General features: G+C 43.2%; 3 protein-coding genes across 3 annotated transcripts in view; 2 read left to right on the top strand and 1 right to left on the bottom strand.

Annotated features, from left to right (window-relative positions):
• Nucleotides 1-15,250: 15,250 nt before the first annotated feature.
• On the bottom strand, nucleotides 15,251-16,085 carry LOC131910813 (high mobility group protein B1). The gene has a single exon (XM_059262694.1). The coding sequence runs from the start codon at nucleotides 15,990-15,992 to the stop codon at nucleotides 15,345-15,347; it is 648 nt and encodes a 215-aa protein (XP_059118677.1). The 5' UTR covers nucleotides 15,993-16,085; the 3' UTR covers nucleotides 15,251-15,344.
• A 15,637-nt stretch (nucleotides 16,086-31,722) lies between these two features.
• Nucleotides 31,723-60,072, top strand: Ces5a (carboxylesterase 5A). Its single transcript, XM_059264556.1, has 13 exons — nucleotides 31,723-31,925; nucleotides 32,952-33,156; nucleotides 35,877-36,015; nucleotides 37,917-38,050; nucleotides 40,110-40,263; nucleotides 42,718-42,822; nucleotides 44,932-45,036; nucleotides 46,412-46,552; nucleotides 48,442-48,510; nucleotides 51,148-51,295; nucleotides 57,590-57,739; nucleotides 59,660-59,732; nucleotides 59,810-60,072. The coding sequence occupies exons 1-13, from the start codon at nucleotides 31,853-31,855 to the stop codon at nucleotides 60,039-60,041; spliced, it is 1,728 nt and encodes a 575-aa protein (XP_059120539.1). The 5' UTR covers nucleotides 31,723-31,852; the 3' UTR covers nucleotides 60,042-60,072.
• An 8,869-nt stretch (nucleotides 60,073-68,941) lies between these two features.
• Nucleotides 68,942-71,797, top strand: part of LOC131911168 (liver carboxylesterase 1-like) — a 19,001-nt gene continuing 16,145 nt past the window's right edge. The window contains exons 1-2 of the mRNA XM_059263101.1: nucleotides 68,942-68,948; nucleotides 69,245-69,449. Of these exons, the coding sequence (XP_059119084.1) occupies nucleotides 68,942-68,948; nucleotides 69,245-69,449 (212 nt within the window). The remainder of the gene's footprint in view (nucleotides 68,949-69,244; nucleotides 69,450-71,797) is intronic.

The following is a 71,797-nucleotide window of genomic DNA, read 5'->3' as shown; positions in this document are numbered from 1 at the left end:
GTTCTTACATGACAACGGCCAGGTCCAAGAGAATAAACACTGCTATCCTGGGAGAGTACAATTCAATTCAATTCAAGGCTTGAGAGCTGAGCACAAAAGGGACTGCCCAGGCAACAAGAACAATGGGAACTGCTATCTCTTTGGTGGGTAGAGCTTTTATTTAGAAAGGTCAGGTGCCACTGCACTCACTGAGCCAATGTAGCACAGCCACAGCTCTCCTAACACCGTAGGCATGGGGCTGAGCTGGGCAAGTGGTCAGTCCAGAGCAGGCGCCATGGCAGGAAGCAGTAGGCAGATGGCCGGGGCTCCTGGGCTCTTGCCCAATTTGGCTTCTTTTTCTCTGTGTGTTGTCTGCCTTTCTCTGGATCCTAGTCCTAGCTCCTTCAAAGTTAGGATGTCAAACCAGGTAAAACGCAGTCATATAAAGGAAGGCAAAACAATCACAGAACAGGACCTGGCATCAGATCCTCACTGTGCCTCTTATGGCTTGTCTGTGAACTCAGGGAAGCCTTGCATCTCAGAGCCATAGTCTCTTCTGTGAAAGACAGAGTTGCTCTCGTTGTTCTCTGAGAATTCAGGAAATAGTACCTTGGTGTAGGTGTAGATTGCAGCACAGAAAATAGATAGATATTGATCAATTTCAAAGCAGAGAATGTAAGTCTCCTACTGAAATCACCTATCCTCCTCCTTATTAACAGACTCAAACCTGGGCATGCGTGACTCCAGCTTCCCTTGTAGACAAAGTCTCACCCAAGACACCTGGAAAAAATGGGATGAGTACTCCTGCTACCTCACGCACTTGCAGGAAAATGGCTTCTCTGAGAGTTCCTTGTAAGCCAGGGCACAGCTATGCCTGTAACAACACCTGTTGACAAAGCAGAGTTGGAGGCAGTACTAGGGATGAGGATGAGATGGCAGAGCAAGAAGATGGCAGGAACCTGGGATGTACTGGGCTTAGTGTAGCTCCATCAACCTAAAAGAGGATGGAGTGGAAGTGTTTTGTTTGAGGGGGTCTGAACACTGGTGGGTAAGTGGGGAAGGTGTGTTATCAAGTAGGCACCACAATGGATGGGCAGAAGTGTGTTCTATAGAGAATCTCTGGGAATAGAGGAGGATATTATTTTGATTGCTGGGCAAGGGGTGAGGGAACTGAGACGATGTCACCCTGACACTCATCAGTTCCTGGGAGCATCAGTTCCCTGGCACCTCCAGTCTTCTGTGTGTTATGGGCAAAGAGAATGCCAGCAGCCCAAAGGCAATCTCCTGTCATACATAGTCCTTTCATGTTTAGTATGGTGGCAGGGAACACAGAGAAAGAATCAGCCTGCTCACATGCTAGAAGACATAACAGAACCCATATTTCCTGACCTTCCCAGGTGACCAGTGCAGCCAACATAGAGGGAAATGGGGCCACATGCCTCAAGTTTGCTGTCATTGACCTGTGGGCCATAGTTTCACCTTTTGGCCCCTTTGGCTTACTCATGGAAGCTCATAACTAAACTGCAACTCAATAGATTCAACTGTGTCTTCAACTGTGACACACCCTTGGGTCATGGTTATAGACATCCATGATGCCTTTCCCTTTCCTTGAGACACCCATGGCTGCTCTCTGTCCTACCCCAGTGGTCTTCTAGTTCATCCTGGTATCGAGCTGTTTTACTTTTTGTTTGATTTAGTTTAATTTCCAGGCACAGGTTGGGTGCGATGACGAATATGGGGGGAGCGTTGGACTTAGTCAGGGGACATCCCTCCTTACGTCCTGCCCTGTTTCATAGGAAAAGGCTTGAAGGGACGATTCTTGTCATTCACCACTGCCAGCTTTGCCCACTTCACTCAGCAGGTTGAGATGCATAGGACAGTGGGCAGGCAGTAGGCTTCCCAGTTCCTTGTCATCCCCAGCATGGAATGGAGGCAAAGGGCAGTGATTCTCATAGGTGAGAGGACAACATAGCTGTAGTGTAAACCTAGGCAAGTGAAAATTGCCATTTTTGGCTTGTTTTGAATCCAAACATCTTCCCACTTCTTCTCCTAGGAAGCCCTGGGATGAGCTCTTGGCCTTTCCACATGCCATGGGGGCTCACCTGTGATAAACTGGAGTGGTACAGACATGCTAACTTGCCCAAGGTCACTCGCCAGCCTGTGTCAGAACAATAGATACACCTGACACAGAACCCTTGGCTTCCATCCTGGCTCTGCCTCTCAGCCTTCATCAGGCTGTTCTCCCTGCTGAGATCTGCCCTACTGCTCCAATGCTGGTCTACTCAATGAGTAGTTTATGTCACCACCCTTGTAAGACCTGGCTGAGGGAGTTTTCCCCAGCTCCCACAGCACAGCCCGATCAGGGTGACTATCACATCCCATGGCTGGTCTTTATTCAGGTGCCTGTGGCTTCCTTTTAAGGAGGAAATCACTTTTTTCTTAGTTTTACCCCCTTTAACATAAACAGTAGACCCAAAGGAACTACATTTTCAACCCCAAGCTTTCTTTTCCCTCCCTCCAGGGTCTTGAGCACATCAGGATGCAACAGACAGGCTTCTTTCAACCCCCACGTGGCTTCATTGCTGACCATCCTGTTCCCAACTGTGCCATGTGGGAGAATCCAGACGCCGTGTACAGCTGCATCTCAGTGTGGCCCGTTTTGGCTGGAATTCAAGGAGTAATTACATTCAAATGACTATTATTACAACCCACGTCAATCAGTGGCCTTCTCCTCGAATGCTCTCATCAGGAAATGGGACACTCTCAGAAAGACGCTGTCTGGTTTGGCCAAAGCATCTTTCTGGGGACCAGGCCATGTGTGCCATCCAGAGGCACTGATCATCTGTAGCCTAGCCTATAGAATATAACCTGTATGGTGTCCGACTGCAGGTCCCCGGAGTTAGGCAGGTCTCACTTCAAATCCCACGTGTCACTTCCTCTCTATGAACTTACACCTGGGCTTGACTTCTCTACATCTCCTTGTTCTGATGGGTAATGTTCAGCTTTCAGGGACTCAGTGAGATAGCGAGCGTGTTTAAAGCATCAAAAAAGTTCTATGGTGATTTGTTAATCAGACTTCCCTTTCCTCTCATTCATCAATTAATCATTGGTTCTTTGTTCTCTACTGGGGGCATGGCTCTGCAATCACGAAGGCTTTGCATCAGCAGCTGGATGCTGAGGCCCAAGCTCGTCTGCATTTTAGGCTGCCTTAGGAACACAAAGAAACGTGAACAGGGAGATTTTGCTGTAGTAACTGGAGCTTGCTCTGAAGTGAAGAGTTTCACTGCATTGGTAACTCTTCTCTAGAGGAGGTGGGGTGAGTTGGGGGAGGGGGATGTCCTGGGGAAAAGGGTAAGAGCAATGGGAATTGGAAGACTCCCACAAACATGAAGTCGTTCCCCCCCCCCCACAACTTTGTAACACTACCTTGGGAAATATTGTGGGTGGCAAGGGAAGGACTTTGTTCCTGTAGAAGTCTGGAGGAGAAGAATTTCTTGAATAGGTCCCTGGTGACCTGGTTAGAAAGGACATTGTTATGGTTTGAATCTGAAATATCCTCCTGTTTGAACTTTTGGTTCCTAGCCAGTGGAGCTAATTTGGGAAGATATAGGTCTAGCTGCTAGATAGGTCTCTATGGGAAGTTCCTGGCTTTTTCTGCTTCCTGTCTGCATGATGTGAATAGCTTCCAGTACACACTCCTACTACACATTCCTACTGCCATGGCCTGAACCACCATGCCAAGCTGTCCCTTCCATAACAACATTCCTTGAGATGATGAGCCCAAAGAATTCTTTCACCCTTTAATTGTTTCTGTCAGCTCTTTGGCCACACTAACTCCAAAGTAACTAATAAAAATGCTTATAAAGCCGGGCAATGGTGGTGCACGCCTTTAATCTCAGCACTCGGGAGGCAGAGCCAGGCGGATCTCTGTGAGTTCGAGGCCGGCCTGGGCTACCAAGTGAGTTCCAGGAAAGGCGCAAAGCTACACAGAGAAACCCTGTCTCGAAAAACCAAAAAAAAAAAAAAAAAAAAAAAAAAAAAATGCTTATAAAGCCAGGTGGTGGTGTCGCACACCTTTAATCCCAGCACTCGGGAGGCAGCACCAGGTGGATCTCTATTTGTATGCATGGAGCTTGGGCATGGGTGGGAATCAATTTTGTAAATTTGCTCCGTTTGGTTTAATAAAGTATTTTCAAATCTTCTTTGCATGAGAGAGAGAGAGCACAGGGAGTTGGGGATCCAGAGAAGGTAAAATCAGGTGGTCACTCTTCTGCTGGGCAATACGGGAGGCGGTATACTAGTTTAGCTTTCTATTGCTGGGAGAAACATCACGATCAAAAGCAACTCAGGGAGGAAAGTTTTATTTGACTTAGAATTTTACATCACAGCCCGTCTTTGAGGGCGGTGAGGGTAGGCACTCAAGCAGGAGCAGAGGCAGGAATCATGGAGGAACCCAGCTTGCTGATTTCTTCCCAGGCTTACATTCAAGTACCCTTTTTGTTTTGTTTTGTTTTAGAGATTTTTTTTTTACTTTGTTTTATGTATACAGGTGTTTTGCCTGCATGTGTTCCTGTGTACCACATGTGTATCTAGTGTCCTCAGAGCCCACAAGATGGCATTGCATCTCTTGGAACTGGAGTTACAGAAGTTTGGGAGTAGCCACGTGAGTGCTAAGAATCAAAACCAGGTCCTTTGGAAGAGTTTTCAGTCTTTTTAGCTCCTGAGCCATCTCTCCAGCCTCTTAGCTGCCTTTCTTTTCTTTTCTTTTTTTCTTTTTGGTTTTTCGAGACAGAGTTTCTCTGTGTAGCTTTGCGCCTTTCCTGGATCTCGCTCTGTAGACCAGGCTGGCCTCGAACTCACAAAGATCCGCCTGCCTCTGCCTCCCAAGTGCTGGGATTAAAGGCGTGCGCCACCACCGCCCGACATTTAGCTGCCTTTCTTATACATCCTGGGACCACCTTCTCAGAGGAGGCACTGCCCACAGTGGGCTGGGCAGTGGTACCATCGTGCCGTTTCTTCCTACCTGCAGATGGGGGACAGCCATCTTTAGGACTTGCCAGATGCCACATAAAGTATCATGTTAGAAAATCCCTATTGCTCAACCCATGTCTCCCGACTGTATCCTCCCCCAAATGCACAGTCCTTTAAGGAGTGGGTGTTCACATGTTTTCATAGCTTGCCTCGCCTTGTTAGGTGATGAGGTTCTCTGCTCTGTTCTAAGTGGGACATAAAACACAGGGCGTCTTTAGTAGCTCGTGGCAGGCGAAGGATCAGAGCTGTGCTTGGCATCCAAATGCGGAGTCAAAAGGCTCAGAATCAAAGGGAAGGCGTTTGGTTTGAAGTCAACTCTCAGGTCATCATCACAGCACTTCTGTCATTTGCCGGAACCAGGATGAGGACTTTTGGCTGCAGCTGGCTGCCGTGTGCTGGCAGAGAGATAGTCCCCGAACAGCTAGAACCTAATCGTCAGCTTCAACATTAAAATAAAATCATCGATACAGAAGACGGAAAGAGGAACAACTCCAGTGGGGTCAGCACGCTGTTTTCGGATCTCTTGGGTTGTATCCCAGATAGATCATGAGAGATGCCGGTGTTTGCCATGGAAACCGCCAGAGGGAAGCTGGGAGGATTTAGAACTTGGCAGGTGATTCTAGCCTATAGTATTGCTGGCACCCAGTGCACAGGGGGAAATGAGTGACACCTACATCACTGAAAAGTCTGGGGGAGCCAGAGCTCAGGAGCAGGTGCATAAGAAAGCATCTTTCTTACCAACGATGGGGAACCTTTCTCCAAGCTGGAAGGCCAGGCAGCTCAGTGTATTTTGGGCACGTGGGGTTTATTTTAGCTTTCCATGAAGCTTTAAAAACCAAATGAGGAGCTTAAGTGCTGTCTCTGTCAATAAAGTGCTTGCTGCCCAAACATAAGGACTAGAGTTTGGATCCCCAGTATCCACATCAAAGCTAGCGGGAACAGGCAGAGACAGGGAAATCCTTGGAGCTTGGTAGTTAGCCAATCGGTGAGCTCCAGGTTTGGAGAGAGGTTCTGTCCCAAAAGTAAGGTGGAAGAAGACAAAAGATGACACCTTCTGTGGACCTCTGACCTTCATATACCACACACACACACACACACACACACGCACGCACGCACGCACGCACGCACAGGCACAGTTACACACAAAGTAAACTTATAATAGTGTTCTCAACAAAGTATTTACTTGACACTATCTCTCTGTCTGGGAAAGGATCCTTAGTCAACCTGGGAGGGGTGGGCAGCTTTTCCTTGCCCCAGGCAAACCCCTTTCCCTCCTTATTTCTTGGGTTTCCTTGTTTCACAGTGTGTAGAATTAGTTGTACCTCCCAAGTATACTTCCAAGAACAGAATGTGTGCTCTTGGACAGACACTGGTATTCGGGACTCAATCCTGGTGCCAGCACAGGTATGCAGGTTGAGAACAAACTGGTGGGTGAACAGCCACACAACTCCTCACGGCTTTTGGTTGAAGGAGGGTGAGCTTGTATCTTGTACCTCGTTCTAGCCCTACCATTCTGCTTGCTTCGTTTCCCCTGGGTGGTCACCGAGGTCCTTCCCAGCTCTGGGAAGCAGACTTTGCCCTGGGCTGTGGTCTTCAGCCCTTGGAAGCAGCTATAGCATCACATATTAAATTTTTCTAGACTTGAGTTCCCCTCTTCTCCATTGGGCTCCTTCCCTGGCTTCATTATGGCATGGCACTGAGCTCATTCTTCCAGACTGCAAGGTTCCTTGTCTATCTGGGGCAGAGCTATTATTCCTGGAGAGAGGAGTCGTATGTTTCCCAATGAGCATCTCAGCTGCCTTTTCTCTCTGTCAACGTGAGAGGGTCTAAATTGCCCATAATTCCCTACAGCTGGCCTCACTCTGCACGGTTGTTTGGGGATATGGTTCTTTTGTCTCCTTGTTTTTCTTTTTAAGTAAACGTTTTCTTTTGAGTTCTGGATGAGCGTCATCTGGAGTTTTTAGGGAGAAACATCTTCTTCTCTGAAACTTCTGGGCAAGGCATTAGAGCTGCTGGTAGGGGAGAAGCCATTGCCTGTGGTTGGGGAACGAGACTGCCAACAAGGAAGGCTTAGTAGGGTGAAGGGGACTGCATTTGAGTTTGAATCCGCAGTCTCTGCTTTGTGATTTTGGGAAATCCCTGACCTTCTCTGGGCCACATTATTGCCATCAGCAAGGATGGGATTGAGTTTGATTGAGGGTTTGCAGTTAAAAACAAAAGCAAAAAATATTGGAGCCCTCACTGACATTAGTGTGATTGCTGGTTTTGTTGGTTAAAATAGTCACTATCATATATCTAACTCAGTGTTTCTCAGTCTTAGCACTATGGGTCTTTTGATCTTGATGGTTATGGGAGGATGTACTATGGATAGGGAACAGCACTGACCATGACTGACAGGCACCTGAGAAATATTCAGATGTTGACAGACACCCCAGAATGGGCAACGTCACCTCTGCAGAACACTACACCTTTAAGCCAATCAAACTGTTAAAAGATGAGGGTTCAAGGAGCGATGGATTTGTCTTGGATGACTCTCTGTGGCCTTCTGGTGAACCAAAGTTTCAGAAAACAGAGTTTAATAATCAGCGCATTCAGAGTTTTGACACTTCTCAGCTCAAAACTTCCCTGTGGACCGTGGATCCTATGCGCTGTTAGTCAGCCCGCAGCTGCTGCAATAAAATGCTTGAAAAAGTCGACCTAAAGATGAAAGGTTTGGCTCCTGTGCCAAAGGTTCATGGATATTTGGCTCTGTTATTTCTGTTTCCAGATCTGTGATGAGGTGGGACATCACCATGGTGGTGAAGCAAGGGAGCTAGCTAGAAGGGAGAGAGATGAGAGGAGAGGGGAGGGAAGAGGGGAGGGGAAGGAAGAAGAGGAGAGAGGAGAAGGGAGGGGGGAGGGAAGGTAGAGGAAAAGGAGGGAGGGGAGGGGAGGGGGGAGAGATAGATAGATAGACAGACAAACAGACAGATGGAGGTTCCTCCCAGGGGGAATGTCCTCAGATATTTACTCCATTCAACTAGGTCCTACCTTCTAAATGTCCATTACCACCCAATAGCCCATCAATTTATGAATCCCCTGCATTGATGAAGCCAGATTCTCCACCATTCAATAAATTCCTAATACTCCCACCTCTGAATATTGCAACCTAGGAGACTGAGCCTTCAACACACAAGCCTTTAGTAGACAGTATATCTAAGCCATAGCACCTCCCTTTAGATGGGGATTTAAATACACTTCCTTGTTTCCTGTGGCCCTGAGACCTCTGGGTTTTGAAGTTGAAGAGGTCAAGTAGATGACCAGTGTCCTCAAGACTGTGGTAAGATGAGTCTAGGGGTTGGGAGCTTCCTACTAAAGAGGCCTGAAGCTGTTGATCCAATAGCTGTAGTAGGAGGGTGGAACGTAAGCCCAGATTTCCTGGGTTTCTGCTCTAGATTGGATCTGGAACGTCGTTTCAAGGCTTGGTTTCCTCCAGCCCGTGGGTGTGGAACCTTTAAGAAGTGGGGCATAGTAGGATATCTTTAAACCACTGGGGGTGTGTCCTCCAAGGAGACTGTTGGATGATGGTTTCTGCATGAAAATGAGGACATGACTACACCAAGGAGTGGTTGAGGAGAAGGTTTTGTTGTAGATATGAGGGAGAGAACAGCCAGAGGCATCTGGAAGAGTCCAGAGCAGAGGGAGAAAGAAGTAGACTGAACACGGCCTGCAGACTGAACTGGGCTAGGAGAAGATAGAGAGCGAGGGAGAGAGAGAGGAAGAGAGGAGAAGAGAGAGGGCAAACGGACCAAGAGAGGAGCTGAGCACTAAGCGAGCAAGACAAGAGAGGGCAGGAGGAAAGAGAGAGCTCACAGCCAAGCTGGGTTTATAGGAATCCTAAGCTGGGGGAAGGGAGGGGAAGGCCCTGAGCTGGAGAGGTTTAGGGTCGGGGACAGGGTATGCCAGCAAGGATGACTCTGTAAGAGGTACTTGCTGAGAGAGGCTAGAGGTGGGCACGTGCTTGGGTGCGCTAAAAGGCACCTCAGCTAGCCATTTGTTCTGAGGTCCTTTGGAATCTGAAAGTCTCGTTTTCTTCTAGACTCCATGGCTATATCACAGGCAGCTTGCTTTACCTTATGTTCCCACTGTGATGAATTCCCTTGCCACAGGCCACAAAACAACCAGGCCAACTCATAGGGAGCTGAAAAACCTCCAAAAATGTAACTCAACATAAACCTGCCCTCTTTTTAAGTTACTTGTCTCAGACATATTGTTATAGTAATAGAAAGTCAATTAATTCATTCACCTCAGCTTAACTGCGTTTTCTCTGTGTGCCCCAAACCTGTCCAAATCTCAGTTGTCTTTATCACATCTTGTCTTCTATTATAGTTACCTGTGCTTGCATGGACCTCCTGTCCTGAATTTAGATTAGGTAATCTTTATGTCTTGGTTTCTCTGTACTCTCCTTACCTCCATATAGTTTTCATATACTAGCCATTTGGTGAAGTTAATGGGGTGTCAGTCCTTTCCAAGAATGGACAGACAAACAATGTGTTGAAAATGATAATACATTGCCTTTCATTTCTCCTATCTACTGGACATTTCTCATTCAGCTAGGTGTCGTATTGTAGTCATTGCTTCAGTGAAGAATAGCTTAAAACAGCAAAAATGAGATCCAGTTTTAGAATTTCTGAATTCCCAAATTAGACTCCAGGAGAGTAGAGAAGTTTTTTTGGGGGAGGGTAGTTTCAAGGCAGAATTTCTCTGTGCAGCCCTAGCTGTTCTGGAACTCACTCTGTATACCAGGCTGGCCTCAAACTCACAGAGGTCTGCCTGCTTCTGCCTCCGGAGTGCTGGGATTAAAGGCGTGTGCCACCACCACCTGGCTGAGTAGAGAAGTCTTATACTGATGAACTTTAGCAAGTTTGTTATTCTGGGTTGTCCAAGGCTGTGAGTTTTGTGTGTGTCTTGACCCTTGCACCAAATCCATTGCAGTAGGAGCAGCACATGGAGGGAACTAAGAGGACTGGGCCCAAACTCAAGACCAGAAACAAAGATGCACAGAGCAGTCAACAGTGATGGGGTCATAGACTTGGATCTGAAACCAAGTGGTAGTGTCAGGAAACTCAGCTCCACAGCATGCTGTCATGTGCCTGATGTGAAAATTGTTTTTGAGTTGGAGAAGAATAGGGCTCTGTTTGTGGGGTTCTCTAGTTTCTGGACCAGGATTCCCACACACTCCTATGCTAAGCCTGTAGTGTCTAAGATAACAATAGTTATCCCCTTTTAACTGTTTTTTTCTCAGTGAAAATTGGAGAGGGTTCACCTGGACTGGTGAAAGAGCTTGCGTCCAGCCGACAGTGTTTTCAGGACTTTATCCTGAGCTGGGATTTTGGCCATTAGATGAGTGCAAAGGGCTGAGCAAACATATTAGTCGGTGTGGGACAATGTCCAGACAGGCATGTGTAGAGTAGAAGCTGGAGCACTGTTGACCTGTGATTGACAGTGAATGAATGCAGACATGGCCCTGACTTGCATCACTCTGGGTGTATGGCCAAGGAGTTGACTGTTTTTCATCTATACTAATGAACAGTCACCAGAACTGGTTAGAAACAGGATTATTAACTCATCCTTCAGAAAGTTATTGAAATAGAATTAACTCCAGGGACTGAAAAAACCCAAGCTCAAGGATTGTCTTCACATATCTCTGTGTGTCTTCACACTCCTGTGATCACCAGATCACAACACAAAACATTAGTGGAACTCAAACAGTCTCTTGTGTTCCTTTCTCTTCTTAACACTCACCACCACTGAGCTATTGTTTGACTGTTTTGTCTTCTATAATTATAGATTATTGTTGTCTGGTGGCATCTTGGTGACTTTTAGTCTACACAGCATTTCTGAGTGAGGTTCATTCATATTGTTGTGTATGTTAAGAAGTTTTTTTCCCCCCAATAGTCTCATAGGGAGTGGCACTCTTAAGAGGTATGGCTTTGCTGGAGTGGGTACGGCCTTGTTGGAGGAAGTTTGTCACTGTGGGGGTGGGCTTTGAGGTTTCCTATGCACAGTATATTGCCCAGTATCTCAGTCGACTTCCTGTTGCCTGCAAGATATTCTCTCAGCTACTTCTCCAGCATCATGTCTGTCTGCATGCTACCATGCTCCTGCCATGATGATAACGGACTAAACCTCTGAAACTGTAAGAGAACCATCCCAATTAAATGTTTTTCCTTTATAAGAGTTTGCCAGGAACAAAGCTTCTATGCACAGTCTTTTTGTGGACACACACATTTATTTCTCTTGAATATTTACCTAGATTGTGAATTATGTAGGTGGACATTTAATTTTATTAGAAACTGCTACACACATTTACAAAGTCTCCTAAAAACTATTTTAACTCTGAAGCATTGCCAATTCTTGGGATAGCTAGTATATATATATAGCCCTTCTGGTGGGTGTGTAATGGTGCATTCTGTGTTTTAAATCATGTTACCTGACAAAGAATGTCTTTGAGCACATTTTTATGTGTTTATTATATTTTTCCTTTTGTAAAATTGTCTGTTCAAGACTTCCATTTTAGAATGGATTGCTTGCTTTTTAATTGAAGTGTGGAGGTACATATATGTTGCAGAGAGGATTCTTTTGGGCATATATATGGGAGATTTTTCCCCCATTAGTGTCTTATAATTTTACTTTATAATGGAGTTTCTCACCAAATAAGCTTTAAAATTTTATTAAGTATAATATATTTTTTCGTTTCCTGGTTGTTATGTTTTGTATTATCTTTTAGAGATCTTTGCCTGTTCTAATACCACACATACACGCTCTAGAGTTCACATTTAAGTCTACAGCTCATCTTAAACTAATTTTTGTGTGTGATGAGTTAGGGTGAAAGTTCCTTTACAGTGAGTAAGTCTTGGCATCGAGTAGCATAAGTCTTCAAACATTTTAACTTTAAACATTTAACATCCTCATTCTGAAGGATGAGTTAATAATCCTGTTTCTAACCAGTTCTGGTGACTGTTCATTAGTATAGATGAAAAACAGTCAACTCCTTGGCCATACACCCAGAGTGATGCAAGTCAGGATCATGTCTGCTGCATTCATTCACTGTCAATCACAGGTCAACAGTGCTCCAGCTTCTACTCTACACATGCCTGTCTGGACATTGTCCCACACCGACTAATATGTTTGCTCAGCCCTTTGTACTCATCTAATGGCCAAAATCCCAGCTCAGGATAAAGTCCTGAAAACACTGTCGGCTGGACGCAAGCTCTTTCATCAGTCCAGGTGAACCCTCTCCGATTTTCACTGAGAAAAAACAGTTAAAAGGGGATAACTATTGTTATCTTAGACACTACAGGTTTAGCACAGGAGTGTGTGGGAATCCACAAACTCAGGAACCTCACAAACAGAGCCCTATTCTTCTTCCACATAAGATTATAATTACCATTTCACTTTCCAATAAAACAGAATGGAACAAACCAGCTGTACTTTCATTTGGACTCAATTCACGCTGTAGTTTAGTTGGAGAAAATTGACATCCTCATAGCTCCCTTGCCTGGATTTAGTCATTTAGGAGATTGGAAAGGCATGCTTCTGGGACTGTCTGTGAGGGTGTTTGTAGACATGTGTAACTGAGGGGACTACCAGTCCTGAATGCAGGTGGCTACAGTCCCAGGTGACATAAAAAGGGAAAGGGACACCTCCAGCAGTGCGCTGGATCTCTTCTTCTCTCTGCTTCCTGGCCCACTGTGTCATGAGCAGCTGTGCTCTCCTGTGATCTGCCCTCCACAGTGCATGGAGCTCCCTGAAGCTGGGAGCCTGAGGAATTGTTCCTTCCTCAAGTTGTTTCTGGGAGGTGCTTCGGTTAGAATGACATGTAAGCTTCTTACTAATATTGACTCCTTGAACCCATGAACACATTTACCCCTGAATTTATCTAGATCTTCTTTATTTTCTCTTAGCAGTATTATGTAATTTTAAGATACAAATTGTTCAAATCGTCCATTTAATATATTCTGAGTATTTGATGTTTTGATTCTATCATACTTTTCATTTTCAAGTGTTCAACTTCTTTGTTCATAGTGAATAGAAAATTGATTTTTTTATAATTGAAAGAATGTAAAGATTGTTTTTCATCCATAGTAATAAGTAGTCACCAGAACTAGTTATGTTTATTCAACTGACCAATGATGGCTTGTTTCAGTGAATATACCTTTTCAAATCAAGAATTTACTGTTAACATTTTGCTTCTGAAAATCAACCAACCAAGGATAAACTCACTTCAATAAAGATATCTCCGAGTGTCAGTAAATCACTAGCAGGTAGACATGAGCAAGCTTACATCTACAGAGGAACTCAGTCCATTTATGCTAGCTAAAATCAGTCTTGCTCTGAACCCTTGTCTAATTTTCCTCATGACTTTGTTGTTGCTGATTCCTGGGTAATTTACAAATGTGTTAACTTTTGAGGCTAAGGTCCAAGCAGCACACCTAATATTAGTTGAGCAAGACCACCCAAAAGCAAATCCAGCATTTGGAACCAGACTCCAAATGGATCACACACCAGTGTTTGTGACCTGACCTCCTAAAGGACGGCTGAAAGGTAAAAATAGCATTCACATCTCTACTTTTCAAGGACTTCCTAGAAGTATGGCTAGTATCTGTGTCCTGACTTAACAAAGGACTGCTCAGGGGTGTGGCAGATACCAAATCCTTAATATACAGTACACAGTATATAGTACCAATAAGAGTGCCCCCAGTTAGTACATACAGTTCTATCCGTATTCCTTTACTTCTTAAAATGATTGGCATTTTATATATTTTACTGCATTTTTACAGTGGGCCTACACTTTGAGGGTGATTATTTATGTAGACAGTATTTTACGCTCGAGGGAGTAAAAGAGATTGAGTTAGAGATCAAACAAACCCATGGTAAACAGTACACGGCATACGGTACCAACAAGTGACTGTACACAATTAGTATACACAGCACTATCAGTGTACATTCACTTCATAAAACAATTGGCATTTTACATTTTTACTATATTTTCACAGTGGGCCTACCCTTTACTGGTGATTATGCAGACAGTATTTTACTCTCAAGGGAGTAGAAAAGATGATGCCTGATAGCTCTGATTCCAGTTCAGAAGAAACTGGCAACTCATCCTTGTTATATCAACTTATATCAAGTTATATCAACTATAACTTGAACACTGCAAACACCTCCACTGAAAAATAAGGTATTAAAAAATTAAACTAATGACCTAATCCAAGATGCTTAAGTCCTAGTGCAAAATGAAAGATACATGAAAGATCAAGGAAACATGGCATTTCCAAAAACTTAAACCTGTAATAATGTCCTCTAATGAGAGTAAATTAGATGAACTTCCAGACAAAGAATTCAAAAGAGTAATTAGATAAGTTTTAAAAAGGAAAGTATCATAGTAAGAGAGCTACCCCACAAGGGTCTTGTAAAGGTGAGCAACACTGCACATTTAGAGGACTTAGCCTCGCACAGGTACTTGATAAATAATAAGCAATATGGTTTAAGAAAACTCTAGCTTACTCTAGGGCAGAGCTAGTGTAGAAACATGGTAAGTGTTTCATGTACTCTTGAAAAACATATAATCTAGAGTTGTTAATATTATTTTATGTATTTAACTAGATTAAATTAATAATTCTGTTCAAATCTTTATCTCTAGTGGCTTCCTTTGCTTATTTGATTATGTGGATGGTTTTGTTTAAACTGTGACTGTTTTCTATCTTAAGGTCAGTAGTGTTCACTTCATGATATGGAGAATGTGTTGTTAGGATTGCTATAGGGTCCTACTCATATCTACAGGTGTGCATGTATGGATTCAGACAAGGGCAGACAATACATATTTTTTAATTGCATAGACTTTCTTTTTTTTTTTTTTTTTTGCAATTACAGAGTGGTATTCAGTTAACAGAACAACAATTATCTTCGTATAAGCTGCATCAGAGACAACTGAAGATGAAAAAAAAACAAAAAAAAACAAAAAAATAAAAACAAAAAAAAAAAACCTACTGTCCCCATATATAACTAATTTGTGCTGTGCACCAACAAGAACCTGCTTTAAATTTCCATGCCAATTTACAACCCCCAGACTGTACCAGGCAAGGTTAGTGGCTATTGAGAATACCACCAGGACAGGGCTATCTAAAGACACATTCGGTAGTGTGTTAACTATACAAAAAAAGACACTGTACAGTTTAAAAACAAATCTTACACAGCCTTACATTTCAATTTTTTTCTTTAAAAGGAGTGAGTTGTGTACAGGGGGGTTAAATGCTTTATAGACAAGAAAAAAAAACTGCGCTAGAACCAACTTATTCATCATCATCATCTTCTTCTTCATCTTCGTCTTCCTCTTCTTCCTCCTCTTCCTCATCCTCTTCATCCTCCTCCTCATCTTCCTCTTCCTTCTTTTTCTTGCTCTTTTCAGCCTTGACGACCCCCTTCTTCGCCGCATCAGGTTTTCCTTTAGCTCTGTAGGCAGCGATATCCTTCTCGTACTTCTCCTTCAGCTTGGCAGCCTTCTTCTCGTAGGGCTGCTTGTCGTCCGCAGCGGTGTTGTTCCACATCTCCCCCAGCTTCTTCGCCACGTCCCCGATGGACAAGCCGGGGTGCTCTCCTTTGATTTTGGGGCGATACTCAGAACAGAACAAGAAGAAGGCCGAAGGAGGCCTCTTGGGTGCATTGGGGTCCTTGAACTTCTTTTTGGTCTCCCCTTTGGGAGGGATGTAGGTTTTCATTTCTCTCTCATAACGAGCCTTGTCAGCCTTTGCCATGTCTTCAAATTTCCCCTTTTCTTTAGCAGACATGGTCTTCCACCTTTCTGAGCACTTCTTCGAGAACTCTGAGAAGTTGACAGAGGCATCCGGGTGCTTCTTCTTGTGTTCCTCCCGGCAAGTTTGCACAAAGAATGCGTATGAGGACATTTTGCCTCTCGGCTTCTTAGGATCTCCTTTGCCCATGTTTAGTTGATTTTCCTCCGCGAGGCACAGAGTCGCCCAGTGCCCGTCCGGCTCGCGCTTGCCCCGGCGCTGTCTCTATGGAGCTCAATGTACTGCAATCGACTTTCTTTTATAGTCATTGTCCCCTAAAAAATAAAGTAACACAGCTACTTATATAAAATTTTAATTGTATTGAGCATTATATACAACTTAGAGATGACTTAAATAGAAGAATGTCAATAGAGTCTGTGCAGACAATACTATTTTTTCTGAGGGACTTGAGAATCTGTAGATTCTCTCTCTCTCTCTCTCTCTCTCTCTCTCTCTCTCTCTCTCTCTCTCTCTCTCTCTCTCTCTCTCTCTCTCTCTCTCCCCTTTCTCAACCAATCCCCCAGACACCAAGGAAAGACTTTATATTTTGGTAATATTCCTTGTCTTAAAATCTACTCTATCAAGTGTACTGGAAGGTCACACTCTGTTTAGATGACTTTCACTAAACATGCTTACCAATATGAACACATACGGAGAGGCTCAGGCCTACTTTTTTTTTCTTGTTACTGGTTCTGTATTTTTCTCATGCCTTGTCTTTTCTATTTCTCCTTTCCTCTTCTAAATTAATTATTTCTTATGATTTTTGGAGAGTTCTGCTATTTAGTTTACTACCTATATAAGATCAGAAACTTTTAGAATGAACTTTCTGTCAAGCTGGTAGTAGCCTGCCCACATTCATCACTGCTTTTAATCATCTGTGTCGGCTGTCTTTGTCTTGATTAGAAGTGTATCAATTTCTTCTTCAAAGAATCAGCTTTGGATCCATCTCTATTAACATTTTGCTATTTTTCTGTCCATCATAATTAGCATCTCATTGTTTTTCTATTCTCTACTAGTTTCTCTCTACTCTATTATCGTCTTCCTTTTGCCTTGGATCCTTGCTATTCTTCTCCTGCTTCTTGACATACATGACCAGGTACTGATGTGGGAAGTTTTTATTATGGGCATTTACATTTATAAATGTCACTCTAGCACTGTTTTTGCATCGCACATCATAAGCTGCCATGTGTTGGATCTTTATTTTTATTTGTCTCAAAATATTTGTTAGTTCCCATTAATTTTTTTTTCTTTAACCCACTGGTCATTTGGTGTTCTGGTTGCATTTTACATACTTGGAAAATTTGTGCATTTCTTTTGTTATTTATTTCTAGGTTATTTCATTGTGGTAGTAGATGATATTTCGTATGATTTCCAACTTTCTAAATTTATTGAAATTTATTTCGTGGCCTGACAGGTGGTATACCATGGGGAGTTTTCCATGTTCACTTGAGAATAATGTAGAATCTGCTGTTCTAAAAATGTATGTATGCATGTATGTATGTATGTATGTATGTATGTATGTATTCATTGGAATCCTTTGGAAATAAGATCTTGACAGGTAGTTCACATTATCCTCAAACTCTTGATCTCAGGCCCTTAGATGGCTCAGTGGGTAAAAGTGCTTGCTCTGCTGACTTGACGACTCCGGTTTGATCCCTGGACCCACACTGGAAAGAGACAACCAACTCCGGAAAGCTCTCAGCTGCCTTCCACATGCCTGCTGTGGTACATGTGTGCCTGCTCCTTAATAAGCACATAGGGATAATTAATGACAATGACAAGATGATGTTGATTGTAGTAATAAACACCCAGCCTTCACAACCCAGCTTGCTTAGTGGTGGGTGTCAGGGCCAAAAGAAACTCAGGACAAATGACTACCTGTGGTGCCTATTAGCATACCAAAGTGCATGGTAGTCTCCAGGCTCTCTCAACAATGCCAGTACCCGTTACAGAGCCTATGCTGGCATCCTGGCTCTTAGTTCTTCTCATCCGCCCTTTCCCTAAACTTCTTCAGCTCATGGGCTTCCTTTCCCCTAGCTTCTCATTCTATCATTCCTATATAATGCTGCCATGTCAGCCTCTCTCTCTCTCTCTCTCTCTCTCTCTCTCTCTCTCTCTCTCTCTCTCTCTCTCTCTCTCGGTCCTCCTCTATCACTCTCCCTGACTCCTCCCATGGCCTGATTCAGTCTTCTAGTCACATTTAGTTGACTACTTTCTCCCCCTGCTCTGGACTCTTCCAGATGCCTCTGGCTGTACACTCCCTCATATCTACAGTAAAAACCTTCTCCTCAACCATACCTTGGAGTGATCACGTCCTCACTTTATATAGTGGGTTTGTAGATATGTGTCAACATGCCCTGTTCCTGTTGTTTGTTGGAATATGTTGCACACAGTTCTTAGGTTTAGTTGGTTTGTGCTATTTTTAAAATCTTTGATTGCTATGAGCACTTTATATATAAATGGTCTATCCCTTATTGGAATCAGTATATTGAAAACTTCAGTTATCATTGTAGAAACCTTTTGAAAACCCATGAATTTCTACTTTGTATATTTTAGAGCTCTGATGCTAGTTGTATACATATTTTTAATTTTTATAACTTCTGGTGGGCTGATTGGCTCTTCAGAATTACATATATCCTTCTCCATGTCTTTTTGAGAGTGTTTGTGTGGTTACATATTATGTGTGGGTGTACATGTATGAGGGTGACAGCACACATGTGTTGCCTAAGAAACAAAGTCAATATTATTGTAATGATGTCTCACAAGAAAAGGAAACGGAAAACATTCCTGAATGTCAGAGATGGTTATTGAGCCAGGATGCATGACGAAGCACACAGCTCACCAGTTGACTAGGCTGATGCCAGTAGGCTCTAGGGATTCCCCTGTCACTGAAGCCTGCCACTAATAGTGGGCTCACAAATGTGTGCCACTGCATCCAGCTTTTGTGTGGGTGCTGGGGATCCAAGTGGCAGACACTTTAGAAATAGTTTTTTTTTAAATTAATTTCTTTCATTCTACTTTTGTGTAAACTATTTTTTCACATATTCTCGACATTTTTGTTGAAAAGTAGAGATTTTGAATATTGTAAGATGGAAGATCTGCAAATCCCCTTCTCCCTGTTTTGGTCAGCTTTCTGTCACTGTAACAAGATATTTCTGAAAATAACTTAAACAGAGGATAAGTTCATCGGTGATTTCAGAGGTTCCAGTCCACGGTCACTTAGGCCCATTGCTTTGGGCCTGTGGCAAGGCAGACCATCCTGGTAGGAGCTCATGACGTCATGGCAGAGGAGACTACTCACCTCATTGCAGCTGGCAGGAGAAGGGCCGGGGTTCCAATACCTCTTCAAGGACCCCCTCACTCCTCCCATTGGAGCCCACCTTTAGAGGTTTCAGCCTCTCTCAATACGACCAGCAGGCTGACCCCAACTTGAGCACATGGGCCTTTGGGAGACATTTAAGACCCAAACCAAGACACGTCCTTCATTGAGTTTGTGGTTGCTACTTCCTGTTGGTTTTGTTTTGTTTAACTATTTATAAACTAATTGTGTAAAGTTTATATTCTTTGTCCAGTATGGCAACTGATGTCTCTATTTGGTTAGCTTAGTGGTCAGTTAGTGATTTGACAGAGATTTCCTGTTTTTATTTCACTTTAGTTTATTCTGTGGAGTTTGAAGTGGAAATTTAAATGCACGTACCATGGAGGCTTTAGATACAGTACTGAACAATCTCGAGACAAAAAGCACAAACCATTTACACATTTCTCATTTTTAATTTTACATCTTGTTATACAGAGGTACTGTTAGCATACAAGTTCTAATTCCTCACAACCTGTTTGTTATGTAGTGGGGCAACAATGTGTCACAGGATTGAAAGCTCCTTAAAAAGCCACAGCAGCAGCGTTTGGTGAATGATATTTGGTGAATGGTTACATACAGACTTTGCTGGAGGGTGATGGCAGACATTCCTCATGGAACAGGTATCGGGTATGAAGCAACAAATGGAAACAATCTGAGTTCTAATGATACTGAGAGAAGATAAAATGTTAGCTCCAGGACACTAAGAGCAGGCATTCCAAATTGCTTTAATTCAGTCCCATCATCTAACTCTTCTGTAGCTGTCCGAGAATCAGTGTGCTTCAAGGGCTGCTCAGTGGCTTTAGGCAGGCTCCTTCAAATATAAAAACACGTAGTCTGCTAGTGAAGAATCTACATTTACCTGGCAAATGCTCACAGTAAAACATACCTTCTGAGAAAAACAGACTTGAAAAAAGATTGCATTGTGGGCTTACGATAATTTTAAAAATTGTTCTTCTTAAAAAGAAAAATGCTATGTTCATATCTTTCAATATGTGTTAGATGCCAGTAATTTATGTATTCTACACTTTAAGTGAAATTCTAGTTTTGAAACGGTTCTAAAGCCTAATCTAAAACAAAAAAGAAGTCAGCATGTCGGTGAAACGGCTATGCAATACAGAACAGAACCTGTTTCCACTATGAAAATTCATTCAGCTCTATCATTACCTTCAGGTAAGTGTTTAATACCTCATTTAACAATGTCACATGGGCTGGAGAGATGGCTCAGAGGTTAAGAGCCCTGGTTGTACTTCCAGAGGTCCTGAGTTCAATTCCCAGCAACCACATGGTGGCTTATAACCATTTGTAATGAGATCTGGTGTGCCCTCTTCTGGCCTGCAGGGATACATGTAGGCAGAACACTGTATCCATAATAAAGCAAAAACAAACAAACAAACAAACAACAACAATGTCACACAAATATTTAGTGTCTGGAACAACAAAAGCCATAAACAAGACCTTCCAACAAGACCTTCCAGTGTGTGGAGACATTCTCTGTGTGTGCTGAGGTGCCTTCAGCATTCAGCTGGGAAATACATAACTAACTGCTTCACTTCATGGAGGTCACCCAGACACGAGAGATTTATGGCTTACAGGTATTTGTTGAGTGTGTTCCCTACCTTTGAAATGCGCATAGCCACAGGACTACGTAGGAGTGTTTTAAATCTTTGTCATGTTGTCAGCTTCTGGTGGCTGTGACAGACTGCCTTGCACAAACAACTTAAAGGAGCTTGCTGATGAAGTTCCCCAATTCTCTCGTCCAGTATGGATCACCAGAAATGTATTCTCTCAGCTTCCTCTCCCTGAACATGCCTTTCCTTTTCTTCATTCCTGAAGGCTAGCCTCATGATGGAGGTGCGGGACAGCCAGTTCCTTCCTTTTCATCTTTTTCCATTTTCTGAACATCTCCCATTGTCTCTACTAAAAATAGATCCTTTTCTTCTTTTCTCCCTGGGCTCCGACGAGTGCCTTATTTTCTGTCTGCTCTTAAGACTCCTTTAAAAAAAAAAGCTTTGATTTTTAGAAGTTGATCATGGTATATTAAGCAGCAATATTTTTTCTTTGAATTAATTTCTGTTTAGAATTTGTTGAGATTCTTAGATGCATGAACTAATGTTTTTCTTTATATCAGTTTTTCAGTCAGTGTATTTTTAAAAATAGTTTTCAGTTTCTTTCTCTTTCTCTTCTCTTCCAGACTCTAACATTTTTCTGAGATAAGATTTTAGTGTGTAGCTCAGGCTAGTGCCGAGCTCACGGTCCTCCTGCCTCTGCCTGGTAAGTGCTGAGATTGTACCCATCACCCTAGCTTCTTCCAGTCCCTAGTCTCACACAAAGGTTGGACACTGTGCCTTGTTCCAGGAATGCTTTGGTTTTCCTTTCCTGCCTTTTGAAGTCTGTGCTTCAGTTAGGAGACTGTCTACTGTTGTTTGCAAGTTCGCCACCCACTCTCCAGCTTACACGAGTTCATCACTAAACCCATTCAATACGATGTTTATCTTATATGCTGCATTTTAATACTTTGGAATTGTCATTACCAATATCGTAGTTCTTTTAGTTTTGCCCGAAATTTTCCATCTTTCCACTCATTTTGTTCACCTGTCTTAGAACTCTTCCATGTGCTTATTTTTAATAGTCATCTTAAAGTTCCATTAGTTATCCATTAGTAACATTTGGTCATTTATGAGGACTGCTTTTATTGACCTTCTGAGTACAGGTCACATTTTCTTGTTTCCCCATGATTTACATAGTTTTCTATCTTATGGCAGACACTGCAAATACAGTTGCTGTGGTCAGCTTAGCTACGGCTGACCTCTGTTTTCACTTGGGATCTCGTCTCTTCTGTCTGTGGGGCCCTGACAAGGCAGCACTGTGAATGCACACCATTTCTGTTTCCCAGCATTTCTCTTGGCTCCTCTGTGCCATGCTCACTCTACAAAACTACGCTGGAGAAGTGGCAGCCAGAGAGCGGGAGCAGATGTCCCTTTTAGGACTCTTTTCCAGACTTCAGTCTGCTGGGCTAACCCACAGTTAGTTCTGGAAGCTTGGATAATCGGTTTCTATTTATGAGAGACTTCCTGTCTGGGTAGTCTACCTGTGTGTGACCCCCCCCCCCAATCTCTTCCAGAGACACAGCTCCACTCCTCTGTATTCATATGCACGAATCAGGACAGTGTGTTCTCTTTGTGTACCTTAGTTTAATGAGACTTCCCTGTGACCATCCATCAAATCCTCAAAGGATGACTTGAAGAAAAATACATAATTTTAAAAATAGGTCCAGCACTTACTCCTTCCCGCACCAGAAGCTGTAATAATCTTCCGTGTTTTAACAGGGAGGGAAATTCCCATGACTGACTTTATGAGTAGATCTGTATTTCATGAAGTTTTTGAAAGGCTGAGCTGATGACTTCTCAAGGTTTGGATATTAGACCAGGGCAGCCTGTAATGTCAAAACCACACTGATGGATTTTTCTAATATTAAACCATCCTTGTGTGTCAATGTAACCAAGGGGAAATCTAAGGAAATCCTTGAGTTTCATTTGCTTCTAGTTGACTTTAAAAGTCACCATGTTTGAGGTCACACAGCTGAAGAATTATTATCTATCTGCCACCAACTTGGCTGTTGGTGACACCTCTGACTGAAGATGCCCAATAAATTACAACTGTTATCTTTTGCTATCTCTCTTTATCCTCTGGTATAATTTCTTTTTTTTAATTTTTTTACCTTTTGTATTTTAAAGATTAAGTACAAGGTTAGCTATTCCTGGGAAAGAGAACTAAAAAAGACACACATTATAAACTACCTGTTAGGAGTTTTCCTTTAGATTTATCAGATTTGGATATCTGATAGTCTTCAGACAGCATCAAATGTGGGCTATGGGCCTGCTAAACTTATTACTATAATTATTAAACATAGACTAGTGTTTAACTGGAAGGGAAATAAAATGTTTGTTAACAGAAACGTTAGGGGCTGGTCTAAGATTTAAAGACAGATTTGTTGCAATGATGTCTCACTAGAATGGGGAAAAAAATGTTCTCTGAAGTCAGTGATGGCTATTGAGTCTGGACAAACGACTCAGTCATCCTCCTTCACGTTGTCCTCTGCTTCCCCTTTCCTCCCCTGTAAAAGCCATCTCGTGTCCCTGACAATCTCTCGTGCACAACAAAGCATACCTAAATCCCTTTGAAGAACAAAGTAAACTAAATACAGACCAGATGTGAATAGATGGAAACTCTTTGTAAAGATGTGACACCTTCCACAAAGATAGTTCTAGATTGACTGAGAAAAACAAGTTTATGAGAAGGGTCTGGAGAGGGTCCTGGGCCAGAAAGTCTCTGGCCACACATCTGAGATAGTCTGTAGTCCGGTGGGGTCAAGCCCTGAACCAGTGGTATCTGTTGCTCTAGATAGTCAAATTAAATTGTATTAGAGGACATCCAGGTGACTTTCACTGGAGAAACACTTGATTTATGGAGAAATATCCCACACATTGGGTGAAGTGTTGTATTGAAGGATGTATGAGACTAGAAACAAACAAAAATTTTCTCTTCTTATTCCTTAGACTCACCAAGATCTAGTTCATGTCCTTTAGAGTTCTGATATAAGGATTGAAATATTTTGCTGAGTTTGTGTTATTCCTGACCACTTTGCATAAGCTGTACCCTTCAGCTGCTGAATTCATAATTTTAAACTTAACATTTACTGAAGACCTGCTCTATCAGGCACAGGGATCATCATTGGAATACTAAGTGAAACCAACATATCGTAGTCCTTGTGTGGTCTATAATCCATCATGATGGTTCATCTTGATTGTCAATTTGGTGACATTCAGAATCTCTTAGAGGATGAACCTCTGTGTGTATCTGTGAGAATATTTATAGAAAAATTTAATTAATATTGGAAGATTCACCCTGAATGTGGACAGCACCATTCCATGGGCTGGGCTCCAAGATTGGGTAAGAAGGAGAAAGTTGGAGCTGGAGAGATGACTCAGAGCCTAAGAACACTTATTACTCTTGCTGGGGGCCTGGGTTCAGTTCCCAACACCCCCATGGTAGCTCACAGTGATCCATAACTCCACTTCTAGGGCATCCAATGCCTTCTTCTGACCTCCATGGGTATCAGGCATGCATGTGGTGCACATACGTATCTGCAGGAGAAACATTCATACACATAAAATAAATCTTAATAAATATTATAAAAAGGAGAAGGCCAGCTGAGCACCAACATTCATCCCACTCTGTTTCCTGACTCTTTACTTGATGTGAACACAATGGACCAACCACCTCACACTCCTACCACCTTCCTTGCTATGACAAAATTTACCCTCAAACTATGAGTTGAAGTTAACTCTTCTTTCTTTACATTGCTTTTGCAGGGGTATTTTGCCATAGTAACAAGACAGGTAGTTAATACCTAATGAGAGAGGTTGAATATCATTATGATGGAAACTAGAACCAAACAGATCCATCTCTGAAGATCAGCTTTACCACTCACTGATCTTTGTGACCTTTTTTTAACCTGACAGTGCTCGGCTTTCTTATCTATAAATAGAATAACAAAAGAATCAATTTCACAGCATTTTATGAAGATATAGCAAGGCAAGGCTTGTCGTTGGAAAAAACTTCATGGCAAAGATTGAGACAGGATTGAGACAGAAGTGGGTCTGTGCCTCCGTGGAAGGGTTTGCAAAACTTCAGCTGAAATCAGAGGGGTCCAAAGGTATTTATACGGACTCCCCAAGACACCTGCTACCACCCATCCCAAGTCTAGTGGATAGTGCTGACCTCAGTGGGTAGGTCTTCTTCTACCGATTAAGAAAATTAAGATAATCTCTCACAGAAGTTCACACAAGTCCTCCCAGGTGATTTCAGATCCTGTCAAGTTGATAGTAAAAACTGACCACCACAGTACTCAATGTTTTTTCAACATGAGACACAGGTCCCCATAGTTGGACTCATTTCCCACAGTGGATTTGCATGTTTCTTCCTCAAACCTCTGGGCCATGTTTTTTTCCTATCTGCCTCTTTCCAAATTCCTGAGCAACCCACTTCATTCACCAATATCTCGAAGTTATGTGTGTCTGTACCTCAGGTTTACTTTTGTTCTTATTCAAGGTAGACATCCAAGTACATTGCTAGGCACCCTAACATGCTTTAGACCTCCTTCAGTCCTCATGGGCACCTAGAATGCTCCTACCCAACCCATGTGTCCTATTTTATCCCCTTAGACTCTCCTTTCAGATTCCATCAAGGCTTGGCAGTCCCCCGGACTTGCCTGGCTCCCTCTCCATTTTTAAGCCCTAGATATCTCCCCCAATAAAATCCTTGCGTGAAACCCTCTTTTGGCACATGCTTCTTAGTTAACTCAATGCAAGCAGTATCAATTGGTCTCAGAAGGCATGTGGTATGACGGGGCCCTGGGACTGGGCCTTGAAGGAATGGAAGATGTCACCTTGTTTGATTGGAGGTGCACAGAGAGTCCTTGGCACAAAGTGGTAACTCAGTTGCTGTTTTTTCCCCTGGTGGTGATTATACGTAACAAATGTAGGAGCTACTATAAGAGATACGGAATGTAGTATTGGGAAAATAAGAGACCAAAGTTATCACAGATAACAGAGTAGTCAGATGGGTTACTAAGTTCTGTGCCTCAGAGGATGATGGAAGACAAAGTTGTTAAGAAACAGATCATGCCGGGCGGTGGTGGCGCACGCCTTTAATCCCAGCACTCGGGAGGCAGAGCCAGGTGGATCTCTGTGAGTTCAAGGCCAGCCTGGGCTACCAAGTGAGTCCCAGGAAAGGCGCAAAGCTACACAGAGAAACCCTGTCTCGAAAAAAAAAAAAAAAAAAAGAAAAGAAACAGATCATAGCTAGGCATGGGAACAACAGAACCCTGGTGAGAGTGTAAGGAAGGCCCCTTTATTCTTTATTGGGGTAGTCACCCTCACATGCCCTTGCTCATTCTTGGGTCTCCCTTTAATGTGAATATAAGGCAGCATCTCTTTTGGTAGTCTGTTTTGCTTCTCAGATATAATGCCATATTAAGCAACTTCATCATTTCTGACAGGTGAAGAGGGCCTTGTGTGGTCCTTTGGATGCTGTGGGTCTTAGTGTCTGCTTCCTGGCTTCTGGCAGTGAAGTGTCACCACCTAGTGTCACCATCTTCCACTCTACTGTAGGAAGGCCCTGTGGCCCCAGAGAACCCAGTTTCTCTGGCTCTCCTGCCTGCCCATGGATGCTGGTCGCCTGACCCCACTCCTCCCATGTCCGTGGTGAGGTCTTACCAGGCAGCTTCACTGAGATTTCCCTGCCACTCTCTCAGCAGACCAGGCATTCTTTCAGGACCATCAACCATACATCATGAGAATGTGCTTTTTTAATTATTAAATCCTCTCCTACCCTGCCTCATCTTCTGCCCTTCTCCTCAGGACCACCATCAAGAGTCATTTCTACTCCATTCTTGTTAGCACACGAGAGCCATATCATACTATTCATTTGGTGACAAATCTATTTACGTCTACAGATTGACAATTTGTGTGTGTGTGTGTGTGTGTGTGTGTGTGTAGGCTACAATGAAACCTAAAGGCACAAGTCTCCCAGATCTTATTCCCCTAGATCATGTAGGCCACTGGTTCTCAACCTGTGGGTCAGAGCCCTTTTTTTGTGGGGGGAAGGGTTGAATGATCCTCTCACAGGGTCGCCTAGGACCATCTACATATTAGATATTCACATTATGATTCATAACAGTAGCCACATTACAGTTATGAAGTACCAATGAAAATCATTTTATGGTTGGGGTCATCACAACGTGAAGAACTGTGTTAAAGGGTCCCAGCACTGGAAAGGTTAAGAACCTCTGCTGTAGATGATCTTCAGCAGGGAAGGTTTTATTTTGTGAGGCATGAGTCCCTGGTCTGGGTCTTGTCAGAGCAGGAGTGTCTTCTCTCCTTTAGTAAAAAGGGGAGGACTTCACTGGGTAGAGTGCCAACTTTAGGGGTATCTGGGTGTTCATGGCTTCCAAATGTACCATCTCATACCCCACCCACACTGAGTGCTTCAGTGCCTGGCTTTGGCTCAGAACATCTTCCAAGGTTACATAGAGAACCTCTTGAACAGCTCTGCTATCCTTGTGGTTAAACCCTGTGTCTAATTTCCAGCATGGTCTAGGCTATGGTTCTCGGAATAAAGGTGATCTTTAGAAGCTGCCCACAGGCCCCCTGACTTCCACGGCATACCCTGTGTTGACAGCAGATTTCCCTGAACCCACTGTTTTCTTCAAGTTTCCAAGGCAGTTAAGAGCCAGCCAACAGCACACTTCCAATTATACCGCTTCTGTATCTAGCGGGGTTGGAGTTCCTGCACTCTCTCATGTTGCCCTTCCATCTGGGAGCCTTCCTCATCACGAGTCCTAGTGATATGATGCTGTTGGACTAGCAAATAACCGAGTTTCATAATTTTGCTGGGCTCTTCCTTCCCATTCCTTTTTGTACCAATGGACTTAATTTTGTTTCCTGAAGCAGAACCCAAGACAAGGCTTCAGGTATATATATATATATATATATATATATATATATATATATATATATATATATATATATAAAATTATGTAGGAGATGATCGTAGGAAGGAGAAAGAAGGAAGGAAAAGGAGCAAACGGGAGGCAGATACAGGAAATGTTACTGTCAGCAATGAGAACCCAACTCTCCAGGTCTCGGCCCGCTGGCCAGTGTGTAGAATGCCTCCAGAGCCCTCCTTGTCACTGTGGCTCTTTCTTCCTGGGGTACTCCTGGGGCTTCAACTGTTTTGTAATTACAGTCTCACTTGAGTAAAGAAACATTTGTGTATGCCTCAATCTGAGTCTGATTGAGATCTTAGTTCTCATCTGAGTTTTCTCCCTCAGGGTTTCAGTGGAGCAATCTGGAAACTAGGGAGGTGCGATCAAAGGTCAGTGTCTCTCAGGGCCACTGGTCTGTGCTACTGATGAGAACACCTAGGACTGAGGAGGTGGTGTCACCTGAAAAGGTTAATTGAGTGTGGCCAAGTAAAAAAGGAAGCCAGTCTGTCCTTCCTGATTTTACTGTTCCTCATTTCTTACTCCATTCTCCCCAGAGCTGTAAGATTTGCTGCTAAGAGGCAAGGAAGTTTTGTTTCAAGGCTGAGATGTGTTTTTTTTCCCAGTAGTGTGATATTGGACAAATCATGCTGCCATACAGATCCTCAATTTCCTCATATACAAGATGGGAATTTTATAACAGATGTGAAGCTTTTAATCTGGGGCCTGGTACCTAGGGGTCTTCCTATAAGCGGATGTAGGGTCCTTGTTTTCTGACATATGGTAAGGGGCACCTAAGGTAGTCATAGGTGTGTCCTGTGTGGTAATAAGATAGTACATGGGGAGCCACTTTAAACACTGTAAGAGTGAACTATTGACTCTCTTTGGAGAGAGGTGGGTACAGATACCCAGCCAGGGAGAGTCTTGGTGGCCATTCAGGAGGACCAGAAAAGAAGACGATTAAAGGAGCTGGCCAGGAGCACAAAAACAATGGAGACCCTCTTTGACCACCATCTTGGCTCACATGACTTTTGAGGTAGCAACATTTGTGCCTTCAGAACCAGTCACCTGCCTGGCATCCCCTCTCATCCTCTTCTTGGAAACTTTGCTCCTTCTTTGTCAGGTTCCTGTGGAACATATACTTACTAAAGGTCTGCAAAAGCTGTCATCATTTACAATATTGGGAAACTGAGGCCCAAAGGAGAGGAAGGATTTGTTCAAGGACACCCTCCATTCTGAGGGGGAATCAAAGTAGAATCCAAGTCTCCATGAAGGGTTGTAAAGCCATGATCAGGAACATCTAGCTGCTTGGAGAGGCAGGGGTAAAAGTCACAGTCTTCTTTATTGTCTTTTGAAGACCAGGATGTGGGTGGGACTCAGACTTAGATTCGAATAAACACTATTGTCCACCTACTGTAGAATCAGCCTTTGAAGTCTACAAAGCTCTAAGGGTAGTCTGGCTGCAGTCAGTGCACTGTGTACACGTGTTGAAATGTCCAGTGAAGCCCACTCAGATGAAAAATGAAGTACATATTAATCAAAAATAAAACCCTTGCCAACTTTATGTGAACTCTGTCACCGGCAAATATGCATGTAAGCATTCATTAGACTGTTTAAATGCTCAAGTGTTGTTTAAATAGTGAGCCCCTTGACCCCACTCCAGGCAAGCTAGGGGTGGTTTAGAAATTCCCATTCTTCTACCTACACATCCTCAAAGATTATGGTCACCTCAAAGATGGGCAGTTTGAATAGCCAGGCTTTGATATAAACATCTCTTTTCTTCCTTAGCTGCAGTTTATGGTTCTTAACCATCAATTACGTCCATTGTTGGTCACTGGGTTCCAGAGGAAATTTGAGGCGAGACTTTTATTTTGTTTTTATATGTACATGTGTGTATATATATACATATATATGTACATATATGTTTTTTTCATTGAAAAATATATTTTTTCTCATGTAATATCTCCTGATTACAGTTTTCCCCTCCCTCTACTTCTCCCAGCTCCTCCTCATCTCCCTTCCCATCTGGATCCAGCCCCTTTCTGTCTCTCATTAGAAAACAGACAGGCTTCTATGGGATAATAATAAAATATAATATAAGAAGATAAAATATAAGATAAAAATAAAAAACTAGCACATTGGATTTGGATAAAACAAACAAACAAACAGAAAGAAAAGATCCCAAGAGAAGGCACAAGAAACAGAGACCTAATTGTTTACACATTCAGAAATCTCATAAAAACACTAAATTGGAAGCCATAATAGATACACAAAGGACTTGTATGATAAAAAGAAAAGAAAAATATAAATAAAATAAAATTAAAATTAAAAATAGTAAGATAAAATTAAAAAAATATGAGTCCTGACATGGCATTATGAGACAAGAAACCGCATGAGATGCTGTTGAGTTTGCATTCTCTTGGCCGTCTACTGCTGGCATGCAGCCTACCCTTAACAGCAGTATTATCCAGTGAGACTCCCTTGGAGGAAACTCAATTTTAATTTAAAGTGGTTATCAATTAGACATAGCTTCTGGTTTAGGGGTGGGGCATGTGTCAGCTTCTTTCAGCTCCAGGATTGCATTTAGTGCAGACCCAAGCAGGCCCTGTGCACTCTGCTTCAGTCCCTATGAGTTCATATGTGTTTCAGTCTTGCTGATTTAGAGGGCTCTGTTTTCTTAGTGTCCTTCATCACCCCTGGCTGTTATACTCTGGGGCTCCCTGAGCCCTGAGAGGAGGGGTTTTATGGAGACATCACGTTTAGGGCTGAGTGTTCCAAGGTCTTTCACTCTCTGCATAATGTCTGACTGTGGGTCTCTGTATTTATTCCCATCTGCTGCAGGGGAAAGCTTCTCTGATGACGGCTAAGCAAGGCACTAATTACACCCCCTATAAACCTATACACCCTCTCCCCCACGTGTGTGCACGCGCACGCACGTGTGCAAGCACACACACAACACTACATGCACACACATACATATCATTATTTAGTATTTTTATTTATGTGTATGTGTGCATGCCTACATGAGTTTATGTATACCATGTATGTGCAGGTACCTGTGGAGGTCAGAGGATGTGTAATTCTTGGAAATGGAGTTACAGGCAGTTGTGAGTGTCCTGATGAGGGTACTGAAAACTGAACTCAGGTCCTCTGGAAGAGTAATAAGTGCTCTTAACAAACATGGGAATAGATCATAATTGCAGAATGCTGACTCAAGACACAATTCAAACCAGAAAAAGTGCTATTTTGAGTGCACAGCATTAATTTTTTTAAAAAAATTAAAACTATGTTTTAAAAAATTGACCCACAACACAGCCATAATGCAAATATGTACTGCATCTGAGAAGTCACTATAACTTTAGCAAACATGCATTTTGTCAAGTTTGCCACAGTCCTCGCCGTGCCCTATTGCCTCTCTCCCAGTCATCTCCATACTTTGCTAGTTTGCTGCCTTCCTGGCTTCTGTAGGCACCAGTTACAGTTTGGATAGATCAAGTATCTCCTATGGATCAGGTATCTCCAGCTGGAGGTTCTGCTTTGAGAAACTATGGAAGCTTTTGGAGATGGACAGCTGGGGGAAGTGATTCATTTAGGGGAGGTCCTTGAGGATCTCTTGTTTCTGGCCTATTCCTAAGTCTCTCTCATTTCTGCTTAGCATATTTTTTTCCCCCACCACCACACACATCAGCTGCCATGACCCTTCTGAGACCATAAACAAACCTTTCCTTAATTTCTTTAAGTTGGGTGTTTTGTTATAGCAAAGAGAACGTCTGACCCACACAGCACCTGTGTTTGAGAACCCTGCCTTAGTGGTTCCCGAGAGTCCTTTCCACGTCTGTCATCCTATGAGTTCCAAGCCTGTAATATGCTTTCTCTCAGCACAAGCGTTAATCATTACCTACTCCGTATGTAAATCAGAGCGAGAACGTCTTGCTTGGCCAATTCTCTGAAATCTTGCTTTGATGTTAATCATGATTTCTTCTGCGTCCTGTGTCTTGCCTGTTCAGCACTTGTCTACTCACAGGAAACACTTTCTGGTCCCTGACTGAAGTTCTCTGAGGCCAGCAGCAGCTGTGGATATCCAGACAGTTGAGGCAGGCCAACCAGATGAGTGGGGATTGGGTGCACCCAGGACAGGCCCTAATCTGGGTCATTTGGATCTTTGCAGCCATCATCAGGGGTGAGATGGTCAGGGGGAGATGAGGGCTCTCAGGATGCGGGAGAAGGGTAGGATTTTCTACTGGGGGAAATGAACTTATTTCCCAGAGGTCTTTGGGGGCCCATTGTGGGCTGTGTAGACCCTTGGGGCTTCAGTATCTGGTGTTGTTGGAAGTGTGGGAGCCTCCTTCTCAGAGGCAGACAAAGTTGGAAAGGATTGACTCTGTCCTTGAGGTTACTCACACCCGGTAAGGAAAGGCACCATCCTGGGCCCTGGGGAGACATGTGGACTGGAGCCTGTGCTCTATGGCATGGCCTGTGGACAAGTGCCAGAGCAGGTAGTGCCCAAACTCCTGGGTCCTGCTAAGTAAGTAATCGGAGGCTTCATATTCTGTGCAAAACCCAAGATACTAGCTTGCCTACTCATCCAAAGCACCGTCTTCAAACTCTGGGAAGTACAAGAGCTGATTTCAGCTGTTATTATCATGAGAGGTTTTTCTTTTTTTTGCATTTTCACTGATATATTTTCATTTTCATATGTAACCAAAGCAGCTACCTAACTTATCCAAACAACTCTATAGATATTATTGCCCAGGAATCCTCCAGGCTAAATTTTAAAGGTAATTTACTTAGGTAAAAAAAAAAACAAAAAACCACACAACCCACCATCCTGTAACTTCAGGCAGTGATTGACATGTGGTGGTTTTGTGGTGAGTATGCAATGATAAGAGTGTGGTAGACCCAGCCATCAGCTTGGCAGGATCCAGGCATCTACAGAGCTCCAAAGAAAGGGACCACTTTGGTACAGAAGGAAAGCTTCTCCTCAAGTTCTTTGGTGTGGTAGTGGGTGCTCAGTAGCAACTGAGGCAGGCCCCTGTGGTGGTGGCTTCTCAATCAATCCTGAATGAAGAGGACCTTGACTCAAAGAGAAAGTCCCAGCTCCTGTGGCCTCTGGGTGGAGAAAGAGCACCCCTGAAGGGAGCCCCGGGGTGTCCAGCTGTCTCCCTCTTTTCATCCTGCTCCTCAGTTCTCCCTTGTGTTTCCTCAGGGTCTGTGACTGAAGAGCCACATAGGTATACCAGGCTGGGATGGGTGAAGGGGAAGCAAGTCACTGTGCTGGGAAGCCTCACACCTGTCAACGTGTTCCTGGGGATCCCTTTTGCTGCACCCCCACTTGGAGCCCTGAGATTTTCCACTCCCCAGCCGGCGAGCCCCTGGCATGGCTTGCAAGAAGCCACCACCTATCCCAATTTGTAAGTCATGGGTGGCCTGTGGTTCTGGGGACTGGGAGAGATTGCTGGGGGAACATAGGTCATGAAGTCCAGGGGCAGAGGAGAGGGAAGATGGACGTGGAGGTGGGAAGGGCCACAGACCTGGGTGAGTGTTTCCGTGTCTCAGGACGCCCACACCGGCTGCTCAGCAGAACTGCTGGAGCCTTGTTAGAAATGTGTATGTTCCCTGGCCTCTTCTAAGTTTCATGAATCAGAACCCCCTAAGCTGGGCCCGGGAATCTGAATGATCCGAAAGCTCTGTGGCATTCTGAGTCCTGAGCAGGTCTAAGAAGTGTTGTGATGGGTTGCCTGAATCTTTCAATGAAAGGGACTTTCCTGGTGTTTCGGTGTGGCCCTTTACCCTGGACTGGCCTTTATGGTCAATCTGGATGAGGGATTCAGAGAGCAGAGCCACAGTGTGTGTGTGTGTGTGTGTGTGTGTGTGTGTGTGTGTGTGTGTAACTCTCGTAGTCTCAGTTGGGCTTAATGCAAGGCCTGGACCACAGTGGGAACTCCATAAATGTCCGTGTAATGACAACATGGCTGCTGTATTAGTTTTCTAGTCTCTGTGACCAAATTCTGACTGAAAATGATTGAAGGGAAGACGGGCTGATTTGGGTCCACAGTTTGAGCAGATGCCATCAATGTAGCAGAGTCTGTGGCGGCAGGAGACTGCAGCTGGGGCTCCTCACATCTGGGCAGATGAGGAAGCAGAGAGCAGGCCATGCTTCTGCCTTTTTTTCCTTTTTCCTTCACCGTGAGACCTCAGTCCATAGGTCACATTTAGGGTAGATCCCAGAGGAGCATCTTCTAGGTGATTCCAAATCCAGTCACACTGACAATGAAGATTAACCATCACAGATGCCTCTGTGACACAAGGGAGGTAAGTAGCTTCCAGCCAGTGAAGAGAGGCAGGTGGTTAACCAGTTACCATGTTAGTTGTGGAAGATTGCTAGAACACTGTGTGGGGCAAGAAGACCTGAAAATCCCCAGGGATCTCCAATTCTGGTTTTGTGAAGGCCTTAGGTTGGGTTACATGGGGTTAAAGGAGTATCTTGGTATTAGAACATTCCCTACACCCCAAAAGATGACTTCATGCAGTTCACATGTGGACTGAAAATAATATGAAAAAAACTCATTAGTTGGTTATTTTTTGTTTATCTATTCATTCACTTATTTATTCAACTCATTCAGTACCAACTCCAGAATTGGATATCATTAGGACTTGGGGGTTTCCACAGTGGACTAATGAGGTTCTTCAGTTTACAATGGGATTATGTCCTAAAACGTTATAAATTGAAAATATGTTTACTTCACCTACCTTACATACACTACCCTACATCAACCCCCAATCATATAATACATGGGTATGTGCCCCTGTGACACTGTGGCCATTCACCTACACAACTGAGCATCTTGAGTACTGGCCCACATGAAGCTCACCCAGCTAAAGATCAAAACTCAGCATTTGAAGCCTGGTTTCTGTGGACTGCATATTGATTTTTCACATTATAAAGTTAAGAAAAAACATCAGATCATCGTGTGTTGGGGACTGTTCTTTCCTCAAGGAGCATGTAGACCAGTAATGAGGAAGGACAGAGAAAAAGAATTGATAATTAAAATGTAAGGAGCCAAGGCAACCACCAGGGGTCAGAGAAGGCAAATGATGGAGCAGAGAACCACCCAGCCTAGCTTTAAGGAAAGAAAGGTCAGGCATGCCTTTGTGGAAAGCAATGAGGCCTGAATTTATGAATGACCACATACAAAGGAGCCAGGAGCACAACCACCTAAGCAGGAATATGTTCCAGTGGTGGTTTCTTACTGTTCACTAGTGTCCACTCGTCTATCAAGAAAACAACTAATAATGACAGAGCACTTATGTCTGGCAGAAACGTCCACACACACAATTTCACTTAAGTCACCCCTTAGCCTTTTGGCTAAGATCAAATGTAGTACATTCTCATTTTTAGTGTATGTCAGGCTCTGTGCTAAGAACTGTGGGGTACAGAACTGATTAATCCAGACTCACAGGCTTTTTAGCTGCTCATAGTTGAGTTGGAGAAGATGATGATGTTATGAGCAAGCCTGGGCTAAGTTCTAGGGCACACCATGCATTCTGTGAGTGTTTCTAAAGAACAGCTATGGCCACTCAGAGAAATCTCAAAAGGCTTCTTGGAAGAGGGGTATTTGGATTGAATCTGAAAGAAAAGGATGATTGTGAGCCAGAGCACATCAGGAGAAGCAATTGAGGCGGAGGGAGCTTGAGCAAAGCCTGGGTACAGGAGTCTTCTGTGTCTATCTGGGTTCCTGGTACGGAGACTGCAGGAAGGCTCCTTTGCTCCTCTGTCAGGAGAGAGCCTTTGCTGTGCGACTCAGTGGTGGGTATAGACAGGGAATGTCCTTGGGGTTAATGACACAATTATTTTGGAAAACGAGCTTTCCTATCCAGGAACTGGATAAAAGGAAATCATCATTTGTTAGTTAGTTTGCTTGTTTCTGAAAGGAGAGGCCTAGGGGGCACAATCAGATTCTGTACCAATAGTTCTGACATGCCTCAGGGCTCACAAGGGATGGCTGGGCCTTGCCTCTGCCCCAAGAACTGGCCCCTCCCAGAAAGTCATTCTCTCTCTCTCTCTCTCTCTCTCTCTCTCTCTCTCTCTCTCTCTCTCTCTCTCTCTCTCTCTCTCTCCCTCCCCCCTCAGGTGCCTTCAGAACCTAGAGTGGCTCACCACATATCAAATAATGCTCAAAGTGCATTACCCTAAATTTGGAGTCTCAGAAGACTGTCTGTATCTCAACATTCATGCACCAGCCCACGCCGACGATGGCTCCAATCTCCCGGTAAGGTTGCCTGCTGCACTGGACATCTGCTGGCAGGTCTGGGCACCATCTGGGCATGGGGGCATCTAGAATCAGACCTATCCTCCTATTGGGTAAGGGAAGTTTCATCACACAAGTAACTTGTTTTTTGAAAAGTTGTAATGATAGCTGTCCCCTATCATTGTCTCTGTTGGATATATCAATGGTTATGATTTAACTTTCAATTTTTGTTTCACTTTGCTCCCCACCCAGGTAAGTATTAAAATTGTATGAGCAATTTAGGAAAGATACAGTTTAAAAGGCTTCTGATTGCTTTTTGAGTTTGAGAACCCCTCTTTTTAAAAGAGTATAATTGAGTAATTCAACTTTTCTTATCTAATTAAGACAGTCAAGTACTGATGCCAAGTATTTCATTTAAGAACATGAGGAACCCTGTAGATGAATGAAGGAAGGTTTTCTATGACCTGTATTTTGGCCACACCCTCTCTCTCAGCATCCTCTCTCCCCATGCCTCTGTAACTGGGAGAGCCTTTCTGGGGTATCAGGCAGCAACATTTGCCAAGTACCTACTGTGTGCCAGGCATTGGACATTGTATCATTCAACACAGTGTGTAAGGATGGTTGAGCTCACTTTGCAGATAAGGAAATTGAGACACAAGGAGTGCACATGTGCTCACTCTATGTTGTACAGGGCCAGCGCTTTCCCTCCATGGCTCTCTTCTCTTTTCCTGACCCAAGGGCTATAGTCCCAAATACAGAGTTAGAAAAATGGAAGAGATTTACTATGATCTATGAAAGTAGTGACAATACCATTTGAATAGTATTTTGTGTTCACTGGTCCTAATTTTTCCAAAACAAAGCAAAGTTTCTGTACCCCCTTTTGTCCCCTTTTACACCGAAGGTTAAAAAAAAAAAAAAAGAAACCTCTTCAGCTGATGTCTTAGTAATTTGTCTTATCAATGTGATAGAATACCCAGACAAAAGCAACTTCAGGGAGAAAGGGTTTGGCTCACAGTTCCAGGGTTCAGTCAAACTGGGGACGGGAATGCTGATGCTCACTTCTCTTGCTTCTCTTAGCTCAGCCCAGGACTCCAGGCCCACACTGGGATGGGTCTTTCCATTCAGTTCTCCTAATGTAGATAGTCTTTCACAACTAGGCCCAGAGGCTAGCCTGTCTAGACAAGGATCACACGCTCTCCTGGAAGCATATCTCCTAGGTGACTCCAGAGCAGTGGTTCTCAACCTTCCTAATGCTGCGATCCTTTACTACAGTTCCTCATGTTGTGGTGACCCTCAACCCTAAAGTTATTTCGTTGCTACTTCATAACTATAGTTTTGCTACTGTTGTGGATCGTAATGTAAATATCTGTGTTTTCTGAGGGTCTTAGGTGACCCCTGTGAAAGGATCATTCGACCCCCAGATGGTTGAGACCCACAGGTTGAGAAAGACTGCTCTAGAGCCTGTGAAGTTGACAGTTTTAACAACACAGCCACTGGCCTTATGTGTGCCTTACGATGGTTTCTGTCTTCCTGTGGGCCACAGGCTCAATGGGCTTCCGTTATCAGTCTCTGAGCACTTGAACTGAGCAAACACTCTTGTAAAAGCTTTAACTACAAATGCTTATTTGGACTTCACAAAAACCTCTGAAGTGAGATATTTATGCTCTTCACAACTCTTACACAAGGGAAAACAAAAACAACAATCCCCAGAGAAGTTGAGTAGCCTGTCTGTGTTCGCTCAGCTAATCAAATCATCTACTTACTCTGAGGACAGAGTCTATATGCTTAACCCTGGATCTTATTTAAAAAATAAGATCTTAGATCCTACTTATAAAGAAGAGTGAGGCATTTATATTTTTCTCAATAAAAAATAATCCAACAAGTATGGAAAGATATTGACGAGAGTGATTCTGTGTCCTCAGGTCATGGTGTGGATACCAGGAGGTGGCTTTGAGACTGGCTCAGCCTCCATCTTTGATGGGTCTGCCCTGGCTGCCTATGAGGACGTGTTGATTGTGACCATCCAGTACCGCCTAGGGATATTTGGCTTCTTCACGTGAGTCTCTTCTGGTGAATGACACGCCAGACCACAAAGGGAAGCTGGAACAGTAGCTGTGGGCAGCTACCTTAGGAGGAAAGAACCTTCAGTGGTATTGTGTAAATTAGGTCCTAATTAGTTAGGTAACTTAGCACATTAACATAAAACCCCTCAAATCCCAGCAGTTAAAAGGACCTCTTTCTCATTAAGGACAGTCCAGGTTTGTGCCCCCAATGGACAGATAGCCTTATGCATGGTTAACCAGTGCTCCAGGACTCTTCTATCTTGTGGCTCTGGTGTCAAATTGTCTAGATCTGAATCTCCAGCAATGGAGAAATCATAGAGGGTCTCACAGAGGACATGTTCCTGGATAAGCCTGAAGATGGCATTCGTCACTTCTGTTCACATACTACAGGGAAGAAGGCATTCACATGGCACACTGGGCTGCAAAGAAGACAGAGACAGGAAGTGTAGCCCAGTGGTGTGACCTGGAATTGTGTGAATATGAAAGGCCTGACTGGGCAGGGATCTGAATACCGTGGTGTTCATGGAATTTGGAACTTTATCTTTTAAAGACTGAGAGTCCTACAATTATCCTGCTCGGAGATATGTACCAGGAAGTGTACTCTGGAAGAGACTGGAGGCTAGACCGTGCTTGACGGCTGTCCATTAACAAATGGGAGGCCAGTGAGGAGGCTACTGCTGTCTTGTTGAATCTATGCAAGGTTGAGTCATGAAAAGAAGAGGTAGCACATGTAACACAGTGTGCCTGGTATCTACCTTTCTAGCAGTCCCATGGAACAAGTATTATTGTTATCCTTAGCTTCCACATGAGGAACTGGAGGCCCAGTTGGTTAAGTGACTGGCCCAAGCTCACCCAGACCATGGATGGCCAGGCAATGAATTCTGTGCAACAGCTTGAGATCTTAATGATTGTGGTGAGGTGCTTGTGCACCCTGAGGGAGGAATGGGAACATTGTGAGACCCACCATGTAATGAAGGTTAAATTGGCCGGGCTTGGGGAAGGCTGGGAATGAGATGTTAGTCTAAGCCAGCATGGTCACAAACTGACAAAGGGGTGTAGAAGGAGGAACAGGTTGGGGAACTAGAGGATGATAGGGGATAGGATCCTGAGATTTCTCACTCAGAATGTGTACCACGTGCTAGTTCTGGGTCCCAGTGGCTTTTTTTTCTGTTGTTGATCTATGTTATTTTCCTGTGTTTTTTATGAATTGCTCAATAATTGTGGGAAACATCCAGCTTTTTGAGGCATTGAATGGGGTATAATTAGGAGCGTGGATTCTGAGGCTAGAATCATTGAATCCTAATTCTTTCTAGATCTTTCTGGTAAAGAGATCTCTGTGCTTGAATTTCCTAGTCTGTTTAAACAAGATGCACATTTTGATGGCATGCTCACAGAATTAACTGAAAAGAGCTGACACAAGCTGTGGCCACGGGGGTAGTTTGCCCCTGTCCTGTTCTCTCTGTCCAGCATGGAAGGAGAATGGAGTGGTGGGATACATAGTCCAGTCTTTCTCCCCTCTCAACTCTCAGTACCTCATGCCAATGGCCTAAGTGACGCAACTTCTAGAGATCAGCCTTTTGGTAGCAGGGCAGAAAAAAACCCAGAGAGGCAGAGAGGGCAATGTTGAGAACCACTCCTCTTGAAGGCTGTGAAGGTTATTAGCTGTACACTTCTTGGGGCCATGCTGGGTACACCTGCTGCTATGGGCATTGCTTTTGCTCTTAATAAACTAGGCAATTTAGGATTTTGTCATTCACTGGCTCAAGTGGCAGAGATAACTCTCACCAGCAGGATTTTTCGGGATCCATGGGTTAAGGGGAGCCAAGAACACCCTAACATTGGACATACAGTATTGCATGTGTACTTCTCTGGAGTACAGAACTTCCACCATTCTTGAGGAAATCCCAGGACGTGAGAACTAAGCCTGTTGTGCTCAGCTCCTGTAGGGATCTGGTTCTCAGTGTACTGCCAGCTCACACCTTACTGAGAACTGTGGGACTACAGGACACATAGGAGCTAGCTAAGAACTCCCACTTTGCCTCTTATCCCTAGCACACGGGACCAGTATGCCCCCGGGAACTGGGCCTTCCACGACCAGCTGGCTGCCCTGCTATGGGTCAAGAACAACATCAAGTTCTTCGGTGGAAACCCTGATTCCGTGACTGTCTTTGGTGGCTCAGCGGGAGCCATAAGCATTTCTAGCCTGGTGAGTTTTCTGCTTTGACTTGGATGACTCTTAGCTAGGGTGGTTATAAGCATAGAGACAAGACATCACCCACATTTGGTTGCTGTTGTTATGTTGAATACATACAATTTTATTTTCTTGGGGTTCGAAAATGAAACTTTTATCAGTTCTTTGAGTATTTCATACATGCATACAATGTGTTTTGATCATACTCATCCCCTTCCTCTTCCTCTGAATTCCTCTAAAATCCACCTCTTCCTGCTTCATGTCCTTTTTGATTTTTAATAACCCACTGAGTTCCGTTTCTGCTGCTCATATCCACATGGGTATGGAGGAGTCTATGGGAGTAGAAAACACATTTACAAATACATATTGCTTCATAGGTAAGTTGTAAGTCTCGGGCACAGTCTCATTTCATGAACAAGATAGCAGTCACCAGGAGAGTTTAGATGAATTCCCAAGGTTACATAATGAGTGATAATTTGAGGGGGGAAAATCCCTGTGTTTGTAGAGTTGCATCTCTACACTCTAATCATCAGGACTGCTAAGCACTTGTTTGTAGTAGTCACACACACACACACACACACACACACACACACACACACACGGTAGTAGGTGGCATCATATCTTGTGAACAAGCAGAGAGAACATGCACTTGGAACTGCTCACTGTGTTACCACTCTCTCCTGAGAACTACTTCAGTCCTTCCCAAAGCTACGGTCCCTCTTTGGCTCTGCCTCTTGTAGGTTTCACACTGTTTCCTAATACCGCCATCCTAGAGACCAAAAAATCTAGCATTTGGACCTTCTGTGTGTGTGTGGCGGGGGAGGGGTGTCACATAAACCATACCATTGTTCAGTAGAAAAACCCAGCTAAAGCATGAATAATGAAAGATGTGTAGATACACACAGAGTGCTCATGCCTCACTGAGAGCTGGATACAGACATTGTCCTTTTAGATCTGGTCTGCTGCCCAGAGTTTGGACATGCATCCTTTTGTATAGATCAGCTGCAGAAATCACTTCCTTTGAGTACAGTTTTTGAGATTTTTTTTTTATAGTTAGTACCCATTTATACATTACAAAGTAGCTTGTAGTCTGCAAGTACCTTGTAGAAAACCACCCTTACACTATTATAACAGGATAGCAGGTTTTTATGGTTTTCCCTCAAAGATTTCACTCTTCTCCACACCAAATTTGACAGCAATATTTTTTTAGCCACCCATCTTTATCAATTTTTCCCTAGACACAATGCTTTCTTTTCACATGGAAGGTCCACTGTTTCACACTATATTCCCTTGATTGTATTATCACAGTAACAAGTGCAGCTGACAGTACAACTTTGGGAATAACATACTCTTGGCATAGGACTGGTAGGAACAGAAATGCTTGAATATGCTAGAGAATGACTGTCCCCAAATGGTAGAATTCCATGGCATAAATTAGCATGTTAATAAGAGATCAGTCACAAGGTAGTGGATTAAAAGGGTTTCTGCTGTACAGGGCCCAACACTACTCAGAGTAATTTTATGTTTTCAGTCTTCCTCTCTAAGAAGGACCATGTTAACACACTTTATATATATGACAAGGGTCACCCTTCATGACTGAAATTGGACAGGCACTGAGCGAACATTCATATTCATTATTTCTCCTACTATAAATAAAAATATTTATGACCTGATGCAATTTTTGTTACAGTGTTTTGTAGCAAAACTGTTGCTACAGTGTTTTGCTGCAGAGGAATAAATTGATGCTTGGGAATATTAAGTGACTTGCTAGAAGCAAGGGGGGAGAGACACTAGAAACCATGTCAGACTAGTTAAGTGTTCCCAAAGCCAATCGTGGAGGTCCATGCCTGTAATCCTGGTACTTGGAGGCTGAGGCAGAAGGATGGAGGGAGCCTGGGCTATAGAGGAAGATCCTGTTTTAAAAGCAGAAAAAAAATTAATAAAGAAATGGGGACTTACAGTGTTGGAGCCTGGTGGCTTTGCCCAGCAGGTCTGCATAAAGCAGATGATTGGACCACGGGCCTGAGTATCAGGTGTTTGGAAGGGTCTACACTTGGCTGTATTGAGCAAGGGGGAGGTCTTTTGCTTCTCCCCTAGGCATTGTGATAAAAAGCCCCCTGGAACAAAGTTCAGAGCTGGTGGGTTGAGACCCAGGCCCTCCCGAGGCTATCCTGTGTTTCTGTCTTTCCTCTCGTCATCTAGGTATCTCTTTCTAGCTAATATTTCTCACTTCTCCCTACTCAGGAGTACCCAGGGTTGTAAAAGTGGCAGCTGGTCCACCACATTACAGAAGTGAAATAACTCATCTAAGCCTCTGTATCTAGTCCTTGAACTCCCAAGCAGGGCTCTCCAGGCCAAAGTAGGATCCTGAAGGGGCTTCCTGGGACGATGTCTTTAAGGAAGGAATCGGTAGCATGTATAATGGGTGTAATTCTGGGATAACTGCTGCTGGCTACATTTTCTTCTTAGGTTCTGTCTCCTTTGAGAAAGGACTTATTCCACAGAGCCATCATGCAGAGTGGAGTGGCCATCATTCCTAGCCTGAAGAGCCTTGATGATGAGCTGAAAACTGATGTAGGTACATTGCTCACACCCTCCTCAGTCCCCTGAAACCAGCTTCTCATTACAGTCTTAGATTTTCCCACTGACTATGTCCGAAGAATCTTATGCTAGTCCAGTGGCAATCTTGGGCCTGTATGAAAGGTCTGTTCAACAGGAAAAGGTTTAAACACACAGCACAACGTTATGGGTGTGTGTATGCATGTCAGTCACAGAGCAGTGGTTCTCAACCTGTGGGTCATGATGCCTGGGGGTTGAATGACCATTCACGGGAGTCACCTGAGACCATCAGACAACAGAGATATTTACATTATAACAGTAGCAAAATTATAGTTCTGAAGTAGCAAGGAAAATCATTTTATGGTTGTGGATCACCACAACATGAGGAATTGTATTAAAGGGTCACAGCATTAGGAAGGTTGAGAACCACTGTCAGAGAGGGAAGGAGTCCACCTACACAACGCAACATTGATGTTGTGCCTGGGTGTGCACATGTGTGATATAGTTCTTAAATAATTTTTGTGGGGACACAAATCAGTCCCAGTTATTCTCAGTATTCTGTGTAGTTAGTCTTCTGTGCCTGCCACATTTTATGCTATCCTAGAGTAAAATGTTAAGAAAGACCCTGGGGCTGTTTCCAGCTCTTTGGGGCAGATGGAGTGACTAATGGGGTTTGTGGGATGAAGTAGGGTGCATATCCCAGATACTTGTCATCCCCTGGGAATTATTCATTCTAGTGGTTGCATTATCCTTTTTATTTCTTTCCCTTCCTCCTCCCCCACTCTCCCTCCCTCTGTCCCTCTGTCCCTCCATCCCTCCCTCCATCCCTCCCTCCGTCCCTTACTCCCTCCTTTCCTCACTCCCTCTCTTTCTTTTCTTGAGGTGGATATCTTACTATGTTGCCCAGGCTGGTCTCAAAGCTCTGGCCTGAAGAGACCCTCCTATCTCAGTCTCTAGAGTATATGGAACTACACTCGTGTACTGTCATTAAGCTTATATGGTCTATTTTCTTAAACACAATGTAGAAAATAGCACCCTTCCAAAGTCTAAACAGGGTCATAAAATTGTGAACTAGCTTCAGTATAAATGAGTACTGATTTTGGTAATGCTTAATACAAAACTACTTTCAGCTTATGCATTGATTTATTCACCCCAAAGCGTTTATTGAGTGTTCTTAGTTTCCCAGTGTTGTATTAGGACTCACAGCTTTATCAGTGGAGAAAGCATATCCTCATCTAGAGAAGACATGATTTTGTTATGGAGGACTTGAGCTGGAGTCTGAGGATTGGTGTGGAAGGTGGTCCTTGACTGACTGACTGTCACATGTAGACTCTATATGTTGACTATGTATGCAGCCTATGTTGAATCTTCAAAGCACCCATGACTCCTGGAAGCTTAAGGGCAATTGTAAATGGACAAGTTCTACAAATATGGAAAGCTTGATGATAGGGCAAAAAGTTGCCTAGCATTGGCCTGGGTAGCAAAGGTGTGGAACACTGGAGGGATATGAGATCAGGGGAAGAAGGACCTTATGGGATTGCAGTGGTCAGGAGATATGTCCTAGAGAAGGCAGGACTTGGGCCTTAAATTAGAGAAAAGAAGTGAGTAGAGGCAAAGACAAAATTGTAATTATGAAATAAAAAAGTAAGATTAGTATCTTTAAAGATAGAGAAAAGATCCCAAGAGATTCCTGGCCATGTGTGGGGCTGAAGTTTGATCAGTACAGATAAACTCAGTGCTGATCTCAAGGCCTTCCTCAGCTGATGACTGGAGCTTGCAAAGCTATTCCTCACTCTTGAGGTTCCAGCTCCACTTAGCACTCCAATATCAGAACCTTGTGACATTTAGCTAAGTCTACAGGACTGGTATACCTGTGGCTAGGAAGGAACTTTAATTCCAATCCATGATCATAGACTGACATCCCATTACCCCCAGCTCTTGTAGCCACAAGAGTCAGGATAACGCCAATCTAATCTCAGTGTAGCAGCATGGACCTATAGAGAGGCAGGTAGCATATTGGATTTCACAAAGAAGTCCCACTTGTGGCTGCATAGGCCACTTTTCAGGCTTTTATTCCCCTGGATGCATTCAGTACCACTGTCTGCCTGCCTTCTCTATAAATAGTTGCAGGTGGTTGCCAATGTCTGCCGTTGTAATGCATCAGACTCCCAGGCTTTGCTGAAGTGCCTGAGGGAAAAGTCTTCCTTGGAGTTGCTGAGCCTTGGCAAGGTGAGGAGGGATGGGAAAATTTGGAGGTGGGTAACTCAGAAGATGGAGTGGCCAAACATTCTATCTCTTTTATTTGTGTTGATTGGAGACTTCGACAAGAGAGGGGTCGGCGATTCATGGCAACATCTGAGCGATGTGGAGTTTAGGACTCTTACAAGTGACTTACGGTGGGACAGGGACATTGCTCAGCCTGGATTGTTGCTTAGACATTGAAGGGAAGGCATCACCCTGGGAAGAGGGTCATACTTGTGCCACATGACCCCAGAAGCTAAAGTCAAGATCAAGAGCTGGGAGTTCTAATTGGAAGTAATTTTTCCTTGTTGTAGCAGAATATTCTAAAATCTCAGTTGCCTGTAAAGGAATGGGCAGAGATGCCCACTGCTGTAGGTATTCAATCGAAGTCTGGCTGGCACTAGAGAATTTCCACCATTAGATGACTAATTGAACTGGATGGATTTTAACGGATCTTCCAGTGTGAGGCTCTTTGCTAGTCCTTGAATGATTAAGATTGTTATTTAATCAGACTCAAATGTTTGTGGCTACTTGGCATGTGTAGAATATCTGCATGCTAGAGTCTATAAAGTGGGTAATAGTGACCCGCCATTGTAAGCTCTTGCATGGCTCCTTCTACCCAATTCCCTAAACAGGAACCTAAGAAGAGAAAACATGATCAGGGCTGGCAAGATAGCAAGCGTTTGCTGCATAAGCCTGATGATCCCAGTTCAATGCCCAGAACCCACCTATGGGTGAAATTAGAGAAAGACTCAATACAGATGTCCTCTGGCCTCCACACAGACACCGTAGTGTGTGCATGCCATACCTTCCCTCATCACACACCCACATACAGATACACACACACACACACACACACACACACACACACACACACACGATTAATAAAAAGGCACAGGAAAAGGTTTGTACCCACTTCCTCCCTCCTGGCTACTCCCCACCCCCCTTTATGCCCAGACATTCTCCAACTTGAGCAGGCATCAGTATCACCTGGAGGTGACCCCAATTAGGCTGCTCTCAGTGTTCTTATTCAGCAGACCTGAGAATTTGTATATCTAATACATTTTCAGATGACATTGATGCTGCTGGTCTATGAACTCCTTTGAGAAATACTGTGCTAGGCTATTATTTTTTCTTTAGTTGATATTATTATTGTTGTTTTATTATTTGGCAGATGAGAAACTATGGCATAGAAAAGTTTAGATTTTCTTTGTCCCTTAAGCAAATGGCAGGACAGGTCAGAAACTAATGCATTTGGCTGGGCCGCTAGTGTTTTGCTTTTCCTCTTTCTGGATGCATTTGGACTTCTGGGGACAGATTTCATAAACAGAAACAACCATTATTTTTTCTCTCTTTATTGCAGAAAACAAAGTCATTCACTAGAGTGATCGATGGTCTTTTCTTGCCTGATGAACCACTAGAACTATTTTCTCAAAAGACATTTAAAGCAGTTCCATCCATGATTGGAGTCAATAACCAAGAGTGTGGCTACATACTGCCCATGGTAAGAATTCTGTCTTTCCTCCCTGCCTCTCCCTCAACAGCAAGGCAACTGTTTGCTTCCATAGATGATTCCCCAGTGATAAGAGGTGGGACCTCTTGCTTTTTCATGCAGCAATAATCTTCCCACTGACTAGAAGAGGGTGTCTTAGCCTGTTCAATGCCATTAAAACGTAACACTTGGTGCTGTGCATTTTAAATTAGAGGGGTTTATTTGGCTTGTGATTCTGGCCAATAGAAAGTAAAAACAGTATGGTGACAGCATTTGTAGATGACTTCACAGCTATGTCACAACATGGTGGAGAAGAAGACAGAGAAAGGGCTACATGCAGAAGGGGTCCTGTAGCTGAAGTTTTCTCCAGTCCTGCCTGGCCCACAGTCAGGACAAAGCTCTCTCACCTGCCAGTCTAGCAGCTGCTTAGACCCAGCCACTCAGACCCAACTGAGTAAACACACAGAGACTTATATTGTTTACAAACTGTATGGCCGTGGCAGGCTTCTTGTTATCTAGTTCTTTTATCTTAAATTAACCCATTTCTATAAATCCATACCTTGCCACATGGCTCGTGGCTAACCAGTATCTTACATGTTGGTACTCATGGCAGTGGCTGGCAGCGTCTCCTGACTCAGGCTTCCTGTTCCCAGAATTCTCTTCTCTGCTTGTCCTGCTTATACTTCCCACCTGGCTATTGGTCAATCAACATTTTATTTATACAGAGCGATAACCACAACAGGGTCCAGCATAAAGAGGTGGCACTACTTCATAACAACTCACCCTCTTGAAATCTAGCCACGCCCTAGGAGAGCTACATTAATCTCTTCAAAGAATGGTGCTCTTTTGACCCATCACTTTTGCCTAGGTCCTACCTCTTAGAGATCTACCAGCACACAATACATTTATAATTGGGTTGAAACTTCCAGCACACAGAACTTTGGCGGGACATACTCAAACACATCTAAACTATAGGCAAGAAGAACTGGGCTCTGGAGGATCAACAGTATGTCTGTCTTGCTCCCCATAAAGATTTATGGCAAAAGAAGTAACTGTATGAAGAGGAGAGAGTTGGATCCATTTGTATTTACTAAAAAACAAACAAGAGCAAAGAAAAATCTACACGTGATTATTTCAAGTAAATACAGTTACTATTTCAGATAGGTTTTGGAAACTTCAATTTTTTTTATACTCGGTTTTGGCCCTGGCATTCTGACTTCTGAGAACAGTTCATGTCTACTGTGGAGTTATGGAATGCAGAGAAATTGTACACATTTTCAGTAGGGGACGCTCACAGGTTCCTGTTTCCTGTCAGGCCACACTCTCCAGGGGCATACAGCAAGTATGCATAATTAAAAGATGCTTTTCAGAGCATGCTCAGAGCAATGTAGAATGCAGTAGGAAGAAATCTTCTTCAGGGATGTCAGAGTATGGTGAGGATGAGCCCCTCTGAGGAGGAATGATTGAACAAAAGCCTGGGTGAGCATGGAAGGAGGTTTTCTGAACTCTGGGATTTAAGAAGCTTTTCATCTGCTTTAGAAGTTTGGAGGAGAGGTCAAATTCATTATGATGGCGGGACTCACTTGTCCAGACCAACCTCTTTGTTTTAAACTGGCAGGGTAAGGGACAGTAAATAAAGAAGTCAGTGACCATAACCGTTGTGATCGGTCCCCAGAGTGCCTTTCACATACCAGGCACATACCACTGAAATGGGAACTTGCCAACAGGCATCATCTCTTCTACTTTATAGTTAAAGAAACTAACTTTCAGAGGATGAGAGTGCTGCTCCTGTCTCCTAGCCAACAAGGAGACAGTGGTGTGTAACTTCTGTGCATTTAGCCCCTGCTTTTCAAGCAACGAGCCCAGATGGCTCACAGAAAATACCCTGCTTCTTTCCACAGAAGGACACCCCTGAGATCCTCCACGGCTCCAACGAATCTGTTGCTCTGAACTTGATACATATTTTCCTGGTAAGCGACTGTGGGTGGTGTGGCTCTCCAGAGAATCCTTCACTTGGCAAAAATCCCTGCTCTGTACAGCAGGATAGAGGTTAAAGTCATCTTGCACTGATTAATTAAACAACTAATTAACTCAGTAGGCTTTTTATTGGTTCACAAACCCTTAGTCACAATCTTAAATCCAAAGAGCTCTTTTTGTAACTCTCATATTTGCCAAATGTGATCTGTGGCCACTAGGCCTTTTCACTTCTATGCATTAATTTTCTTTATTTATGCCATTATTAATATGTTTCTGGGACATATTAATGTAGATTTTTGGGTACTTCCTCCTCTTCTAGAATGTTTCAAATCAGCACATATACTGAATTATCTAAGTATACCTTGAAAAGTTATGAGTTATGAAATATACAGGGGGCTAGAATTCTATATTTACTATGTGGCCATCAGGCTTTGTGTTAAGTTCCAGCATTAACAGTCATGTGCTCATCTATTCATTTGTGAAGCATTTCAAACATTTTAGAAACAAACAGCAGCACCAGGTCTTACTCTAGACACTAAGATGTGAAAATAAATTTATTTCTTTCCTTCCTGCTCCTTCCTTTTATCTTCTTCCTTCTCATAAACATTTATATAGCATAGTCTCAAGGCCATGTTCACTGCTTTTATTGACTCATAGAACATCTGTTTACTGAGACCAAATACTCTAAAACTTCCTCAGGCAATGAGATACAGTGTGGGGTGGACAGACATGATTATGACTGTCACATGAAACAGAACAGATGAGAGCCATGGAATGTGTTGTCCACAGGAGGATCTAGGTAGCTCCTTGCAGGGAGGAAGAATTTCAGGGAGTCAGGAGCGAGGGGAGCATAGGAAGAACTATAGAGACCAGCTGGGAGCTGGGGAATGGGAAGAAATCAGCTGAAGGAGTACTGAAAAAGAGGATCCGTTAAACAGCCACAAGTCAGAGAAGGAGTACGAAATCATGGAAGCCCTGAGGAACAGAGAAGGGTGAAGTGACTGGACTTCCAATTGAAGGTTTCTTTTTTATAGCTGAAGATTGGCCTGACTGGGTTGGCCAGGGGTTAGTCCCTGGGGCTTGGAAGAGGGATGTTTGGTGAGTCTTGACTATCCAATGAAGTGAATTGAGTCTGAAGATGGAGGGATATTCAAGATAAAAATAGAGCAGTGGGATCTCTCTGGCTGTTCAGTAAATGTTCCTGGGAGGTGATTTCCATTGGTCTGGGTCATAGGGGAAGGGAACCTAGAGAAGAAGGGCATTTCAAATGCTGAATGTGTCTTGAGTGCAATCTCAAGGGTGGAAGTAAGTAGGTTTTCCGGGACAACACAAGAGTGAGGGATGAGCTGCAGTGTCTCTAAGAAAGACCTGGTGGCATGCTGGACCTCCTTCACAAATGGCGACTAGTTCTCTGGCCTTGACCCAGAAGCCCCAGAGTCTGCCTTGTGACTGTCTTCTGGTGACTTGCCAGTGACCAAAAGCCTCTCCACCCCTCCGGACACTTCCAGGCCTATAAGGTCTGTCATCTCATGGTCCATGTGGACAGGCTCTTGTACCAAAGCCTGCACCGCTGTAGCCATCTCTGGGCCCGATGAAAACACTCTCAGCCTTCTGAGCTCTGGAAGAGTGAGTCTCAGTGACACTCCCAGAGGAGGTTTATGCAGCTTTGCTGCCAAATTCCACAGAAGTGTGCCCATGGTTGTGCTACCAAAACTAAGACTTATGGTATAACAAATTTCCCAGTGTCATCTAGGCCATTGGACCCTTTTAAGCAGTCACCATGGTGACAGGCCCTTGGATCCTCGGGTGGTTGACCTTCCACAGTCTGCCACTGGTACTCAGGGCAAAGTCAAAGTGAGAAGAGTTGGAGGCATCTGGAGTTGGGTCAAAGAAGGCATCAAATGCCTGATGGAGGCACTCAGCAACAGTGCTCAGCAACCAGCCCATCCAAGGCCCGCTCTCTGCCAGGAAGCATGCTCTTCTTGTCGTCCCATTTTAAAGATTATAGATGAGGAAACTGAGGCTGCAAGACACCCAGTGGCTTAGAGGCAGAGCTTGTCGCAGGAGCAGGGATAGTTTTGTGGATGTGTGGCCAGTGTGTCACACAACACTTCCTAACCTGAAAGGCCCTCCCTTTAGCTTGAGTCTGCTGTCACCATCTGGAAATTCCTAATAACTTCGGAACACAGGACACCAGATTTTCACTTGCACTAAGCACCACCAATGTGTGTACTGTATGTGGCCCAGAGCATGGGGTTTGAATTCAGACTTGTGAAAGAATCACGGTTCCATCCGTTTGGACCAACCATGTACTCTCTCCATGCCTTAGTTTCCAAATCTGTGGAGTTATTTTTAACGCATTCTAAGATTGCTGTGTGTGAAATGAGGTAACACATAGACAGTATTTACAAATTTACTGGCACAGGCTAATGCTTAATTAACAGGTTGGCCATTGTTGTTGACTTGGATTTCCTATGACCATGATATTTTCTTTTCCTCCCTCCCTCCCTCCCTTCCCTCTCTCCCTCCCTCCTTCCCTCCCTCCTCCCCTCCCTCCCTCCCCCCTCCCTCCCTCCTTTCCTCCCTCCCTCTCTCTTTCTCTTCCTGCCCCCCTTTTTTTCTTTTCACAGCATATTCCCACCCAGTATTTACACGTTGTAGCTAAAGAATACTTCCATGGCAAGCACTCCCTGACTGACATTCGAGACACTTTACTGGACTTGTTTGGAGATGTGTTCTTTGTGGTTCCTGGGCTGGTGACAGCTCGCTATCACAGAGGTGAGTCTCATGAACTCCTTTCAAGGTTATAGACAGTGAGGTAGGAGGCCATGGGGGTTCATGTTGTGCACGGAGGAGCCACCCCTGGGTTCCTTCACTGTGAGGCTCTTTTAGGTGTGTCCACGATGGAAGAATGCTATATCTGTCTTTGCAGTTCCAGAACACGGACTACTTTTTTTTTTTAAATGATTTATTTATTTTTATTTATGTGCATTGGTATTTTTGCCTGCATGCATGTCTATGTGAGGGTGTCAGAGCTTCTGGAACTGGAGTTACAGACAGCTGTGTGTTGTCATGGGGGTGCTGAGAATTGAACCCAGGTCCTCTGGGAAAAGCAGCCGGTGCTCTTAACCACTGAGTCATCCCTCCAGCCCTGGACTACTTTTTTTATTCCTTCACTTTCTTCATTTTTTTCTCTGGAGTTGGTTGGTTTTCAAAACATCTTAGCTGTAGGAGTAAGGGGGGAATGGGAGAGAAGAAAACATCAAGGGGGAAGGGATGGAAAGCTAATCTACTCCTTTCCTCCCTCCCTCCCTCCCTCCTTCCTTCCCTCTCTCCCCTCCCTCCCTTCCTCTCTCCCCTCCCCTCCCCCTTCTCTCATTTCCCCTTCCTTTGCTTTTCTTGCAACAAATACTTAGCAATGTGCTCCTTTATGCTTGATTCTCTTCTATTTCCTGGAATTTGGCAGTGAGCAGAAGAGACACCCTGCCTTTGTTCTGGTGAGAAAGACTGGAAAAAAGAAGCAAATGAATTAATATAGACTGTGTTTGATGGTGATAAGTGCAGCGGCATCAAAGAAGGACAGAGGCTGTGGGCCAGGTTGCCGTGGGAGATTATCGCGCCGTTAGTTCTGTTAATGACAGGCAAGATGAGACTCTTGAAATTGGCAACACAGAGGTCACTGGTGACCTTGACAGCAATTTTAATGGAATGATAAGATAGTGGAAGCTTAATTTAAATGGTTCAAAGAAAATGGGGGAAATTGATCTGTAGACTCAACACAGAACAACTTCAAATCTTTTGTAACAGTTTTGTGCAAATTAACAAACTAATTCTAAAATTGACATGAACATACAAGGATGGCCAAATCAATCTTGAGAAAGTATAACAAAATTAGAGGAGATAAAATTCACTTGGTTTTAGGACTTATCATTGAGCTGTGATAACTGAGCAGGCCACACCCCTCACTGAGGAACTACTGGCAGGGGATGATCACAGGGGTAGAGAATCGCTTTTTGTGGATGTTGCCAGTGTTTCAAGGGGTCACCTCACTCATGCACACATGTGCAGCACTAACTGGTTTTAGGAGGTTAGAAAATTAAAAGACATGAAGTTGGGGAAGGGAAGAGGAGAAGTGGGGTAGATACAGTCATATTTCATTATATACATCTATAAAATTCCACAAAGTAAAGAAAAACTTATAAAGGAACGCATACTCCTTTAATTCTAGCACTCCAGAGGGAGAGGCAGGTAGATCTCTGAGTTTGAGGCTAGTCTGGTCTACAGAGACAGTCCCAGGACAGTCAGGGCTACACAGAGAAACACTGTCTGAAAGACAAGCACACAAAATGAATAAATAAATAAATAAATAAATAAATAAATAAATAAATAAATAAATAAATAGTAAGTAAGTAAATAAATAAATAAAGCTGTGTATTGGCTGGAGGGTAGACAAGCCGAATAGTAGAGCATAGTAGAGAGTTCAGAATATGTAGATCCACTCTTCTACTACTAAGAAGTGGAGCTGGAGGCCAATGAGATGACTCAGTGGGTTAAGGTGCTTGCTGCCAAGCCTGAGGACCTGAGTTCAATTCTCAGAGCCCACAGAGTGAAAGGAGAGAAAAAAAAGTACTGATAAATTGTCTTCTGATTTGCACACAAGTTCTCTGGCAGGCAGGTGTGTGAGCACACACACACACCCCACACACACCCCACATGTGAGCTCTCAAATACACACAGAGTTGAACTGAAAGACTGTGAATTCTTTTGTTTTTCTTTTTTTGTTTGTGTGATTGGTGGTTCCAAAGGTTTATGGAAATATCAATAACTTATTACGTCATAAACTGATCACTAATGTACCAGAAAACAGGCTTCAATGGTAACTTAGGACAAATAATACAAACTTTATAAAGGTAATACAGAACACCAGTTAAAAAAGATCAACAGCACCCAAAGAATCAATGAGACACAAAACCCAGGCACTAGTAGGATTAGAGTTCATCACTTCCACACCAGGACTTTTGTTTTTGTTGTTGTTGTTTCTGTTTGGTGTTTTTAAAAAATTATGTTAGACAAAGAAACAAGAATGTATTGCTCACATACAGGAAAAAGAAATGAACAGAAACTGATTTTGAGGAACTCTAAACATTGGAACTATTGAGCAAAAATTTGAAATCAATTCTTTTAAATATGGAATGGCAGGAATGCCAGTCACTGTATCACCACTGCCTCAGTGAAAATCTACTGTTTTAAATATGTTCAAATGTTGAAAGGAAGCCATGAGAATAAATTATCACTAAGTAGTGGCTATAAAGAGAGGATTTATTTAAGAAAACGTGAGAAAACACTGAGCAGAGTGGAAAGAAATTATGTGAAATGAACGAATTACTCAAGGGATCCATTACAGATCTGAGCACATGAAAGACAGAGCAAAGAACTTAGTTATACCATTTGAGACACTCAGTCTGAAAGAGAAAAGAATAACGGAAGATGAACAGAGCATAGGAATCTTGTGGGACAGTTTGATCAACCAAACTTATGTATAATAGGATCCCAAGAAAGACAGGAGAGAAAAAAGAGGAAGGAAGAATAAGTAATGGACAAAATGTCCCAAAGCTGTTGAAAGTCAGGCATCTAAGAATTTCAACAGCCCCCATATAGGAAAAACTCAGATTTCACAATGAGACACATCATATCTAAAGCCAAAGAGAAAGAAAAGAGCTTCATGGACTCTGTAAGAGATCTGAGACTTGTTGTCTAGAAATGAGATTATCATAGGATCTGCCTAAAAAAATGATGGTGATCAGAAAGCATGGAGATGACATACTCAGAGTGCCGTAAGATGAAGTAGCCAAGGCTGCCATCCAAGAATTAGGTATCTGGTAAAACTGTCCTTCAGAAAAGAAGGAGAAATTATGACATTTCCTAGTACACAGGACTTCAGCCCATAGCTAACAAACTTGCCAGAGAAGGAAAAAGAGTTCTTTAAAGATTTTAGGCTGAAACAAAAAGATACAGAAAGCATTTCAAATCTACATGAACAGGTAAACAACACAGTAAAACTAATCATGTAAGTCAATATGGAAGTCATTATTAATTCATTTTTGTTTATAACACCCCATTTCCTAAATGGTTTTAAAGACAATTGTAAATCTGTTAGTAAGATACAGTGTATGGAGATATAAATTTTAGTCTTAACAGTATAAAGTTTTATGCTGTAAAAAGTAAATTAAAATTAATCTGAACTTTATTGTAAGTTAAGATGTGAATTCCAAATATTAAACATTAGCTTAGAAAATAACTAAAAATATGTGGTAAAAGGAGTAAGAGGTGGATCAAAATGATGCACTAGAACATTCCAATACAAAAGAAGGCAGTGGTGGAGCTTTGAGAAGACACAAAACTGATGAAAGAGACATAGAAAACAAACAGCAGAATGGTGGAAATCAGTCCTTCGTGCTCAGTCATTGTATTAAATGTAAATGGACTAATCTCTCAGTAGGCAGATGTAGAGGGATTAAAGAAACTATGACACATGCTGTTTAGAAGAGATCCACTGGAGAACCAAGGATGGACACTGGCTGAAAGAGAAATAGTGGAAAAGATATTCAGTGCAAGCAACCACCAGAAGAGACCTGGGCCTGCTGCATAAGTCAGACAAAATAAATCTGGAGACAGAAAGTATGACAAGACACAAGGAAGGACATTATAAAAGGGCATCTGCACCAGAAAAGCATCAGAATTGAAAACCCATATGCACCTTATGATAGAGCCATAAAATGTATGAAATAAAGGTAACAGAGAAAGCTTGAAGGAATGGTTTTATTATAATAGTTTGAGACCTTAACATGCATTTTCAATGACAGAACAATTATGCAAAATATGAAGAGGGAAATAGAAGATGAGAACAATACTGTAAATCAAACAGACCTAACAATGCATGAAGAACATTACATCCAACAGCCACCAGAGTCCTCATTTTTCTTTTGTACATTTAATATCCTCCAGAATAAACCACATAGTTGCCCACAGAGCAAACCTTAATGTATCTAAAAGAGTGGAATATGACCCCAGAGGAGTCAATCAGAAGTCAACAAGAGGAAATAGGAAAACTCAACAATGTAAAAATTAAACAACATAATTTTTACACTTACAATATTACGGCAAAATGTGTATGACAAAACATTTAGTACTTTAACCATTTTTATGTATCTTCTGTAAGTGAAATAATATAGTATTTGTCCTTTTCTGGTCTAGCTTATTAGCGTAATGCCTGAAGGTTCATCTATTTACTACTATATATCTTATATATCTGAATTTCTTTCTCAGGATGAGGAATATTCTTTGCCTGTCTATACCATGTTTATTTATGACTGTGGTGAATAATGCTGTTTGAATGTGAGTGTATGGATAGCCATTCTTTTACATGCGTATCCGAGGCTGGGTTCCTGGACCACACAATCGTTCTAATTTTTGAAGACCTGCATATTACTTTCTACAGCGGCCATGCCATTTTTCCTTCTCTCCCCGACACACAAGAACTGCAGTCCCCTGCTGCATCAGCACATGCTTCCTGCAGTTGCAGAAGGGATAACTATCACATACGTGTATAAATGGGTGAAGTGTCATCTAATGATGGTGTTGATTTGTGTTTCTCTAATGATTAGACAAGTTAGGAGTGTTTCCAGATTCTTTTCAGACAATTCAAAATTAACTTTAAAACTAACATAAAATAATGGATCATATGATGAGATTTCATACGTATATATCATTGATCCTCCCTCCCACGTACCCCCCATCTGTTGCTTGTCCCCGTCCTTTCCTTAAACAACTTTTCTTCTGCCCCCTCTATCTCCTTTTCCTTTCTCTCTTTTGATCTCCCTCCACATGTATGTGTGTATATATATGTATACACATACATGTATATATAAATATGTATAAATACCACATGTAAGAGAAAATGTGAAATATTTTCCAAACATTTTCACATCCCATAGCAAAATGCCTGTGCAAACACTTTGTTCTTTTTCCCTTGAACTGAGAGTTACTTATTCGTCTCAAGGATTCTTTATATATTACACAAATTAATTCATTTTTTGGACATAATTTGCAAGTATTTGCAAGACATTCTGTGGGTTGGTGTCTTGCTCTGTTGATAACGTTCAACAATTGAATACCAATTCTAAGTCTTCATGCATATTGTTTCACTTACATTATCTTTGTTAATTGTGTGTTTTGTGTTGTACCTTAGATACCATTTCCAAACAAATACAGTGGGGGAAAAAAGGTTTATTTTTGTTGTTTTTAAAGTGTGTGTGTTGTTGATGGACATGCTCTGTGTGGAGAGTTCATGACTGTGCATAGATTTGCAAAAGCTCTTCAAATTCTATATTTGAAAAGGTACTTTTTATTATCTGTAGAAAGATAATAGAAAGAGAAGGAATGAAATAAGCAGAAAGCAGATATATTGTGGTGTCTTGTTGCAAGAAATGCTGAGAAATGAGCCAATAATTGAAGGAAAAATTGAGACCAAGAATATGTTTATGTGTGTGCTATGTATGTGTGTGCATTGTTACAGAGAAAGGACCTGTGTAGAAGAGAAGACGGTTTTGGTTGCATGTGTGTGGATTCTTTTGGAAGTGGGGAATTACTCTGTGTGCCTCCAGACATCTGAACCAGGATCAATGGGAGGAAGTTACAAGTGTATCTGGGCTCAGCATGAAGGGGCTTTTCTTTTAGTCAGTAGAATTCTTTCCTTCTCAGGGTGTGCACAGGGTTGTAACATCTTTGTCACTAGGGATAAGAAGACTGCCATAGAGAGGAATTCCAGCCTCAAGGAAGGAAGGAAGGAAGGAAGGAAGGAAGGAAGGAAGGAAGGAAGGAAGGAAGGAAGAAAAGAATGAAGGAAGGAAGGGAAGGAGGAAGGGAGAAAAGGCAGGCAATCAGGCTGATTTATGTGGCCTCTGAGTATACACCTCAGGGTCTGTAAATTTTAACTTGCAAGGTAGGGATGCAGGGCCACACCTTATTTGCATACATGCCTGATGTTTTCTGTTTTTTTTTTTTTTTTCTTAGATGCTGGTGTACCTGTCTATTTTTATGAGTTTCAGCACCGACCCCAGTGCTTTGAAAACACGAGGCCAGCCTTTGTGAAAGCTGACCACACGGATGAAATCCGCTTTGTCTTTGGAGGCCCTTTTTTAAAGGGTGATGTTGCCATGTTTCGTAAGTAGCTAGCTGTGGGCTCCTTCTGCAGGAACATGGAATGTGGGATGGGGTGAGAAGATTCAGTTCCCCACTGCTTACATAAAGGCTCTGCTCAGCCCATCACTATACAAGAGAGTTAATCACCTGAGTAGTTTACAAGCACACACACACACACACACACACACACACACACACACACACACTGAAAAGTTACAAGCAAATCACACATAGGAAATACCACTAAAACATTTGGTTTAAAATACTATGAAATGGAGGTTCTTAACTAATTCAGCATGGCCTTTGACAGAAGCTAGAGCTGTTATTGAGAGTGTTTGTGGACTGTGGTTTACCCGTTTTATTTATCTATCCATCCTTGTCTTAGAGATAATGAGGTAGATGCTGCTAAGGTTTTTATGAGGATGAAACTAAACAGTTGCCATAAAGCAAACCATGAGTGCTTAAGACATGCTTTTACTCAGCAGAGAGCTCACACTCTGGGTGAAGAAAGGCCTCTCCAAACTGGAAGCAGTGAACAGCCTTAGTGTTAGGGAGGTAAATGCCTTGAAATCCAGAATCTCTGAATTCTATAGGAAAAGAGCAAGCTAATAAACACTTGAACAACTTATAGAAAAGTAGACGTGTAGGTGGCTTTTAATGCATGTGATTTTAACCCTCAGTTTCAGCTAGAGCAGGAGAACAACAGACTATCCCTGGCTGGTGAATCATTCTTTCTTTCTTTCTTTTTTTTTTTTTAAGATTTATTTATTTATTTATTATGTATACAGTGTTCTGCCTGCACACCAGAAGAGGGCACCAGATCTCATTATAGATGTTTGTGAGCCACCATGTGGGTGCTGGGAATTGAACTTAGGTCCTCTGGAAGAACAGCCAGTGTTCTTAACCTCTGAGCCATCTCTCCAGCCCGAATCATTCTTTCTTAAATCAATCCATGTTTGGAAGAACAGCACATTTTAACTGGTGTATAACAGCAGGTGTGGGAAACAGACAATTTCATATATTAGAAGAAGGCCATAAGTATTTACAGTGTGTACAGTCCTTAGCCTGGCTCTTCTGTGTGCAGTTTTGAGTAATTATATCCACATGTGCAAAAACATATGTGTGCATGAAAACATTGCCTTTTCAAAAAAAACTATTTTGTGTAAATATCCATCACTAGAATATTGGATACTCATACTATGCTAAACACAACTTAAATGCAATTGCACGTACATATGTTTGAATACATATATTATGATTTTATAGAACAATAATTGGCATATTTACAGCTGAGCATGTAGAACTTACAGATACGATTTCCAGATACAACCTCTATAGAAAGATTAGGATGCAGAACACGTGCCCACGCATGAGCAAATGTGTGGAGAGGGGTTGGCCTGCACACGGTGCAAGTGGAGCCTATCTTCCTGAACATATCCAAGACCTTAGAAACAGTGCTTGCCTTTGAGCTGGCAGTTAAGTACCTACAGGGAAGTGATGAGATTTACCTGTCCTGTCCTGTGCTAGGTATTGCAAGTGAGGCAGAAGTGATTTGGGGGTTTGCAGAGGCTATAAGCAAATGGCATTGTTTCACAGATGGATCGTAGCATCTTTGGAATTGGTTGTTGTTAGGGACATCTTGGAATCAATCTTTAGCAGATAGCAGTGGTTGGCTGTAGTTAATGAGAGAGAGAGAGAGAGAATCCCAAGAATCCTGTAGCCAAATGAGAATGGCTAGAGAGAGGGCCAGTGAGGAAGGTATGTTCAGCTTGCATTGTTTTGGAAGCCAGGATTCCTTGGGTGGTGCATCAGCTGCATGTGGGAGCCAGGACTTATCTGTAAGGATTCAGTGAGGGGCCAAGGTATGACAGCCTCAGTGAGTGGGAGGAGCCTCAGGCCCGGGTGAAGTGGATAAGCAGCTGGATTTGTGTTCATCTGCAGAGGAAGCCACTGAGGAAGAGAAGTTGCTAAGCAGGAAGATGATGAAGTACTGGGCTAACTTTGCCAGGACCGGGTGAGTGAATCAGCTGGCCTCCTCGCAGTGGGGTGTTTGAGGATGACTACCTCACCAGAGTCTGCTTTCACTTTCAGGGATCCTAATGGGGATGGCCTGCCTCTGTGGCCAGTCTACGATCAGAATGAGCAGTACCTGATGCTGGATTTGAACATTAGTGTCGGACAGAGACTGAAAGATCAGAGAGTGGAATTTTGGACAGATACTTTCCCCCTGATCATGTCTACTTCAGAAACACTGCTCAGACCTGCTTCCTCCTTAATCCTCTTTTCTCTACCTCTGCCTTTCCTTTTCTATGTTGCCCTTTAGAAGTCATCATGGTGTGGTTCTGAATTTCCTGCTTTTAAGTTTCTCCCTCAACCATTACCCTCATTCTCCATTGAGCTGCTTTCTGTGGGGATTTCTGTCCACTAATCTGCTTTAGCTGGTGTTTTATGGGCTTAGGGATGAACCTCATGAAATTCTTTTCAACATCAAAAAATTCAATTTGTCTTGGAAGGTAATGAGATTTTCTCAATGAGTCTGGAGGAGGGCTGGCCCATTACTTGTCATGTAATGATCCTGTTACTCATATGAAATAAAATCAGAATGCAAAATATATGCAAAGTATATAACAGAATTTAATTTGTGTTGATAAATCCCCTCCCTTCCCCACACCAGCACAGATACCTTCCCCCGATCATGTATTGAGTTCAGATGTTGAATAAAATGCAAGTCCCATAACCTCAGAGCAGTAGAGCTTTTAGTGGAAGCCAAGTCCTGGGCACCTCTTGGTTTGAGCTGAGTCTTAGTGAGACATGTGGGGAAGGGGACATGCAGGAAAGTGTTCTCTGATGTCATCTAAGGTCCAGGGAAGTGAAGGTCTAAAACCAGAGAGCAAAGGTCAGGCTAGGAATGAGGAGAAACGAGGCTTTGCTGATGGGGTAATGATGATTCCACAATTCACAAAGCTGCGCTGAGTGTATCGTATATAGCAGACATGTCCCCAAGGGGTACCGTAGTGAGCAAATGGTATGTAAGCAGGTACTGGGAAAGATCTACACCTCTGATACCCTGTGGTATAAGTTTGCTGAGTGCTACTCAGGAGGGGCAAGCTGTTTTAAGATTTAGCAGAGGGAGATCTTGATTTAGATTGAAGCTGTAGGCCTTCTCTGGAGAACTCATATTTACACTAGAAAGGATGGAATCGACTTAGCCACCTGATAGGTTGGGTGGGTGTGTTCTACTTACCAATACTGACAAAACTAAGGTGACAGTCTTACTTTTTATATCCACACTGTACCTGTATAATTTGCTGGAGTTGTTGTTGTGACTGTTTCAGGGTCACACACGAGGCACAAAGAGTGAGTGGGTTTCTGAGATGCCAGTAACTCCGAGTTTACCTGGCTCAGACATCTCCAACTGACAGACTGACTCTGATGACCCAGAAATGTCTTCTTCAGCCCACACAAAAAAGAAATAGTTTGCAATTAGTAGTGGGTGAATCTCATTAGAGGAACTTCATATCAAAAGTCATATTCCCAACTTCCCTAGAAAATAAAAACAAACTCAGAGATCAGCAAAGTTCTGTTCTCATATGCTAGGAATTTATGGACCCCTTTGGTGAATGCTGAAAGGTATGCCTTCCTCAAGACTGTCTGGAGACATCTTCCAGGAAACTACCAGGCTTCTCCACAGCAAGGCCCTTTCTGCTGAGGTGCATATTCTCTGAACATAACATCCAACATTGTGGGCTATCTCTAGCTCAGATGGTTTTGGAAAAGATACACCTGGGTCACTTTCTGGTTCTAGAGGTCACACCCTTTGCAAGGGAGTTGGAAAATTCCGTGGCCACTGAAGCTGTAGAGAGCTCTTTCCTATGTTGATATTTGGGGAAAACTATCAGCTTGAAAGCACTTATTTAAAACAAAAATGTTACAAGTTTGGGGGAGTGGTTAAGACCATCGAGTGCCTGGCTTCCAAGCATTAGCAACAGAGCCTGCATACAAATGCTGGATGTGGCGGTAAGTACCCCTATCCCAGTGCTGAGGAGCTAGAGACCGGTGAATCCCTGGCTCATGGGCCAACCAATCCAGCCTCATTGGTGAGCTTCAGGCCAGTGAGAGACCCTGTCTTAAAGGAGGTGGGCTCCATTCCTGAGGATGACACCTGACACCGTTCTTTGTTTTGTACACATGTGCCGTGTACACATGCAAACGCACATGTGCAACACACATGCATTAAACTATTACATTAGATGATATGCATGCCTCATTTACATGGCCCATGTCTGACATCCTCAAATAGGGATCTAATTTTGGTAGGGGGTTGCTGTGGATACCGTTCTGTATAAATAAAACACTGATTGGCCAGTGGCCAGGAAGGAAGTAGGCGGGACAAGGAGAGAGGAGAATTCTGGGAAGTAGAGGGGAGACACTGCCAGCCGCCACCATGACAAGCAGCATGTGAAGATGCCGGTAAGCCACGAGCCACGTGGCAAGGTATAGATTTATAGAAATGGATTAATTTAAGATATAAGAACAGTTAACAAGAAGCCTGCCATGGCCATACAGTTTGTAAGCAATATAAGTCTCTATGTGTTTACTTAGTTGGGTCTGAGCGGCTGTGGGACTGGCGGGTGACAGAGATTTGTCCTGACTGTGGGTCAGGCAGGAAAACTCTAGCTACAGGGGGTCTTGCTAGTGACATTTTCAAGTCACCCAGATACAGAGCCCTATCCTTTTATGTTCATATGCAGTCTTACATGTTATGGAGTGAAAGCTGACATATAAATGAGAGTTGATCTCTCTTTCTTTCCTATTTGACTGTGGCTCCCCTCTAGGGAATGTAGAGGAATCATTTGGATGAATATTCCAGTGTCCAATGGCCGACCAGTCTTCAGTCACACGAAGTAGAAGCTTCTTGCATGGGCCGGATGTCTGCATTTTCAGTTCACAGATATCTGATGCTCACTTTGATTAAGAACAGCCAAGTCTATGCTCAGTCTATGTATAACTTTCTCAGTTGCTAGCATCTCTCTAGAAATCTGTTTTAATATCCCGAACATGGATGAATATAGTTCCATTTTAATTTTTTTTGTATTTTTGAGACACGTTTTGTGTAGCCTAGTCTGGCCTTGAACACAGTACGTAACTGAGAGTGACCTTGGATTCCTAATCCTCCTGCCTCTACTTATCAAGTGCTGGGATTATAGATACAGGCCTCCACACGTAGCTTTAGAGACGTAACTTCTTGAGCTATTTTGGGAATGAGTATTTGTATTTTGAAATATTATTTATGGAATCAAGATTCTTAAGAACATGGGCTGGTGTAAGGCCAGACTCTTTAAGCTTTCTATTCATGAGATATATAAAACCACTGTCCTAGTGCCTTCTTAGCGCAGTAGGCAGCAGGTCGGTCTCAAAAAATCATTGTCCTTAAGAGCCACATCACTTCCTTGTCATCTGCAATACAAGTATGTAGCACATATCCGTTATCTATGCTTTTCCGTTGTCGTAAAAATCCCAAAAATGTCCTAACTTTCTTATTTTAAAATAAGTGATTTTTTTTCTTTTTACTAGGAAGTATTTTTACCTCCTTCATGCCCCATCTTGGACCCCTTTCTCTGAATCAAACCAACATCCCATTTAGGAAGGAAACACCGGTCTTTGCCTGTTTCGTCGTGTCCAGCAGATGGCAGCATGACAACAGGGAAAAGGTGCTTCTTCCCGGGGCGGCTCCTGGCAGTGGCTGCAAGTCTGCAGACCTGGGATGGAACACAAGTATACTGAACAGATAACTAGAAAGAGCAACATTAACGCCTTTCGTTTTCTCTGTAACGTATGGGAAGCAGTGTAATCCATGACCGGAAAGGCTAGACTCTCAGGCCGAAGAGAGGTTGAACAAGGTCGAAAGTTTCTCTGTTTTTGTACTTTCCCGCAAAGTTCTTAAAGACAGAGGCTCAAGTGAGGCAGACCTTTCTTCCAGGCTGACCTTTTCTTCTGTTCTCCGAAAGGCTTTCAGGCTGTGGATTGTTTGCTCAAGTCAGAAACCCAATTCTCCTCTTTTGGCCTCTGGTCTGAGACCCATGTCACCTTTCATCCTACTCAGAGGTGGGGGGAGAGTAGGGACTGTGCTCAGCCTTACACAGGGAAGACACCTGACCTGGTACTTCCACAGACATCTTTCCCATGGCCGAGGGGGAGGCCAGTTGCTTACAAACTTTGTCCTTAGCTGGTTAGTGTGCCTCATTTGTTCCCTGGGAAGGAAAGGGCAGGAAAAACAACAAACAAACAAACAAAAAACAGGAAAATCAACCTACTTTGCTATTTGAATGTGTTAAAATATAGGGCACACCTACTAATGAGTGCTGGCTTGAATGGGTTGGAGCTCAAGTGTGAAGGGACCTGCCAGGAAAGGTGTTGTGGAAGCATGGCCAATGTGCAGGCTGGTGAAGGGGCTTACTGGGAGAGATTGTGCTTAGGATGGGAAAGTTGCGCAGCTCATGTGAGGACCTATGGGGAGAGCTTTCATGGCCTGATCTGCAGGAAATAAAAAAAACAAACAACAAACAAACACAAAAAACAACAACCCCCAAAACAGAGAGTCATAAGAGTCCATCTTCATTCTATCAACACTCTTGAGGTTGAAAGGTTCACAAAGATAAAAAAAAAAAAACTTATTGGATCCACAGTCCTGGGGTTCAAAAGCATAGTGTTGGCATTTGCTTGGCTTTGGTGAGGACTTCAGGACAGATGACACCGTAATAGTGGGGCTTGTTCAGAAGAGAGCACCTGGAGGCCACCAACAACAGCAGTAATCGGTCTGTCCCTCAACATCTGGCAAACGCCGCTGCTGAAATAACTGGAGAGTAGAACACCCTTGTCCAATATGCTGTCCCTAAGGGGAAGGAGTTCCAGAGAGGAGCCTTGCTTTGTGCAAGCTGTGAGCCTCTCTTCTTGATGGTTATTCTGAGCAGTGTTCCTCCATGTCCTCTGCTCCAGTTTCGGCCTCCAGATTTGTGCCTTGAGTTCCTGGCCTGACTTCTCTCAGCGATAGACTGTGACATGGGGGCTATAAGCCAAAAGAAACCCTTGCCTCCCCAAGTTGCTTTTGGTCATGGTGTTTATCGCAGCAAGAGACGCTCCATAGTGAACAGCGTGGACTCTAGAACATGGAAGGTGTACAAAGAATATAGCATCTGGCCATGGCTCTGGCAGCAGACATTCCCTGAAGCTCCAGATGACCAAAGACTATGACCCTTGACCAATCTAATGCCTGTCACCTAGCTGGTGATGGTGGTCAAGACAGCTATCATCTGTATGTTACTAAGTAACTATCAATGGTTCATTTTTTTGCATTAAGTAACTTGCTTTCAGGTATATATTGTTTTATAAATATGTTATGTTGTTGTTTGTATTTCCTCATTTACTATTTTTTTATCTTATCATCATTTAATTTTTAAGTAAATTGCTATATCTTCCACCCTTAACTTTAATTTATCATGTGTAATACTGGTCTTCCATTTATAATAATGAATGTCTGAAAGTAAAAAAATAACTAATGCATTTAAAGAAATTCGAGTGACATAGATGGTGTGCTAATATGATGTAAACCTCCAAATATAAAACAGAAAAGGGAGGGAGTGGAGGGGAGGCTTGAGTCCAGTGAAAAACTACCCCCCTGAGAAGCATGCCCTGGCAAGTCACTTCCTCTCCCTAAGTTCTTCCTCCTGACAGCTCAGTCATTCGGCTGTGGACTCATCAAAGGATCATTAAATTGCAGAACTTAGTGCCCTCATGATTCACTCACATCAGTAGCCCCATGACCTGGGGCCAAGGATTCAACACACAAAAAGATTTAGGTAGACAGGTCACGGTGAAATCCTAACAGCAGAGGCCTGAGGAAAGTGTCTGATCGCATTCAAACTTGAAAGCTTAGAACCATTGGAAATATCAGACCACAGAAGTTAAGGGTGTCCTAATACCCTAGTTGAGCAACTTTGGGGCTTCAAGTTGCTCCACAATGTGGCACCTTCTTCTTAGAACCCAGTTTACCTTATGCTATCTGACTCTGAGGCTGGAGTTCTACAATGGGGAAAGTCTTATATAAAAAGTTAGATATGTTTATGTTCATCTGCTACTTGTCAGACTGCTCAAATGAAAGATGGTAGACATGGCTGGGTGGTCCTAAAGGACTTCTGGGAAACTCTTTGGCAGAGGGAGGTGTTTCTGCTCCGTTAGATGATGTAGCTGTTCTGCCTGTGCAGGGTGGAGATTGAGGTTTGGGGCAGGGACAGCGCATCCTTTAAGAGGAGCGTAGAGAAGTCAGAGCCGGAAGAACTGTTGCCATTCCACGATGTGGTTCTACGCTCTGGTCTTGGCCTTTTTTCCTCTTTGCATGGCTTATGGTGAGTGCCCTGAAATACAAATACGCAGAAGCCCTGTTGCAGGGAAGAGGTATGCAGAACTGCAAGGGATGATGGGTTGGTTCTGTAGCACTGTTTATCCTCCAAACTTGGACTTGAATTTGGGGCACTCATGTCCAACGAGCCTTGGCCATGAAAGATAATACAGAAGACCATAAAGTCCCTGAGACCCTGCAGCAGGCATCAGGTTCAGGAAGCCAGTGTGCTGACAGCAGGCTTTACACAGGGGGATTAAAAGAGATCAGATTATTTCCCTCTTGATTCTTAGACTATTTCTAGGTAGATCATGAACTATCTAAAATAGATCTCAAATTTTTTAGCAAGATATTAAAGTATCAACCAGTAGCTGGAATGTGGGTCTATATCCAGCTCAGGCTTTTAGCTGTGTATCTTTTAGTCAGGCATTTATTTTTCTGTGTCTGGGTCACCCTGTCTCTAAAATAGGGATAGTGATAATACTTATTTTATCAGGCTGTAGTGAGGAGAAAGCTGGTGCTTATTAGGAACACTTAGGACAGGCTGGAGGAGGCTATGCACACAGGACATGAGTATTGCCAGTCGCTATCAGGTCGTCCAGGAGGTATGGGGTGATGCGACTCTGGACAATGGCCTTTATTGTGTTCCTCCTGAGAGGAAGGGGAAGGCAGAGGAAACCGGTGTGTTGGGAGGGCTATGTGAAGTTATCTCAGAAGACTTTGGGGGCACACGGGCTTTCCCCAATTTTCTGGTGTCAAATTTTGGGTGATCAAGACAGTTTAGGGATGGTCCAGGCTATGAGACCCAAATAAAGTTGTTGTCTGGAGTATGGACTCTGTAACTGCTGAACACAGGGAATGCGGTTCCTTCAAGCTACAGCAGGAGAGAGGAAAACAGAATCCATGGTCAGCAGAGGTGTGTGATGAGGGGCCATGCCATTACATAGAGGGAGAAGCTGAGGCTCCTGGGGACGTACACTTGCCTAAGGTCACCTGAAAATCACATTCAGGCACATCTCTGATTCCAGACTTTGGCCCAGTGGTGAGTTATCAGAGGCTTGGCAGCTTAAGCCTCTTCTGGATTTTATCTTCTTTCTGGACACATGGCACCATGAGAGGCTGCAAGTTGAGTGCAAGGCACAGCTAGGAAGGACCCAAATTCAGAATGGGATGTTACTCTGGCAATGCCAACCTGTTTTCATCTTTAGGAGCCTCCCTACAGGCTGCTTTCAAATCCCACTGGTTTAACAGCTAAGTGGGCATATTAGTGGGCACCCAGCAAGGCATCTGTACACATCCTTTGTGAGGAACTATCTAAGGGACTGGAATACACATCGGGCACCCAGCAAGTTCCTGAAATGTGAACCGGTGTACATTCCCTATTATATAAGTGGCAACTGTCATGTCCTTTTCTTTGCCCCTCCTCATGGAATTTATTCCCCATGGAATTCACCAGGAGCAAAGGCAACCTGCAAGGCTGCTGACCATAGACATCCAGTGCTGTGGGTGACAACCCAGGGAGCAGGCGTATGGGTTTGTCACTTCACTTTTAGAGTTTCTAGTATTAATGATTATGTTCTTAGACTTATGGTGGGGCTATATTCTCTGTCTTAGATTAAAAACATTGTAAGTCAGAACACCATAAATTGGAGAATATCTGGACATGTCTTCCTGAAAGTTCATAACAGTGATATTTGTAATAATTAGCAGCCACCATAAAAGACAACCTGAATGTCCACAGCATGAAACTGAACATTGGCACAATGAGACTTGGATACTGTTTTTATTTATATTTATTTTATTTATTTTTTTACTCTCAATTTATAGTAAACCATTTATTCAACATCTGCCACCAGTTCATACATCACACAATATTTTCTTCATCAAGAATGTAATTCATTACTATAAATTATTACTAATTATAAAGTAATTACTCAAGAAAAGCCCAGAGTGAACAAGAGAATTTGAAGTTCAGATGTTATTTTTAAAACTTTTCCCATAAAGCATTTCTAATACTTGGGCTATTCTCTTCGGTCAAATCTAGATTGTTGTTTTCATCTCTGGCTACACATTTCGGGAGAGATGTTGACAATCTACCTGTCTCTACAGCAACTGGGAGGGCAGGAGTCAGGATATCATTCCCTGTGAAGGATACCCTGATACACAGATTACTGAAGCCAGACAAGGACCGGTCGGGAGTGACCATACTGGAGTCTTGAAAGAGGACAGGTTGAGTCAATATCCCCACAGGTAGAAGCATGGTAGTAGAGAAACATTGTTTTCTCTTAGAGAATCTAGTTGATGAGTACACAGAAGCCAGTCTCTACTCTCTGCATGGCCCAGCTCAGAGCCAGGAGAGGAAAGTTCCAGGATTATCTATTTTGTCCTCCAGCACACTTACTACAGCTTATTGTCCACAAAATTACCTCCAATCCTCATGCTAGACTCCACCTGCTCACCCAGGGCCATCTTCCTCTCCTTGTGGACTCCACTTGGTCGTCACTTGCTATTCCCACCTGGGCCTTGTGCTCTGGCCTCCCTGGGTCTTCTCATAGTCTCTTTTCTCTGTTTCATATACTCTCTTCCAATCTTGCCTTATTCCCCCCTCCCCATCTGTAAATCCAGTTCTTCCATGATCACACCAGTTAGAAAGCCTCACTCCGTCAGACTCTCCTATAGCCCTTCCTGTCCTCTCCCAGGATGAAACCTCTTTCACTCCAGAGTCAGGTCAAGTGTGTCTGTGGCCCTCCTTCTACTGGGCCATTCCTCCATTCGAGACAAGGGGACATACTTCCTGTTCACCCACTCACCCAGCCCACACCGGGTCCATGACAGGTAAATGCTTCCAGTGGCTTTTGAGAGAGAAACTGAAGGTCACGTTCATTAGAAGTTCTCTGTTTACAACCTCTTGGCTTGGATACTTTTATACCTCCAACTCCAATTTATTCATTCCATCATTCTTATGAGTTATGAAGAATTATTTTCTTCATTTTTTATGTGAGAAGAAACCATGGCCTAGAGAGTTGAGGTGACTTGTTCAAGGTCACATGCATAGATAATGGGATAACTTCTGGAACCCAGGTCTGGTCTTGCCATTCTGATGTGTTCTTTTTCTTCTCCCTGTCTGCCAGGGCATCTGTCCTCACCACCCATGGTGGACACTGTTCATGGCAAAGTCCTGGGGAAGTATGTCAGCTTAGAAGGATTCGCACAGCCTGTGGCTGTCTTCCTGGGAGTCCCCTTTGCCAAGCCTCCTCTTGGATCCCTGAGGTTTGCTCCTCCACAGCCTGCAGAGCCCTGGAACTTCGTGAAGAACGCCACCTCCTACCCTCCTATGTAAGCCGCTGGGGTGGGCCTGGGTCTCGTTCCACAGGGACATCTGTCTAGTGATGCAGAAAGGAGTCAGGCAGTTCTGTGATCAACTAGGTCTTGTCTGGAGTCCTTAAGAACACTGCAGAAATTAAAACAGTCCAGAATTGTCACAGCTTTTTAGAGCCTTGTTCACCATGCATTTGTTTAGCCTGTCTTGTGAGTCCGGCATGCCCTGGGAGTATGAATCCATGAGCAAAGTAAAAAATGATCTTCAAGATACTTGCTCTCAAGAGACAATGAGTAAACTAAGAAATGAGTTAGAGAAAATGCTAAGTGCTTTGAGGAGATAAAAAGTCGAAAAGCAAGATTCCACCTGTTCTGCCTTAAATGGTGGGGGTGTGGGTTGGTTAGAATATATGTGGGCGAGGGATAATGGGGGGTCACTGTAAATTCAGTCTCGCTACTTAGTCACAAGCTGACTGGTGCTCGGTGTTTCTTAGACACTGTGGCCCTTGAGTGAAGAAAGCTGGATATCCCAGGAAGCCTGGGCACCTGCCAAAGTCAGATCAGACACCATCCATCTTCTCAGGTCCTTTGAAGGTTTCCAGAACCCCACTTCTTTTGGTCTTCTAACCTTTCTTTCCTTTTAAAGTAACACTTATTCTTTTCGTTTCCTGATTGTAAGTATAAAGCAAACAGTTTGCAAAACATTGTTGGGCAATCCAGGAATGGAGACAGGAAAACTCAAATCCCACACCATGTCGTCACCCAGACAGAACTGCAGGAACTTTTCAGCTGTGCTTTCTCGTCCTGTATCTGTGTATACTTTCTCCCTGATCATAGACAGAGGCACTGTGCCTGATTCTTCACTCATTTATAAGATTATCATCAGTATCCTCATCATTATCACAGCCTGATGTTAAGAAGCTGCCTTAATTTTGCTATTGAAATACAGTTTATTTACTCAGTTCCTTTTTGGGTGTCATTGAGTTGTTTTTTATATTCTTGACAAAATGAATAAGAATATTGTGGGTACGTTTTAGCCACATAATTACACACTTTCATGAATATTTTAGTCCCAGAAATGACATTACTGAGTCAAATAATATATGCTTTTGGCTTAATTCCCCTTCATAAATATTCTAAATATACATACTTCTTTCATTGATATATGAAAAAGTCCTTATTTAGCAGATGCTTGCCAATGCTTGGACTTAATCAAGGAAGCTTGTTTTGTGGTTACTGAATAAGGAAAATACTAGTATAAAATCACAGTAATAATTTATAGCGTCAGATCTTTGGGTTATGTTTGTTTAAATTATTGGTGATGTTTAACTCCTTTCCTCTTTAATATTTTAAAATTAAAATCTGTTATGAATATTATTCCCCTTGCTATTGTTGACATAGGGCACATTCTCTAAGATGGAAACCAGAAATTTCTCTCTAGTATCTCAGATTCTGCCACTTGACATCTGTGTATCAGAGATAAACACTTGATTCTGGTGTCAGAGAGCCTCAGTTTCTCCTTTTATACTAAGGAGCACATGCTTCCCTTAGCATCCACTGGGATCAGGGGACGTTGATTATACTGCACCTGAGATGTAAACGATATGTTGTCCTCCTGCTCACGGTACCTTGGGCAGTTTCTCTAATCAACCTATGCCCTACTTTTCTCATTTATAAACTGAGGATATAAAAGAACACGCGTGTGGCTAATCTGGGGCTTAAGTGAGTTACGGCATAAGGGACTTTAAACCAATACCAATTTAATCCCACTAGGAGAACTCAGTTCTCATTAATAGTTACATCTGGGAATAATCGCCAAGTCCTCTCATCAGGGAAGTCACCAATGATTACTGGGGCAGGTGGATAATAAGAACCTTAGCAGGCCAGGGCTGCAAGACCCCAAGAGACAACACTCTTCTCACCTGCACCTGGAAGATTAGGGACCAGACCAGGAAAGAAATTCACCCATTGTCACCTAGCACATTAGTCTCTGAGGCAGGACTTAGAATGCAACTCTTTATCTAACAGAGATAGGACCCCTGACCTACCATGGGCTGTCAGTCATTGGAGGTAGTCCTCCTGGTTGATGAAGTCTCTCAAGAACTAGATCATGCTTGTGTGGTAGAGAAGTAGGCCACCCTCTAGTCTATAAAAAATACCTAGCAGAAGAAAAGCCGTTGGATAGGGCAGGGAGTGCCATCTCCCAGGACAAGTCAGTGCATGAGCATCTCCTTTCGTTGACTAAGGCAGGCCAAACACTCCGGGAGGAGTAATGATGCCAGGTCTTCATCCTCTGCAGATTTAGGAGACTCTACAGAATCCAGTGGTTCCTCAGGAACCACAAAGACCCTCTTACTCTTTCATAT

Source organism: Peromyscus eremicus, chromosome 5 (assembly GCF_949786415.1).
Source record: "Peromyscus eremicus chromosome 5, PerEre_H2_v1, whole genome shotgun sequence".
Classification (NCBI taxonomy): domain Eukaryota; kingdom Metazoa; phylum Chordata; class Mammalia; order Rodentia; family Cricetidae; genus Peromyscus; species Peromyscus eremicus.
Note: the sequence above shows the minus strand (reverse complement) of the source record. Positions and strands in the feature narration are given on the sequence as shown.

Bases quoted from the DNA above. Each gene is read 5' to 3' on its own strand.
- LOC131910813 (XM_059262694.1), bottom strand. From the start codon at position 15,992: ATGGGCAAAGGAGATCCTAAGAAGCCGAGAGGCAAAATGTCCTCATAC.
- Ces5a (XM_059264556.1), top strand. From the start codon at position 31,853: ATGAGTGGGGATTGGGTGCACCCAGGACAGGCCCTAATCTGGGTCATT. The intron at 38,051-40,109 runs GTGAGTCTCTTC...TCTTATCCCTAG, and splicing joins GGGATATTTGGCTTCTTCAC to CACACGGGACCAGTATGCCC. The intron at 42,823-44,931 runs GTAGGTACATTG...CTCTATAAATAG, and splicing joins ATGATGAGCTGAAAACTGAT to TTGCAGGTGGTTGCCAATGT.